The following is a 69,463-nucleotide window of genomic DNA, read 5'->3' as shown; positions in this document are numbered from 1 at the left end:
ATCAGTAACACAGGACTTAAGTTGAAAACTGGCAGAGAGAACATCTGAAAACCTCCTGGTAAAGTACCCATGTAGGCTAGCCAGATGGCATGCTATTTGTTTTCACTACTTCATTTAACATAGAAACAAACTGTTCTTCATCTGAAAAACAAAACCAATTGGAATATTTCCTTTCCTCAGTGCTCCTAAACCTGAGTCCATTAAAAATCACCAGGGGTTTCCAGGTAAGAACTATGCAGTATCTCTTTAAAGTACAGGTGAAAGATCAGAGGCACCTCCTGAGTTCCCATCTGTTTTACAAAATGATACTGCATGGCAGTATTATATATATATATATATAAAATATCCTGCACAGCATAGGAAATGAGGAATTGTGAGAAGGGTAGTATAAGACATTTGAGTTAATGCATTTGTTATTTTGGTGTCGCCGAATAAAAAACAAGGATGTTTACATATTGGAAAATTTTATATTTATATTAAAATGGTGCAACAAACTGCAATTCCAAGAAATTCAGACTTGAAAAGATAATTTTTTTGGCTAAGGGCAGCCTTTTCTCCCACAAATTTGCCACTTCAAGGACAGACAAGAAGCCAAGCATATGCAGCATAATTTTGGCACTTTTCCCCTGATGGAAAACTATGAAATACAAAATCCAGTATAAGTGTTAGTGGTTTAGATCACATGGGAAAGTAGTCATCTTCTATCTTGGGCTGTGGATTGGAAAAGGTAACGAGGATAACGATAATCTTTTATTCTTTTCATAGTCAAAGCTTACCTTGTAAAAGTTAGCATGGAGACAAATAAAAAGGGTGGTGGTGGAAGGCACTTTACAACTTCAAGACCTTCTCTGAACAACGAGAATCAAACAAAGCATTACAAAAATGCATTGTGGCCTTGATTGCAAGCACTTGAGTTAATGCTATTCATTATGAAATCTCAATGCATCATGCAGAATTATAAAATAAATAATAGCCCTTGTAATTAGTCCCCAAGGGGAATTACCCTAGTGACAGCAAGAATAGGATTTGGCTGCAACTGCAGCTCTGGCTTAAACAAGACCAGGGTGAGTTTGGCAAGCCAGGTGACACAAGCTATCTGTTCCACTGAGCTGGTACAGCATGCCATGAAACCAGCCAGGAAGCAGACACTTCTCTTAGATGCTCTATGCTGGTATTGCAGCATATTTCACTGTAGGAGGGCAGCACAAGGGCATTTATTGGAAAGGATAAATGTGTACACGTCAGCTCTACACTAAAACTTGTACTAGCAATACCTGTGCTATTGGACAGTGTGGGCCAGTTATGGAAATTTATAAGTGACTACAGTTTTATTGGTTTGATGTTTTTCCCTCTACCAGCAGAGAGAGAGCATTCTCTCTCATATGGAAATATTTCCTTTTCCATACTAAAACTTTTTCCCCCATTTCTGTCAAAAGATAACTCAGAAAAATACAGGACAAAATGCAAATCAACTGAAATAGTTACAAAACTTGAATGGAGACCAGTTGTAAGAATATTTAAAGGACAAGTTGCAGCTGGGCTTAATTTCAGCAGAAATGTGAGAAATTGCATCAATAGGGTGGATGCCTCTTGACACACTGGATGAGTCACAGGAATCAGTCTGCAGGCACAGTAATTGGACACCTTCTAGAGCAGGCTTGTGCTGCTGGAACAGCACAGGAGGAGAAACAAACAGCACACAAGATCTAGATCATTCTGATTTCTTACTTTCAGTGGAGCTTTATGCCTGCATACGCATATGCATTTGAGCTGCAGGAAGATACTTCTGCTTAACTAGTAGGAGGGATGGATATGTCATGTGGATAAACCATTTTTTAAATGCACAGGGATTTCATGCATAGTGTTGAAATTGAGTAAAATTGGTAAAAGAGTAATATTGTGATTACTAAATTGTACTTGGCAGGTAACAGTAAAGTAACTGGGAAACTCAAGTTCACCAACTTGACTGTTATTTTAAACTCATTTTAAAGATTAATTTTAATATGCAACACTGTAATTTATATATTTTAAATACCCAGCACAATGTATAATTAAACAGCTGCTTATTAAATATACAACTCCTCAGCCTTAAAATATTACAGCCCTAGAATAACCGTATTTGCCACTGAAACACACAACAATTTTAAAATATTTATTCTTTGCTTAGATTGTTTGGATGGTTAGTCTACATAAGGATTTTAGGAGAGGACTAATATAAATTATATCAAAACTTAATTTCTACATCGGATTTTCTTAGGGTTTATAACTCAACTGAAAAAAGTTGGGTTTTTTCCCTAGGACATTTTCATTCATTAGTTTACTCTCCATTCTCTCAAAAAAAGACAGCAATAGATAGAGCTTAATTATATACTAAACAGATCAAAAGCTGCCTCCATATGATTACACAGTCCCAGAAAAAGAACAGTCACTAAAATAGTATCCTGCAAGCAAAATTACATCTGGTGTAACCACAGAGAAACAAATCAAACCTCATGTGCAATGTAAAAAGTGCACTGCCATGAGATCTGCCTTCTCCCTCTGAGGAGGTTTAGCTCATACTGGAAAAGAGAAGCTTCAGCGCTGGCAAAAGAAAGAGCAGAACAGGAAGATCTCAGATCTCAGAAGAGAATTGCTTAGGCTACAGCTGCAAAAACCCATCTGCACCTAGCCTTATCCCGGTGGGTTGTTACCACACCAAGCTCCTCAGAGAGCAGAGGGAAGGTGGCTCTGTGAAACCTTTCCAAAGGCTGTGGGAGATGGGACTGAGCCACCCTTGAGGGCAGAATCTCTGCAGGGCAGGCAGGTCTGAGGCACTGCTTTATAACAGTGCCAGGCTCTGTGCTCCTCAGAACTAGTGAAAAACACACCAGGAGGTCTCCATGAGGCCTCTGCAGGCTGCAGAATGAGTTTGTCTCCTGGGCGTTGTACCAATGGCAGGTTGAAAGGAAATACAGCAGCGCTCCCATGGATAACAATAAGGCAGAGGGATCTCTGGGGCCTGTTTAAGGTCCAGTATAGGTTTGGGAGGATTTGCAGATTTTGGTAGCAGATTTGCTGCCTGTGCCAAAAGGGGAAGGAAATTCCCCTTGAGCTCCTACCATGCCCATTTGATGGAAGCTCCAAGGGGAACACTAATGAATACTCTGCACTCCACACAGATAAGAGAATGCTTCAGTGTGCAGATGCACATTTATCTGCACAACAACAAATGCACTTTATATATTAGGGAGGTTTTATCAAATTTGGTCTGCTCTGTAATTATGTTGAGAAATGAATTGGGTGGAATTTAAATGAGTTAAGGTAATGAGCTATTAACCTAGAGGATCTTTACCAAACAATTCATGTGCATTCAATCTTTCCCTCTTCCCTCCAACTCCATTGTAAAGGTGAAATGAAAGACTAAGTTGATCGGGACATCAGCAGTCACAGCTATAGCAGCATTCAGCTGAAATGAAAAACAACATCCCTTATACTAAACTATGCAGGTATATTAAAGCAGTAGGATTTTAAATTTTTTTTTTCTTTTTTTTTTGCATTTGCACAGTGTACATGTACATGCATGGGCAAATAGGAAAGAATCAAGACAATGGGTAGTTTCACTTTTTTATAACAAGAAATTCCTGCTGGAAAGAACCACAGGAACAAATTAATTAATTCTGTGTTCAGAATGAGAGGAAGACTAAGTGGTGCACTGCCCAGATCTCCACTTACACGAAGTCCCTACTATCTCTTACAATTTTTAGCTCATTAGGGGCAAATTTTCTTTCTTTTTTTTTCTTTTTTCTTTTCGTTTTTTTTTTTTTTTTCCCATGAAAACACACAGGAAATCACCTGTTTTGAAAATATGTGGGAATCTGGCAAGTGCATGGCAAAGACAGGTTGCTGTGTCTCTGCAAAGGAAACGATGCATGACAGGATTGTCTCCTCCGCCAGCCATCATCCTACAAAACCATACACGCTCCACCAATTCCCTCTGGAGCTTAAAACCCTCAAGACAGCAACCATAGTAGGGAGATGGGCTCTCCCTAAGAACCTGCATTCATTCTTTCTTTGCAGTAGAATGAGGGACTCTAAACGGGCAAGAAAAATATTTTCACGAGAACTCTGCAGCTTTGTCACTCACTGCTTTCAATTCTGAGCAGGGAAGGGAAGGAAGGCTCTGCAGAGCAGATCGGGGAGACAAAGCCAAGCCTGGCTGTCCAGCTCTAATCTCCTCTGGCATTGACTGTGCTCGAAAAGCGCGTGTGAAACCCAAAGAGAGCGCGTTCCATGCAGCCCAGTCTCAGCAAGGAAGCCAACCAGGAGATTGCTCCTGCGCCTGTACGGAGCCTGTGCCAGCCTCCCCGGGTCCCTGCGTGCTCCCCGCAGGGCTGCCCCAGGCAGGAGCTGGGCAGGAGCTCGGCTCCAGCCCCGGCTGTTTCTGGCCCTTCTTCCCAGCCCCGGCCGCAGCTCGGTGCCCCGGCCCTGCCACGGCTCGCCTCGGCCGGAGGGCGCACGGAGGGGCGGCTCCAGCGCTCACGGCAGGAGGCAGGGGCAGGCCAAGGAGCCTTGCCGTGCCCTCCAGCCTTCGTGCGTGTGACATCCTCCCTGTGTCTCGGCGCCCGGGGTAACACATGGACTGATAAATCCACCGGGAGTGATGCTGTCTTCACACTTCCTCCTGCTTTTGTCACCTGCCGCAGCAAGCCGGGGACACAGCAGCTCTGTAACGTCTATCCGTGATTGAACTAAGCGGTTCAAGAGATTAAGATCGTTTTTAATAAGTAAAATATTTTCTTTCACTGGGTTTTTTTGGTCCTTGGCATGAAACAAATTAAACTCAAGCTGTTCCTCAAGTAATTTCAAATGAAGCTGCTCAACCACCTGGACTCACAATATTTTTCACACTCATTCTCTTTATCTTACTCATTTCCTCTCCATTTAAATACATTTTAAAATGTATTTGAACTAAAGTCCTTGAATTATCCTCTTGGAAAGATTTTCATCTTTTCTTTGGCAATTTAATACTTTAATTCAAGTAGTCAGTTGTATATCAAAAGTCTTTAGGGAAATGATTGACCTAATTTTTAGATATGTGATATATATTCAGTCAAAAGTAAAAGTATTAACCCAAATGCAATTAAAATTATAGGAATCTACTTGGAATAATCTGATTTGTCTGGACTTTCAAAAAGCCCATAATAAGTCCTGCATAAGAAGCTATTAAAAAAGCAGCCAGTTGCAAGGTAAGAGATTGGTGATTTGGCACGTGGTGCTAGACAGCTTATACAGACGTGGTCAATATTCTGTGTGGCAAAAGGTTAGCACTGAAACCCTCCCAAACCCATGGTCTAGCACTGGATAGTGCAGCGAGCTGCCACTCAGCTTACTTGAAACAAAAGTGAACAGAAAAAGAAAGAACTTGAATTAATTGAAAGTACAAAACATTGACAGCTGAAAGTCTCTGTTGAAAAGCACACAGTAATGGACAGTAGAAGAAATCTTGTGAATTATTCATACAAGTTTGGTGTACAAGTTGTAGAAGAAAGATCAGAGCATCGCTGTGGACAGCTCAGTGGCTGTCATGAAGCAAGCATTATTTGGAACAGACTGTTCCAAAGCATAAGGAAAAGCAAAAAACAATCCAACAAACACAAAACAGAAAATACAATGACATTTTGAAAATTAGTGGTATGGTCCCATGAACAGGAATGCTGTGTTTGATGGCCCCAGAGAACAGTTTAGAATCACAGGGAAAAGTGTGAGAGAGAAAGGAGAGGCAACAAATATTATTATAGGCTGCAAAGGCTTTTCTTCTGAAGTGAAATGCTAAAAAGTGTTTACAGAAGAGATGAATAGAAAAGCACTTAGCCCTGAACACAGGCAATAATGAATATTATATGGAAGAGAAAATGAGCACTTCTATCTTTTAACAGGAAAAACATTCAATGAAAATGAAAACAATACATTTAAAACATATTACAGCCTTTTTTTCTTTCTGACAATTTCACAGGAATAGTTTACAAGGTTTGTGGAATCTTCTTCTGAAACGCTGATTGATAAGAAACTAAGTATTTCACATGTAATTCAGAACAATCAGGGGGAGCAGAAAGCTTATTAAGAAAATAAGAGGGGCCCTCCAGAGATGAGTTTCTCTATTCCCCCTTTAAATTATGATTATGAAAGTAGAATATAATGGTCTTCCATGAAAAAGAAGAGACTGGACTTATTAGGAACAGAGAATAAAATAAGACTAAGTGCAAGCCAACAGCAGGGTTAAAGTGCAAATTAAAGCTCTCACTCAAAATGAAGTTTCACAGACTGATGACAACTGCCATGCAACTAACCTTGAAGCTCACTCTCCATTGACTAATGCATGATATATAGATCATAAAAACAATGACTCTTCATGCTGTATTTTCTTGATAAACCACAGTGAAACTGCAATTAAGGAAATGAAGCCTTCCTATAAATACTATGAAACAAAGAAAGCCTTTGATTCTATGTGCAACCAAAATGAGGCGGACCTCGAGTTTTGGGTAGAAATCCTGTGCACTAAATTCAGCTTTGCTCTTTAGCACAGTGGTAATCAGAGGCACACAGACCACAGGATGCTCCACCCATCTTCCTGGCACCCCGAGGCAGAGCCTCATCTCCACATGCACAATTCTCTAGGGAAGCTTCAGCTTCACTGACTCCTGGAAAGTAGAACTGCAGGTGTATAAAATCTCAGAATGTGACAACAAAATACAACACTAGCAATGCTGTTTTTTTCAATCCCACCTTTTGAAGTGCCTGTCACGAGGTACTATCAAAATCTAGATATTTTTCCTCTTTGGTGGCACTATATTACACCATGTATCTGCAGAGAACCTCAGTTAATTTACCACACACCATTTTTTCTCCCAGTCAGATTTCACATCATCAAGACTATGAATATTTTACACTGTTAACAGAGTATAGAGGAAAAATAGTGTTTGTGAGCTATTCAGATAGCATGGTGATAAAGCTCATTACAGAGTAAAAATAGCTGAAATGTATTCCAATGAACTATATTAATTCACAAATACAACTAATTTTAAACCCTTGCGTAACAAGAGAATGAAAATAGAAGACTGCTTGCAAGTGTGTGTGCTTATACATATGAGGAGAACTGAAATATACTTCTCCAGCACATCTGCACCCCTGTAAATAGAGAGCTAAAAATGAAGTGGGAGGGAAGAATTTCTTTGCAAAATAAAACAAACAAACCAACCCCGCATGCATAGGGATGATGAACTTAGCCTGAGGTTCCTTCCTCAAAGGACATGTCCTTTCCTGGAATGGCTGTAGCAAGGGGCCCATCCTCACAGTTTCTCCTCACAGCCATAATCACCTAATGCACACAATCTGCAGAAAATGATGGGCTGCAGAGCACTCATGGATGACATCTCAAAGAATTCCTGGTTCAAACAAGTACAGAGATCAAAACAGCCTGATGCACTGTCTCTCTTTTACAAAGAAGGCTAACTAGGTTTTTTTCTGTGCAGACAAGAGAGGACAGGAAGGAATAGAGTTGCAAAGGGGTTTTATTTTTTCCAAATGTGTATTTTCAGTTTCTCATTTCAATCACTGATTGAGTAAGTCACTTGGCTTCAATTTTTTCTTAAGCACTTTCATGTCCCATTTCTGGTGACTCATAATGAAGTGTATGGCAGAGCTGACCTTGTGAATCTAATCAAAGAACCAGAGCCTATGGAACAGAAATCCAACTTCAGGGCCTGAACAAAGGAAACATATTCATTAAAAGAGTGCATTCCATTCCAGGTAGTCATCACTTAAGTCTTCTTTCCTCATGGGAAGCCACAAAGGCTGTCTGCATCCCCAGCAGTCTGAGGGTATTAGATTAATATGATCTAATACGCCAACTTTTCAATTGCCTATTTCAACCCAAAAATTAACAGAGCTTTCTATCCACCATAAATCTTTCCTGAGACGTGTGAACTCAGATTAGCAAAGAGACAGGACCACGAGAAGGCCACCTGAACCCTATCAGTTACCTAAGTCTCCTCAAGGTGTATACAGACACCAGAATTGGGACACAAAATGCCATTTCTAAAAGGGAACAGAAAGACGTGACCATCTTTGCTTTTAGGAGGGACACCTGGGGGATGGGGAGGGGAGGACAGTTTAAAAGAGATGTGTTGGCATGCATTTCTGTGAAGAAGTGTGTTTAAAGCTCCTAGCAGTCAGGAGTGGTGGTGTGAGAGGGAGGAGGGCATTCTCACCAGGACTGAAACAGCAGAGCACAAGATTGCTGTCAGCTACCTAACTGTCAGTGGAATCTTTCTTCCTTCAGCACTGCTGGACTACACTATTTTTTTCCAGTTTCTTCTAATTTATCAAATGAAAAACTGGGACACATCATGATTTCCCATAAAGACATTCACTTATAACCAAAAAAACAGGAAGAGGATGAAGGAGGAAAGGAGGAAAGCATTTGCAAAAGCGAGCTTTGGTGTAATGAAGTTATTCCCTCTGGGCTCACTCTATAGCCACCCAAGAGAGGCTCTTTCAGTTCATTGTACGCTGAGGGGTTCTCTGGTTATGACCCCTAAAGCAGCCGTGGCAGGTGAGACACAGGGTTCAAGCAGCCATTGTGGATCCTCAGTGCGCAGAACAGCTGCCCAGACCTCCTGCTTATCTTGCTTGAGATGTCAGTAGAGCAACAATCAGCAAAATGCACAGCAGCAGGGTAACACAGCAGCTCTGCACTTTGCAGTGCTGGGAAAGGCAGGGCACAGTAGGATGCACCTCTCTTGTAAGAGCCCTGCCCAGGTGAAAGTGATGGGTAAACTGGCTGAGCGGTGCACAGCTCTCTCCATAAACTGCTGCAGGAGTGTTTATGGTCAAAAGACTAAAATACCAACTCTTGGCATTCCCTACAGGCACACAGAGGACTATGGGATTCCATTCTCTGCTGGATGTTGATCCCTCTTTACTTTTTCTGCTCTTACTTAATACCACTGTGGCTCCTCTGAGGGCACATTGGCAGACACAAAACCTCTTTATCCAAATTCAGAAACCTGTGAAACTCTATAGATGCTTCTTCCTAACAAAGGCAGCGCAAAAAGAAGGCAATCAGAAAGGAATGTTAACAAAGAGAAGACTGATTAACCTTATAAAATTTGCTATTGTCCTGTAATTCATTATTCTGAGGTAAGGAGAAGGCAAGCAGCAGCTTGGTCTCTACTGTAGGTGTGACACTGTTCCTTCAGCCAAACTGTCCTTTAAAGACTATTTTCTGATGCATTATGCAAGTGACATATAGTAATTTTTTAATGTATTTGTGACAATATACTTTTCTAAATGGCTAACACTGCATGTGATAATAAAGTTCAAAAGGGACAGGGAAAAATGAAAAAAGGTCTAAGTAAAGCAGGAAAAAATGAAGAAAATCCTAATGAGAGTACTGAGCAAAACAAATACAGGCAATACAGTAGCAGCATGTCTAAGTGACTACATCAAATATGTTACTCCTCTCCCTTTAAAATCAATTACTATTTATCCAACTACCTTAAGTATTATTCCAGGGCAAAAAAAAAAAAAAAAGGTGCTGAAAAGTTTCAGTCTTTATAGGATGGCATATTCATAGGCTCTTGAAAATACAAGGAATCTTCAAGTTATACCAAATTCTAGGTAAGGTAGTAACAAAGGAATTCTTACATAGCTTTTCATGATAGAAAAAACCCAGAATGTGAAATTTCACAAGAGATTTGTGAAAAGAGCATAAAGTAAAAAGCAATAGGTAAGCCATCGAAAAAAACCAAAGGGATTGTCAATTTTCAAGAGAGAGTGATTTGGTTAAGAACAATTTGGTCAAGATTTTGGTTAAGTAATTCAGGAGCAATACCAGTCACCAAGTGAAAACCAATCAGCACTGCAACCAACCCAGACACCTGTGCCAGCAGCCCTGGCAAGAACAGCTCTGACTTCACTTCTTACCTATCATGGGCACCCTGACACGGAACAAATTTTCTTATGGAGCTTTACATCCTCTTACACATCCTTGTTCTTTCCTTCACCATCTTAAGGAGTTTTGCACCTTATTTTCTCCCACCTTTATTTCACAAAATAATGGGAAAAAATACTAAAAACAGACATAGCTTGAACAGTCAAAAGGTGGCAGATAATTTTCTTAATGGACTTGTCTGTTTGATGGCCTAATAAACCATTTATGGGCCAACAATACCAAGGCTTTAAGCTGCATCCTCTTCCCCCCCTTTTTTCTTTTGAAGTTTAAGGAAAATGCTGGATGACATTTATGAGTAGACAAGAAAAGAAAATCCCTAACTAGTCTCAGCCAAATTATAGACTTGAGGAAAACCTAAAAAAGAGCAGAACATCTCTGAACTGACCTAAAGATTTGCCAGTTTATAAAGTTCTACTTTGCTCCTGCCTCTTTTAACCTATAATTAATTTCTTGCATAGTTTTAATAAAAATACCCCCTTATAGTCTGCATTTTGATTTCAGTTTCTTAAAAAATATTTTGACAAATTTAAAACACCTTTAAAAAATATACTTAATCTTACTAAAAATAAATTGAAGAACAGGTCTCCCTATTCTCTGCATGTTATTAGGGTAACTGGAGTAAATTCTCTGCTCACATAATAGACTCCTGCACTTTTAGATTGTCTGAGACAATTAGCCTTATGCTTTCCTCAGCAGTGAAAGACAATTCAAAGTAGTTTAAGAATGATGAATGAGGATAAGCCTCTGTTTTTTTTATATTCTTAAAACTGTACCAATGTAATAGCAGGCAGGCATTTAAATTGCTACTGGAGATTAAAGCACCCATCCTAGCTCATGTATTTTTTGAGAGTCTGCCATATACTAAGCTATTTTAGAGTACACCCTGCATTTAAGTTAAGAAGAGTTATGCTACTAGAGCCTCAAGTAAATTAGAGAACACCATGCTCCTAGGTTAAAATACAGTACTAGCAACATCTAGTTAGTACTACCAGTATAATTCAAAAACTGAACTTGTATTTCCATATGTAAGTGATCTGACTATAAAATTCATTTAACGTAACACAAGCAGAAAAACCTTATTGTAGCCATGCCTCAATTCCTAGGCAGACCTGGAGATGAACTATCTATCTGCTATCTGAACAGTGCAATGTTGCTTAAAGGGCAACTAAAAGTACTTTAGAAAGGATCATCTGTTGAAGGTAATTTAGATGTATTTTAAATAAAGTTTTTTTTCCCAAAATTTATCTCCTTTCATACTGTGACGTTGTATTTTGATGATTTATGTAACACTGTGGCCTGAACAGTGGTAGTCTTTCTTCCCCCCCCAAAAAACATGCTTTAGATTTGAGCACATGAACAGCCACACTTGGAGACCTTGCTCCAAATTTAGTTAGAGAGCAGAATTACAGTTCTTACCAATACCACAAATGCTTCAGTCAAGATTTATTCCTCCACCAACAGGAATTGCTGGGTGCGTCAGCAGCTCATCTCTTTAACACCTCACACCACCACTGTGAGGAAATTCAGGAACTCGGCCAGGCACTCCTAGAAAAGGGATGCAGCCTCTCCCGCTGTATCTATGGACATGGATGTTACAACCACGTTTGAAAGCTAAAATTTAAGCATGCAGTATCAGAGCAGGTCATTAAAAATTCCTTCCCAGAAATCTCTGATGCACAGTCAAGTCTGCAAGATTCCTCTTCCACTCACCCCCAAATCAAGGCCAAAGTGTTTCAACCTTGGTTTTAAATACCAAGAATTAAGAACTGAGCAAAACAGTGAAGAAAATCACAGGACCTCCACTTCTTGAAGTTTTTCAGTCAAAACTGCTGTTCCAATCACGGCCTAGAGCTCCAGTATTAATTACAGACAAGAGGCACAAGTCACTCCTTTACAGTGCAGGGTCCGCAATCAGCTGTTAGTGCTGAGGAAAGCAAGCCAGACCACCCAGGGTCACTCAGCTCTTCAGCAACTGAGAACTGACCACCCCAAAAACTCCTGTGGCACTGTGCATCTCCTGGAATACCCTCATTTTGAATACTACAGAGTATTTTGACTTCTTTCCCTTGTAAAATATACAGCAAAATAAAGGGCAGGAGGACAAGCCTATAGAGCAGACTGGCATAAACGTGAGCCTGCAGGTGAATTCTAACTTCTAGAAAAGAAAAATGGCAAATATTCAGGATTAGGTGTATAAAATTACACACAAGTTGGCAAGGAAAACACATCACAAAGTAGCATATTCAAGTGATCAGGCAGAGGCTACAAAAGAATCATACTTTTACAGATACTCTATAGTAAAATGCTGGATTGCTGGCATAGGATGCTGCAGAATAAATGTTACATGTTTTCATATGTATTGTTTTAATTTATTTCTGTTTATTAAAGATGTCATTAACAAACTTTTTAACTAGATCAGGATATCTCAAATGCTATGGGTTAATAAAATATAGGCTATTAAACCCATAACACATTAAGGGAAGTATTACTGTAGATATATTAAGTAAGCTTGTGCAATTAAACCATTACGGAGTATAGATTCTTTTCAATAATGTGCATACAGAGCTATTAAAGAAGCATAAGAATTAGCAGAATTCTCTTTAGAAAACATTCTTGTAAATTAAGTTTTTGTGGATTTAACACACTGCCAAAATGCACACATCATATTGAAAATGAGATGTGCATTGGGCAAAAAGCCAACAGTTTAAACATGTAACACATGATGCCACCAAAGTATTTTTAGCTGTGTGCCTTAACAAGATAGAAATCTTTTTTCTGAAATATAGATTTATTTTCTATGAAAATGTTTTTGACTGAAAGCATTTTTTTACATGTAAGGTTGCAGAAATAAATTCTGTAAAATACAGAAAAAAATTACACATTTTTCTTAGAAAAATGTTGTGACAAGATTTAGGCAAAACTGATCTATTTCCTTAGGAATGGTTCTATTTTCTGTTATAAAACAGCTCAAATGTATTTCTTATGCTTTATACAGGAAATATGATTTACATATGGAATGTGAAAGTTCTCTTTTGTCCAGCAATTGTGTTCATTTTACAAATAAAAAAGTCATACAGCAACAATAACTGCATAATTTGCAACTACCACCTCTTTCCTCTTGACTATGCCCCCACACTATTTCCTATTTCAATCCTGAAGATTGAAAAAATCTGCAAATTTTTCTGTAACTTACTATTGAGAATTAGTCTTACTCAGATGATTTTGATTCATTTCTCATGAAATCAAGACAGAGTTGTACCCCATGGCCCCAGACAGAACATTTTTATATCATAAAGTGGTGCAGTAAACTGAGGGTTGTTTTTTCTGAACTCTGCTTCCAAAAAACTTGAGCACTTCAAAACACCTAAAAAGATGAGAAACATCTCCTGTTTTGCTTTCTTGTTTTTTATACACTGGAAAAGAGGTTCCTTAAATGTTCCAGCTGTAGGGACAGATTTGAAGACTAAGACTTGGAAATCAAAGTCAAACTGAAAAAATAAAAACCATACCAACCCTTTTTCCAAAAAGATCACAAGTGAAACTAGCTCAGGATGTCACAATATTAAAAAACATTGTGAAAAGTCACAGAACAAGCTGACACACTTTCACATGTGACATTTAAAACAGCAACATTGTGTTTTCAAATTTTAAGTCTTGAAGAAAAAAATCAACTGAGTATTTCCTGAAGATTTTGGTCAAAAGGCTCTCATGCTTGCAAGGTTGAAAGAACATGCAGATATAGAGTGCCTGTTTGAAAATTTTATCGCTTTCTCATGTAACATTCACATTGTTGTCTGAAATTCTTACATTATCACCCCAGCCTCAGCATCTGGATTTCAATTTACAAGTGGAGTTAAAAACCAACAGGTTTTTAGATTGTGAAGTTACAATTAGAAATATTTGAAACTAAGTGACAAAATACCCAATTTGCTGGTATCTTACTGTTTTATTCACAAAATAAAAGAGCTTTGTCTTTCCAAACAAAGAACATAACAGAAAGATTCAATGATACAGTTATAAAAAAAGTGTTACTGAAAATTTGAAAAAAGTCTGGTAAAATTTACAAATGCAAACTATCACTTTGTACAAAATCTTCTTTTCAAAGAAACTTCAGGAATAGATTTTAAAATACAGTTCTACCAGCTTAGAAATGCACCTTGATCGCCAAGGGAGCTGGGTTCATTTCCGCCGGTGTGGGGAGCCCTCCCTGCGGCGAGGGGAGCGGTGAGGGGAGCCCTCCTTCTCCCTGCGGCGAGGGGAGCGGTGCGGGGAGCGGTGAGGGGAGCCCTCCTTCTCCCTGCGGCGAGGGGAGCGGTGCGGGGAGCGGTGAGGGGAGCCGTCCCTTTCCCTGCGGCGAGGGGAGCGGTGCGGGGAGCGGTGAGGGGAGCCGTCCCTTTCCCTGCGGCGAGGGGAGCGGTGCGGGGAGCGGTGAGAGGAGCCGTCCCTTTCCCTGCGGCGAGGGGAGCGGTGCGGGGAGCAGTGAGGGGAGCTGTCCCTCTCCCTGCGGCGAGGGGAGCGGTGAGGGGAGCCCTCCCTGCGGCGAGGGGAGCTGTCCTTCTCCCTGCGGCGAGGGGAGCGGTGCGGGGAGCGGTGAGGGGAGCTGTCCCTCTCCCTGTGGTGCGGGGAGCCCTCCCTGCGGCGAGGGGAGTGGTGAGGGGAGCTGTCCCTACGGCGAGGGGAGCTGTCCCTGTCCCTCCGGTGTGGGGAGCGGCGCGGGGAGCGGTGAGGGGAGCCCTCCCTGTGGCGAGGGGAGCTGTCCTTCTCCCTGCGGTGAGGGGAGCGGTGAGGGGGGCTCTCCCTGCGGCGAGGGGAGCTGTCCCTCTCCCTGTGGTGCGGGGAGAGGTGAGGGGGGCTCTCTCTGTGGTATGGGGAGTGGTGTGGGGAGCCCTCCCTGCAGTGTGGGGAGCGCTGTGGAGGGCTCTCCCTGCGGTGTGGGGAGCCCTCCCTCTCCCTGCGGTGAGGGGAGCGGTGAGGAGGGCTCTCCCTGCGGTGAGGGGAGTGGTGAGGAGGGCTCTCCCTGCGGTGTAGGGGGCTCTCCCTCTCCCTGCGGTGTGGGGGGCTCTCCCTCTCCCTGCGGTGTGGGGGGCTCTCCCTGCGGTGAGGAGGGCTCTCCCTGCGGTGTGGGGAGCGCTGTGGAGGGCTATCCCTGCGGTGTGGGGAGCCCTCCCTCTCCCTGCGGTGAGGGGAGCGCTGTGGAGGGCTCTCCCTGCGGTGTGGGGAGCCCTCCCTCTCCCTGCGGTGTGGGGAGCGCTGTGGAGGGCTCTCCCTGCGGTGTGGGGAGCCCTCCCTCTCCCTGCGGTGCGGGGAGCGGTGAGGAGGGCTCTCCCTGCGCCTGTCGTGGCTCCTGCGGGACTCCCTGTGTTGCTCGGGGTACCGGCTGTGCCTGTCCCGCTGCCTCTCCGAGCCGTTCCTGGAGCGCACCTCCTGCTCCTGCTCCCGCTCCCGGGGGCTGCAGCGGCCGTGCTCCCTCTCGCGGGACTTGGATCTCTCTCTTTTCCTACTACTACGATGTCCATCGTTTTTATTCCTACGTCTGTAATTTTCATCATCAGACAGAGAAGTTCTTCTTTCTGCTTTCTTCAGTTTGGAATTACTGTGTTTATTTTCTGGATCCTTACTTCTTTCATGGTTCCTATCCTTTCCGCTGTGGTAACCATCTCTGCCGTTGGATTCATTTCTGTGGTGGTACTTTGAAACATCATCTCTCCTATGTGATTCTCTTAAATGCTGGTGATTTCTTTCTGATTTGCTCTCAGTATCACTTCTTTCCTCTTGCTGCTTCCTTCCAATTTTCTTTTCAAGCGATTTCCTTCTCCTTTCTTGTTTTTTCCTGGAAACTTTATCAGATTCTCTATTTTTCTTTTGCGTTCTCTTCCTTTTGGCTTTAGAAACATCTGAAATTATAACAAATTATGGAACTAAGTTGCATTTTAATTTAGTATATTAAATTTATTAAACTACAGAAAGAGTTCTAAAGAGTGTTTTTTGCCAGAAAACATTTCTGCACATGTATCTGGACAAAGGGTCCAAAATAATGAACTCCTGATTTTAATCCCCTTGCTATCTGCACATGATGCCTGCCCTTTTAAAACCTTTACCCGTCATCACCCTCTTGCTAACTTGTACCCAAGGACCAGGCATAGGCCGGTAAAGTCATACACCAAAGCACTCTCACAAATAATCTTTTTTTTCTAGGAAGATGAAAAACAGCAGATGAAGTAAAATCTCCAACACTATCCCATGAGGAAAAAGAGGTAGGATGAAATGGCGTGAGATAATGGTATTGCAGCACTGTAACAATGGCCTTCAGGCTCATTTTTTAAAGGAAATAGTGACAGCTTTGTCAACAAGACTAAAACTAACTTCTGTATTTCTAAATACACAGTAGTCTCATCTCAGTGAACAGGTCTTACCTTCCTGTTTGCTCTTTATCAGGGACCTTTAGATCCCACTTGACAGTATTTGCCACTAACAGCCATTTACAATAACCATCCATTCGCCTTAGTGCATGAACTATAGAATCACACCAGCTGCTTCTTATCACCTTTTGAAACTATCACAGCCCTGAGCTGATTTATTAGTACATGCATTATCTGAATTGTCTAGGCTCGTGTCTGAACTAGGGCTTGATGACATTCTGTTAAAATGCACGGATGGATCAATTCAGATACATCTTAATCCATAATGTTCTTTAAGCAGTGTTTTCCATACTATTTTACATCCACCAGCATGCAGGAAAAGACCTGAGAAAGCAGACAGAAAAGAACCAGCTGCTTTGATGGCAGATGTATTTTATCTTCTGCTGGACCTGTTTTAGAACTATCTCCCCAGGGCAGTGCTGAGCTGAGCAAGTTGATGAAGTTCCAAGCATTAACAGGCAGTATGACAGTAATCTCTAACTTAGCTCAATTTTTGATCAGCAGGTTTTCTATTTTTCTTTCATACACCGATAAACACTGAAATACTGCCACATATTCCTCTGAAAAATACCTCAACTCCTCCAAGTAATTTTATAGATTTAAAAAGCTACAAACACAGGAAGACTTCAGAGGTATAACCAGTAATGGAACCTCAACTCAGTTAACCATTAAAGCTTACTGTTATCTCCAATTAGTGTTTTGTACCACTTGTTTTTCCAATTAGTGTTTGTGTACCACTATATTAAGGTACACAAGAAACTGAAAAGTGAAAGCAGGTTGCAAAGGTATCAAGATGTGAATTTTAATGAATATGTTCCTCAATGGAGAAAAGGCAAGTAGCAAGAGAAGGTCCTAAACTTTGAAAAAACCCTGTTTCTACTCGCAGACTGCAGACTTGGTTTGTCACTAAGGATTGACCTCTCTGGTTCCTATCAAGCAGCTCAGCAGAGCTGCAGCTGTCCCTGCAGGACCATCTGGCTCTGTGCTGAACCAGTGCCTCCTGTGACCCTGTTTGGCCGTGCCCTCCTCTCGTGCTGTCGTCACTGATGCTGTTAGCCATGACACACAACTCCACCTTGGACAGGAGACTGTGGTGGAGAACAGAACTGCATTTCCAAAGCAGGAGCAGTTCACACTGCTTTGATTTTATTCATCATTTTTATTTCAAAGGCATGTAATAAATCAAATTAACTTTGAATCAGCAAACTTCTGTGCAACAGGAAGTCATGCTGTGCTATCATCTGCTCCTGCTATATATACTGGGGGAGACTGCACACACTAACTCATAATAGCAACTACTTTAAAGATTAAGCAATGTTTATGACAGTTCATGTCTAATGGAAGTTTCTACATCAGTACAACAGTATAAGACACTAAATGCTAATTATAATTCATAAAAATACAAAATAAATTATAAGAGAAAGCTAATTCTTCCTTGGAAATTCCTGTACAGACAAGAAATTTCACTATATAGCCACACAATCTTTTTCTGAAGCAGAGGAATTCGAAATAGGGACTCAGATGGAGCACAATATTTAAACACATTTGTAGAACTGAAGAAATGATTTCTAGAAGGAAGCACATATTTCCAGGGAAAGACACAAGGAGTATCAAGCTCACTCAATTAAGCCAAGAAAAAAAGACATCAGTAGACATGAGTCTCTACGGTTCACCAGTAAACAGACAAAATAATTGAGAATGACTAATCCCTCAATATTCCAATAAACTGAAGTCATAGTAGAGTGCAACAGATATCAATTGTGTAAAAAAAGTAATCTGCAAACCAACGTTTCTCAGATACTTAAGTCTCTAAAAATGGAACTCAGTTTTTCTGAGTACAAATTTAAAAATAAATTTCCTTGAGAAATATTTAATATTTTAAAACTTAAAGTTAAAAAAATTGATTAGTTTTTAAAACAGAGAAATGACCACTGTCTATAGCAAGATTTTCCTCAAAAGAAGTACACACAGAAAGACTAATAAACATATCTGAGAAAGAAAGAAATAAAAGAAAAGCAAACAGTTGTACTGCTGGTGTTTAAATACCTGAGTCACTGCTGCTGTCACTGCTGGATGAGGAGTCACTGCTGCTCGAAGACTCTGAGCTACTACTGCTGCTGTCAGAATCAGAATCTGAGGAAGAGTCTGTGTCAGAAGATGAGGAGGAATCTGACGACTCAACATTTTGCTTCTGTGTCATGATCAACTTTGGTGCATTTTTAAGATGTTCCCGTAATTCATCCCTAATTAGAAAAAAAAAAAAAAATTGTTCTTCAATTTCCAATGGGGAGAGGGAAGATGAAGAAAGTAAATATCAAATGAGAAAAGTATTTCTCACGTTAGTCCTCCAAGGCCAATGGAAGTGAAGAAATTGATGGCAAAGCGAGTGTTCCTTGGGTTATCCCGAGGCAACAATCCCTCAAAGAAAGGCTGCAGTGTCCTGATGAAAACAAACATCTATATTAAACACCATGCCATCTCAGCACTCCCACTGACATGAAGAAACTGAAAAAGAAACTGTATGAATCTTCACAAGAAAGCAAAAGTTTTCTCTTCACGTATTTTTCAACACTTTCATTGTTTGTACCTATCTATTATGCATCTAATGAAATGCTATTTCAAAACTTGCTCTTTTATGACAACATACAGGAGAGTTGAGTTGCATACATACTGACAGATAATGACAACAGAAACCTCAACTTTGTGAAGCCCTGAAGTGACTTGTGGAACAGCAGCAGCCTGGGAGAGCAAAGGATAACAGGTGCTGACCAAGAAGGTCAAAGATTAGGGATCCATGCTGAAATCCCCTCATATAAGGCCTTAGGGATAGTTTCAAATTTAAGTTTACATGAACTAAAGCATCACCCACATTCTTCATCATACACAGAAGAAATCCCAGCTTAGAGGAAATAGCTCAAGCAACTGCAAGTAACATTGTGAGAATATAACACATTAAATCTCACACAGATTTAAAAGCCTGTCATGTATACTACGTTTAGGGATTAGTAAGTAATCCTAGGGAAATTGTTACTAATAGTTGTGTGTTTTTCCTAAGTTTTGTCAGAAAGAGAAGGCCCAGTAACGTTTATTATGCAGCTATACAGCTGACAATATATAAAAATAAACTCACACTTGGAAATTGTTACGGTAGCTGAGTGTCACTGGGGGTGGAGGGGGAACAGATACATCCTGCTAAGAGTCATGCACGTTCTTGAACCCAAAATGACAGCAAAGAACTCAGCTTCAAAAGTGACTCCTTGCAGTGACTAAATCTACACATGAACTTATTCCTGAAGTACTGCAGCTACAGAAGGGCAGTCTCACTTGAACCTGAACACAGAGTTCTTAGCTGAACGTTTTCAGATAAAGAACCTAATTAAATTTACAGTTTCGAAAATGAAATTTCAACTTACACATCTTTTAATCTCGCATTTAAATTTGGAAGTCCCATATATTCACTGAGTTCCTGAAAGAATATTTTGACAAAAATTCTACTGGAGGATGTGGTAGTTTCTTCACTCAGTATTATACATTCAAGGACCTGAAAATATTCAGAAAAACATTAACCCTTATGTTTAAACATACATTTTTTTCTTATCTTAGAAACTTTTGTCCTCCTGAAATAACTAATAAAAACACATTTTTTTCCCCAAGGTTCATAAATTCTAGTCAAGACTGTCTTTCTCAAAAATTCTTTTCTACCACATGGGAGCAGCTGCTGGTCATATTTATGCTAGTAATTCTTTTCAGATTTTTTTTTATTTAGGAAAAATCTAAAAGACAAAATCAGATGCGTGAACTTCTGGCAAGTTAAGAGATTTGGGACTTGAATACAGAAGAGGTAAAATATTTGGACTGACTTATGTGTGCTTGAAGAATGACAGGTAGACTAGGCTATGAAACAAAAACAAAACAATATGACAAATTACCTTTCTATACAAGAAGATATCTCAGAATGTGAGACTGCATTTATTTATTAGGTATTTAAACCATAAAATGACAGTATTTTAATGGTCTTATAATTCAATACAACTTCTAAATTATCAAAATTTAGAAGCTCAAAACTCTTTTCCAAAAGAAGTACTTTTTAATCAACCAATTCCACCTGAACTCCCTAAAATACTAGCTTAAATCAACAACTAAAACATGGGGAGAGAGGATGATAGGGGAGAGGGAGAAAAAGGAAATTGCACAAACCAGAACTATTCAACAGTGCCTAATAACTTAGGTTCATCCAGTTTGCCACAAGTCATTACAAACTGCAGAATAAAACTAGAATTCATGTACTGTATGTTACTGTGGAGTACTGGAGCTCAAGGACAATGGCTTTTTGTTTTAACTTACACTCCAGGGAATTGAATCAGTGTACAGGAGATGAGCAAACATCTTGGCCACATTCCTCAGTTTGTTGGTTTCCAGCCGATGAATGGTATCGTACTGCTCCTTGAAAATGGCTTCAAAGGACTCCATGTATTCTTTCTTGAGCATGCAGAAACGCTGAGACAACATGGTACCACTTAAACAACCACTTAAAAAAACACTAAACGTGCAAATAACCTACAACTAAGTGACCTAATGTGTCAATATTTACCGCAAGACTTCTTTTTTAAATAACCCTTGGAGGAAGAGCAAATACTCAAATGGATCTATTTTATAGCTTTGAGCAGTTTGTCAGGACAAGAAACTCATTTGCATTGCAAAGCAGTAATTATCAATTCTGAACTACAGCAAATTATCCAGCATTTTGCTTGACTTCTGTACATCAAGTATTTTCACCTGATACAACCCCATGTTTTTTCAGGACATCACTAAACTATTTCAATTTAGAGAGGCAGCGGGAAGCAGAAGTAAGACATTTTGGACATAAACATTTCAGAGAATATAGAAATCAACATATACATTCATCTGAACATGCCGATTCATATGGTTACTGCTTTGTAACTGACTGTCAGCAAAAGGATTTCCTGGAATAACGGATGAAAAAAATGAGAAGAAACATTCCCTTTCAGCACAGCTTGCTCCCTTGAGAAGACAAGTATTCCATCTTAACTCTTCAGACATGTCAATATTATCAATAGAGAAGCCTTAAGTAAGAAATAACTGCAGCTAAATTAGCAGTTAGTTACACAAAACCAGAGAGTTAGCTGTTTATTGAAGAGCAAACAAAACACCCCCAAGCCCAGGACAGTAAGTACTCAATCTTGTGCTCTAAATTAAACCTACTAAGCAGCTTTGAACAAGGTGGCAAATGACAAAAGTCTCCAAGATAACTCTTCAGCACTGCAGAAAGGGTATTTTCTGGTAATTCATAATACTATTATGTCTTTTTACCATTTCTTTGCCACTGATTTATTGTTCTACCATAATGAGAAAAAAGGGAGGCAAAATAAGGAACAATATAAAGGGAAAGTGAATTCTCTCATTCTGCATTTACTATGCTTTTTACAATCAAAGTGCTAATTCAATCCACTAAAACAATCAACTAACATAAGCATTTTCAGAATGATAAAATGACTATTAGTTTTATTTATCCATTAAAACTTAAGTTTGACACACTAAAAACAGAGTAAAACAATGAAATTTCTATCATAAAGTATAAAATCTGAAACAGAACTCACCCCTGCCAGTAACCCAAAGAATTTCTCATATGTTCTTTGCTGAGCACAGCAGTCAAGTATCATATTGCAGAGTTCTTTCTGGGTTATGAAAAAAAGAATATTTCTCCAGGTAAATTCACTGTAGCAGCAAAAATCTCCATCAGTACATACCAAGCAACTGAAGGGAGCTTTACATGGATGTGAGCTTTGAAATGAGTATTTACATCACACTTCATGGGCAACACCAGTAGTTTTCTGAATTTCTGCTGGACATGAGTATGAACTTTTGCCCTTCAAATTTCCTCTTCTGCCTAAACTAAGATTTATGTGTTAACACAATATACGTCTAACAAAAAAAAATCAGAATTCATTTACAAAGAGACTTTAGCACAATGAGAAAAGGAGTTACAAGAAAAAAAGTTAAGGTTTTGAGGGTGTTTTTCATGGTTTTGTTTTTGTTTGTTAGTTGCTTCTTTTTGTGATAATCTTTTTAGGGTTCCTTTTTGTTTGTGTGAAATAGTACCAATCCCTCCATTTACAGAAAATAAAAATTCTTTACAACTTCTAAGTGTTAAAATGGCTTACAGACAAATCATTTGGAAACACAATGTGCATTTCTTAGCAGTCATTTCCAAAATCAGAAATATTCCAAACTTATTCCCCTGACCTTCTGCCTGAGATAGAGCTTGCAATGCAGCTGTGAATTGGTTTAGGGTACATTGGGCAACATTAATTAAGGCAAGCAAGCAAATGTTTTTATACAAATTAAAAGCCATGAAGTTACACAATCCTTAAAATAGCACTGCAGTTTTTGCCCATTCCCTTTTTTATTACTGTTTTCTCCTAAGACCAATTCCATAGTGCAATCCAATTTATGACACTTCCAAATAGGTTTCTGGCTGTCAGTCATGTATCTTTCATTATTAGCTTAATTTCTCTTTAAACTAATAGTAACATTCCTATAAAACCTACTAGATGATTTCATACTGGATTTCATGTCCTCCCACTTGTGTCATTCTTCCAAGCAAGTATTCAGAAGAAACATTTCTGCCCATCATAAAAGCTCAAAACAAATAAAAAGCCAACCAAGCTGAACAAGAAAAGAAACCACTCCTCCAAATAACCAGGCAGTAATGTATCAAATAAACTTACAGATGTGTTTAAAGGCATTCCTGTTAACACTGTCAAACAGTGTTAATGTGATGTATTAAAATGCATATTAACTTTTTATATTATCCCATTATACAGTAATGCTGCAGTTAATCAGTTTTTAACAATAAAAAGGGTAAAGTGCTGATGCCACTGTTAATAATGTCAGGAAGACTTGAAAAACAAATTACTTTTCTTCCTCATCTTAAATGCAATTATAGCCTTGGTATCCCCCTGTGGTTTACAGTAATTAAATATTTTAACATTTTAATTAAATATTACAATGATTTCTAGGAGGGTATCTTGAATAACCGTACGCACGAAAATAGGTTTGCCCATAAAGTCATTCTTGCTGGTGTTATCCAAACAATTTGAGGTTAGGTCTAGAGTAACTGTTTTCCAGATTTAAAATTAACAAACTTTACAATTATTTAATTACTTTTTGAGAGATGCAACAAGCTCAAATGGCAAATCTAACTTAAAGCTTCTAAAGTTAGTGAACTAATATCTGGACTCCCAATGATGTTTATGGCATGAAGAACCTGTTTACCCCATCACTTGTTTTGAAGACCACAAAAAATTTGTTGCCCAATTTTACAGGCAATTTTTATACTGTGTTGTTTAACTGTTTTCATACAATGCTCAATGAGTAACTACTCAGCTTAGTTAAGAAAGCCTATATAGCTACCCAATCATGAAGTAAAACACTTCCAAATATCTGACATCTCCTACAGATGGTGAATCATCTTTTGTGAAGATCTTGAATTTATTATTGTATAGAAAACAATAGCACTTCCCAAAACTGCTAAGACAGAAGATAAGGAGAAAGGTCCTACTAAATGCAGTGCATTTCTCACAGTTCTGCCTAAGCAGTCTCTATCTGCTCCTACCCAAACAGAATAGCAGTTCTGATGAACCGTGACTCAACCTAACATGCAAACTATCATACATTAAAAGATGCTAAAGGAAAAGACAGAAAAATCAGACTTGTTTTGGTTTTTTCTCCCAGTTTTACAATTTTAAAACACAACCACACCCTGCCCAATCTATCTTCTCTCAGCTTCACACAAAGGCTGTGTGCATGGCAGGCAGAAGAGCTAAAGTAACTTAGCCCTTTCTGATCATAGGTTCCTTTTCACAGCTAGTACTTCCCCCTCGCCCCTTCTCACCATGTTTTGCAATTTCTCTAAGATTTGCATTCAGCCAGGACTGCAGTTTCAGAGCTGCCCCCATGTGGAGGTCACTTCTGCCCTACTTGGCTGGAAGTGATGCCATTTCCACCTCCCTTCCCCTTCCAGCCCACAGCTCTGTTCCATCCATTGCATACACAAGGTGAAGCCATCATGAGACATCCCCACCACCCTGTAAGCTATTCTTAAAATATAACATTCTCAAAGTCAAAACTTAATTTCTAGAAGTTTCTTCATGGAACTAAAGGAATTGGTTTGCCAGGAGCAAACCTAGTAGAGGCCTCAGGTTCATTAAATCAATGTGAAATTGGAATTATGTGAAACGAGTGCCTTGCATTTCATGTATCTTCACTGCTGCTACAGATGCCACACTTTTTTCTCTTTTAATTCACTGATGCCTATTTTACTCCCACTAACTACCTTAAAGCTTTCCTTACTGCTGCATATTTTAATGGGTGCAATCATCACACAGCCTACTTTTCCCAGCATCTCTGCTTTCTCTTCTGAATTTGTCAAGTTACCACTTAGAGCCAAAGCTGACAAAGCCATGGAAGGTGTTTCAGCAGCAGGCAGCCTCTTGTGCAGTGCTTTTAGCAGCTACTACAAAGTCTCCAGGTCTATCCTGTGCTCAGCTAATGGCCTTCCTCAACTTTTGTCCCTTTTTTGCTCAATTCCTTTTCTGTTTAGAACAACATATGCTTAAAGCTGAATATGGTTATCGCAAATCTTGTGTAAATCAGACAATATTTTACACTGGAATCATTAGCTGGATATAAGGATAGATATATTTTAAATTATACTGCTACTAGTCTGCAACACACACACACAAAAAAGAAATAATACATTGAAGTCCCACAGTATCTCTTTCCTTCTACCTGAAGGTTGCACATGCAAAACTTCACTTTAAGTGATTTCACTGAGCAATTCCATCTCCTTAGGCTACATGCATACACACATCCATGGAACACCAAAATCCAGGCAGAATTCTAGCTAATGCCTGCCTATCACTTACACAACAGCCTAATTCTGTATGGATTCCGTACCTTCATTTTGTAGACATCAACAAATACCACAACATGGTATATGCATGTGATGCACTTTTTTTTAACTTGACAAATCATGGAAATTTAGAATGATTCTGCACCTCAGGCCCACAAAAACCTCCTACTTCAAAAGACAGGAAAGCTGCTTGAGGATGATTATCTTTTACAGCCAGCAGCAAGGCTGTGAACTAATCATGGTGCAGTTGCTAAACCTACCAGCTGCAATGCCCTCCAATTAAAGAAATTAATGTATCTAAGAAATCATCAATTTGACCAAAGCATAATTATCAGCCTTAGACCATCATGCTCTACATCAGCTTCCTGAACTATATTTTCACTGAAAGTGAAAATAGTCGGGCCAACATAAGTACTTGTGTTATCTTCAAGACTCAAGGCATAAATAACACGAGACACTGACACTCCCACACCACCAACTAGGACTGCTTTGAGCAAGTGACAGCACCCCGTAAAAATGGAGATGTGTCAGATGCATGCATAATTCCTTCAAGAAGGTTGTGCCTGCAAGAATTTTTCTCATTTCAAGTAAAAAAAAATAAAATCTGGTGACGCATTACCTTTATCTGGAATATGCACAGTGTTAGAAGAGGCTCTAATTTAATTTAGCAACATTTCTGTATACAAGCTTAATTCTTATCACAAACCAAGAAAGAAGAAAAGCCTAAAAGCCGACCCATTTTAGGCACATTTTCAAAGAGCAGGAACAATGTATGGTCAGTTTAATGTTTTTTAGTTGTCTGCATTTAGGCCAGGCTTGTTTGATTGCTTTTCCCCATAGTTCAGAAGCCAGAAGAACTGGTAGTACCACACTCCTCTAACTACAGTTTTAATTTATTTAAATTTTCTTCTTTGGTAATACATGGGATTAACACAGCTTTAACAGAGATAATAACAGTATTTTTTAAAAAAGTAAAACAGTGAGCTCTGCCAAGACTGAACATATGCCTAAAGAAGCAACTGCAAGGCTTGTTTAGAACAGCTTTGCACAGACTGTAGTACGGACAGCAAAGCTATTTCATTTTTGATCTGCAGGCTTCAGCTGGGTCTAAATAACATGAATAAAAGCAAACCCACTCCCAGGAAATTTACTTAGAAGTGAAGTAACACTTTAAATGTTTTCCCTCAAAAAAAAAAAAAATGCACAGGACTGCTGACATCCCTCCTCAGCAGCTGGTCCTAAACTGCAATGCCAAAAAGCAGTATTATGTTGTTCCAGTCCACAGATTATCCATCTGAACCTTAATCCTCTTTCTGTGAGTCAGAGCTGTGTGATAGATCCATTACTGGTATTAAACAGACAAACAACAAGTGTTGCACAGCAGTTAATGTGACACGATGATCTGATACTTCAACCCCTGGTAAAAACTGCTAATGTATTTCTGAACTCAACCCTGATAAATCCTAAACCAAGAGTTTCTACACATGAAGATTTCTGGAAGAGTTACCCAGAAAGATGGTCATTAAGACTGTATTAGTCTCAAACCTGTTGTTTGCATCTGTCTTTAGGTTTCAGATATTCTGATTAGTTTTTTGATTGTATTTAATTGAAAATTTACTACTCAAAGCTTGTGGAAACAGTCTTTATGACAAAATTCAATACATATTGCTTTATTAAGTAAAGTCTTTCAGAAGAAAAGCAAAACATTACTGTAAAATCAGACTCAAATAAAAATTTTGCAATGAAAATCTTAAGTTGTACGTGATTTTTAAGGATTTTAAGCATTTTAGCTAAATGCTCTTGCTCCTGCTTCTCATCAAGACTGCCATTTGTAGTAGGAGTTGGAACAGAGAATGAGCATAAATAAAGTTTGCAGGTTCACCCAAGAGCCCTGCAAACATTCCAGGAATTTCTCAAGACAGTTTCAAGACAGTTTAAAGGTTTGAATCAGAAAGTGTGAAGAAGTAAGACGCAACATCCTGCAGTACAGATTGCTGGAGCTTTCAGTAAAGTAGACCAAAAAAGAAAGAAGTGCTTTATGGCTAAAATAATAAGATCAAGTCCAACCATAAACCCAATGCCACGGTGCTCATCACTAAACCATACTCACATATCTTTTGAACACTTCCAGGGATGCTCATTCCACCACTTCCCTGGGCAACCTGTTTCAACAACTGATCACCCTTTCAGTCAATAAACTGTTTCTAGTATTTAATTTAAACCTCACCTGGTGCAACATGAGGTCATTTCCTCTGGTGCTGTCACTTGTTATCTCTGAGAAAGGACCAACCCTCACTGGCTACATCCTCCTTTTGGGTACTTGCAGAGTGATAAGGTCCCCTTTGAGCCACCTCTTCTCCAGACTGAACAAGCCCAGCTCCCTCAGCCCCACACAGCACTCCAGGTGTGGCCTCAGTCCTGAGTACAGAGGGAGACACTGCCCCTGTCCTGCTGGCCACACTATTCCTGATCCAGGCCAGGATGCCACTGGCCTTCTTGGTCACCTGGGCACTGCTGGATCGTGCTCATCTGCTGCCAACCAGCCCCTCAGGTCCCTTCCTGCTGCTGGGCAGTTTTCCAGCCACTCTTCCTGGGGCTGCTGTGACTCAAGGGCAGGACTCAGCATTTTGCCTCATGGAACATCACACCAATGGCCTCAGCCCTGTGACCCGGCCTGTCCAGATCCCTCTGCCTTCCTGCTCTCCTGCAGATCAACACTTCTGCCCAACTTGGTGTCATCTGCAAACTCAATAATAGCCTGTTTTTTAATGAAGACAGAGGGAATTAATTCAATAAAGGCTTCAGTCTGAAGACAGTAGCTTGAATGAATAAAAGGTGATTTTTCTATCTTAAAATTTGGCAGCTAATTTAAACAAATTTCCTGCTGAATGTATTCAGTTTTTTTAATCCACATGTACAGACTCAAGTCCTAGAAACCCCTGAATAACTTTACTGCCTACATCTGCTTATTCTTTCTGCTCTCACAATGATCAGGAAGTGACTTCCTTTTTTTTAAGATTTTTGTTCCCATAAAGGAGCTTAATTCTATACAACGAGCAAGTCAAAGCTCTCATATCTTTGATTAAATGAGGTGAAGAGTATTTAGGACTCTTAAGGAAAAGAAGTAATCAGTACAAAGTAGAAGCCTCATGTGATAAGAGGACGCAGTTTTACAACAGTTTTCAATCTTGAATTGTAGTAATTCCTACAACTAGTACTGAATTGTAAGTTCATACTAATGGTTGAGTTTTTCTTTTTCCTTCTCTTATTTCTTCTGATCAGCTTTTGCTCACAGAAGTTAGGAGCTGACAGAGACTGCCATGGTATTAAATCCTAAGGATTAAGTAGTTCTCACTATAAGCAAGTAGTGTTATGCATTATAACTCTGTTGTATGATCTAGTACATATATTCTAATTGCTTGCTTTATTCTTTATAGCTGAATTGATTTGCTGGGCAACAGGATTTTTTCTCTCTTTAGAGTTTTTCAGGTTATGTATACTTCACTGAGAATTATCATCTTATGCATGCTTAATATTGCATTTCATGCACAGAATTAGAGAACCAGATTTTAAAAAATCACAATCTCAGTTCTTAGTTTACTTCCATGTAAATTGCTTAGAAACAATCAACAGTGTAGGAATTGAAAAAAATTATAGGTAAACAAATTCTCAAAGAACACCTAAGCGTAGCCCAGATCTCCCCTTACTAGTTAGTATTATACTAAAGTTACTTATTACACACACTAAGTCAAATAAAACTGATAATTAAAGCCACAAGAAGTTAAAAAGCCCACCCAAGTGTAACTCCTATGATGACAGCTTATAGCTGTCTGAAAAGCTGCTTGGAAAATCAGATGTGTATTTACATTCTACCAACACTGAACAAAAGTACTGATGAAGAACAGTTTCCATTACTTGAAAACACAGCAATTACATGGATCTTACAGAGTCTGAGGACAAACCAGCTTCAGTCTCATGATCTTCAAAATTACAGCCAAGCAATCACTCAAAACTGCTTTAATTCAATATGCTTACTGTGAAAGCACCAAAACAACACACTCATAGCACTGTGCTAAATTTCAAGCCCCACTGATAAAGTCTACAGCTGCCTGCAAATATTATCTCCAACCCAGAGTCCTTTCAGAGACAGAACCCTGTCATGGTGCTGTATTCATGTCATAGGACAGAACTTTCATCAGTTCAAACAACAGATCTTTTTAAAAGGCTGTGAGCAAACATTTGTGTTGCTTGACAGAAAGGAGCACATGCATAAGACAAATTGCTTATGAAATGTGTGTCAGTCTATTTGCTCTAAAGGTTGTGGAAAAAATTTTGAGGAACAACAGCTGTAAGGAATGACCTTCATTCATCTGCCTGCTACACAAACTAGGTCGTGGAACGTGAGCAAGGTTTTTAGATACTACCGTAGTACTGTATCTCTATAATGTTAGTAACAACAAGAGGAAGAGTAAAGGCTTACAGTCTGACTTTCAGGGAAGTCCATCTTCAGCAGTTTGTGAGCACATTCTTCAAAGTCTAAGCTGAATAGAAAAAAGCACTTATTATCTGTGCAATATACGCTATACTAAAAACATTCCAAAACTATATTAAGAATCATAATTGTTGTTAAATCCTCAACTGTTTTGAAGTAAAGTATGTCAGCTGTTTGATTTGCTAAGACTTTTTTGCTGTTGTGTTTTTTTTAATAAATATTTTGTATTTCATGAATTTCTATTTGAAAATTAATCCAAAGTGATTACATTTGCAGGCAATCTGAAAACCAGATGATCCAAGTCATTATTACTATCACATCATCTTACAAAACTTAACAAAACAGAAAAGTGGGAGCTTGTTTTGCACATTTTGAAACACACTGAAATGTAAGCACTTCAGACCAGCTCCAAAAGCAATATATACCACAGTCTTCTCTGTGCACTCCTGTTCTGAAAGCCTTTAGCTACCACTGGGTACATCCTGCCCCCACACATCAGATGAACAAGTTTGAGTATGACAAGAAAGTATTCAACAGTAACTTTGAGAAATGTGAGAGCCTTTGATACCCTCAGGATAGTATTAATTAATTCATATATCTAATGATCAACACCACAACTACATTATTGCACTTGTCAAGCAGCATCAGACCTGCAGAGTATTATGGGCTGCAAGGTATCAATCTTTCAGCGTGGTGACACAGAAGCTACAATCAGCAGGTTGGGAATATTTGTGCCACAAATTGCAAGCAGAGTTCATTCTCAAGATTACCACAAGCAGACTATACTTCAGGATTGGTAACTGTATACTTATTTTCCAAACAATGCAGATGGCAAAAGAACTCCATCTCAGAAGTGGGGACAAACTACAGAATTTTTAAGCATGTCTCAATTTTTTTTCATAAATTTCCAAGATGTTGTTAAATTTGAAGATCACTGACTTCTGTTCACTCAGAAAGTTCTCATTACAGCAATAGTCCCAGTCCACTACCCAAACATTTTGAAATAAACAAGATTCATCTTAGAATGAGAATTTGGAAAACAGTTTGCTTTACACAGTCAGATCAGGCTCCCTAAAGACCACTTCCCTACTTTTTTTTTCTTTTAAATTGCACATGAAGACAGGATTTTTAAAGAAAGAATTAAAGTTTACTGACTTCAAAAGAACTGCACTCCTAGGTATATAATTTATATTTACCTTGACTGAATAGCCAGATAAATTGTACGACGGAAGGAGACCAGGTTAATTTCTGTTTTGTCGTGGACAGTAACTTTCTGACCTGCAAGAGAAAAACGTGGGTTTGTAAAGAGCAAACCATTAAGGAAGACACATGTAGTAATTATTTAGGACAGCTCTATTTACCATTTACTGAGTCTGTAGCACACTATTTTTCTAGAAGTACTTAGGACTGTTTGCAGTCCTAAGTCCTAAGTATTATGTATTTTTTTATGTTTATTTTTATAGACGAGAAAAACCCCAGTATTTTCTTCATCTGTAACAGATGTAAATATTTAGAGACAGTTTTAAAAGGGTAATTCTTTTAAAGACATTTAATGTTTCTTAGTCACTGTAACCTCTAGGTTTAACATGTCTTGTCAATATTATTAGTAATCCATTTCCAGCATAACTTAGGCATACAATGCTTAATGAAGCATTTCTCATTTTAACAGGTAACTCTTAGTTCCTGTTAATTGCAGGATCCACATTACAGCATTCTGCAAAGTCCTGGAGCAAGTGTAGAAAAATCCATTCTGAACCAAACTACTCTGGGAACACTTCAATTTGTAAAATACTCCCTATTCCTTCAGTCTTTTAAAGTTCGGTAAAAACATAAAAAATGAGAAATTATAGGAATGTTCATACTTTTCATGAGCCTGGGAGCTCTGCTATTCTGTGAAATATTCCACCCACCAAACGAGTAAGGAAATCCATTCCTGGTCTTGTACAGGAACAATACTTGACTGGCTTTTCTATTACTCATGTAGTCTGCACAAAAATTTCAGTTATGCTTATCCATCAATGTATTTTCCTGGGAATTGAATACATTCTTTGAAAATGAGTAAGTTTTGTCTCCACTAAAGTGAGATATGGAGGATGTAGATACAGTTGTAAGAAAATCCATCCTAATTTTGAAAGTTACTTAAAAATATGATTGAGCATGGAAAAGTTTAAGCAAGAGTTTTCATTTTGCTCTTTTTCATGTCTTACATTTGCAAGGCTTTTTTCCAAGGATACTGTCACGAAAATCATTGGTATCTCAAACTGATACTGTCAACAATAAAGTGGCAAAGCTGCTTTTCCTTGTCTGTGTGTGCTGAATGCTTCCTTTCAGACTTTTATACTGTTTGCTAGTATACACTTAGATCTGAGAATAACTGAAGAGGAAAACACTGCTTAACATTCGAGCATCTCGGTTTTGCAAAACATGTAAAAATTTGAGCTCTTCTTTCTTGTTTGTCTACATTCAATCAATTTCTTGTAAGGTGCCAGTCATACACTTACCATCCTCATCCTCCTCTTCATCGTCTTCTTCATCTTCTTCACTACTTCCAGCTTCTTGATTTCCTTCAGATTCAGTGTCACCTTCATCAAGAATTTCTGAAAGAGCAGCATCCGAGATTAACGGAACACAGATCACAGTATTTTCATTACAAAAACCCCCCTGATCCCACCCCTGAAGAGTGAAAGGATGTCTCAGGTACAGAACGTGGAAGAGGCCAAAAAGCAGATCTAACATAACTCAATGGAAACACAGACAGAGAAACAACACTGAAGAGCACAAACACAAAGGAAAGGTCTGTGAACTGAATGAGTTGTATAGAACAGAAATATCACCCACAGTTAAATAAATGTTGGCAGCAACAGCTGAATAAGCAAATGCCATAGGTAATGGTTGTGCACACACACAAATATCCACACCTTTCTTCAGCATTTTGTATTTCTCTTCATTTTCCATAAAGTTCGGATCCATCTTGAAAACATCTTTAAAATAAAAAGAGAATCTTTATTTAAAACACAAATTGAAGAAAACTATTAATATTTAATCTTGAATATATTTTCTTGGGGAATGCAGTTAAGGAATTATCTTTCATTTCTAACTTACTAAGAACATCCTCTGGGTTGTAGTCATCTTCCAATGGCAACATGTGAGTAAACTGATCCTCCTCTTCCACGAGATCTAATCCCTCTGGAATGATTGGATGATCCTTGAAGCCATCCTTGCGTACAGCAAACATGACTTCTATCATGTACTGAACGCGCATATCGATTTTGGATTCGTGCAGAATGTGTCGAAGGCGATCAAAGATTGCTTTGGAGAAGAGAGCAATGTAAACATGAAAGGTATGTACTAATACCAGTGCCAAGACAGGTTTTGGCTAACTTACCATTAATACCTCTAGGAGAAACTTCTGTTAATTTGAGCCCGCTCTCTTTAATAAATCCAATTGCTACTTCAATACTGTCATCAGTAGGCCTTTCAAGCAGTAAAGTGAGCATTTCCAAACATAAAACCTCGTGAGCCTGTGGAAAAAGTATCAGCAAAGAATTAGAATGCAAAATATTACACCATCACCACAGTCATTTACTGGACAGACCTGTCCAGCCTTTGAGGATGCCACAACACAGCAGTTTAATCACACACGGCAGCAGTAGTGGGGCAAAGCTGATTTAGAGGAAGTCAAAATTTCAAATCCAGTTTTACCATCATTATTTCCACCAATTTTCTAGTGAATGCGACTGTTCTATTGAAGTGAACAAGCTAGCAATGTACAAGCTATTTTGCCATTAAAAAATTAACAGAATGCATTTCCAAGAAGGAAACAAACCAGCACTTGCATTACAGAACCCAGCTCTAAGAGCATTGTATCTATAATTAAATAAGATCTTCCAGGACCAGGCATATAAGCAAATCACCCATCTCAGATTCATTTCCTCTTTAGCAAAATGCTGAACATTCCCAACACATTCCTGAGACACTGCTTTTCCTGACATGATTTAAATCAGAGCATCCTGATTTCTGACACATAAACAAGTGGAACAGAGCTAGATATAAATTTGCTTTAGATGCAACTGAGTCTACTTCTGCTAACACACATGTTGCAAGAAAATTCTGTTTAAGATCTGTGGGACAGAGCCCCAAATAATCCTTGCTTTGCATAGAGACATGCCTGAATACTAGCCCAAACACACACATGAAATCTTGGGAAGCTCTGGAGCAGAAGTGCAATGATAAGTAGTGACAACTGCATAAGCAATTAACAGTATCTTTTATAAACAGATTTTAACAACTTAAAGCAGGGACCACACTCAAGCATTCAGCAACTTTCAAAACAGACAGAGAACCTTCACTTAGGGTACTGCTGTCTTAAACTAAAAATTAGCCATATAGGGTTTGGATTGAGTAGAAACAAAGAAACATACCACATTCTGATTCATCAAATGTGCAACAAATTTCGAAGACGTTAGACAGAGTTGCTGCAAAAGAAATGAACCAGGAAATTTTAACATACAGAAGAAGAAATTCCTAACCCAGACATACTATAGATAAATGCATCTCACAAACGAATTAGAGTTATGAAACTATTTGAGGATACATAAAAAATTAGAATTAAACACCCTTGCCCAAATCAAAAAAACCCCAAACTATCACAGTATCAATCCAGTTTCATGATACTCTAATACTACTAAATGTCCCATTGACTGGTCTTGACCCACGTCTTGGCTGTGCTCCTTTGAACACACTTGACACAGTTACAGTGCAGAATTCCACGTTTCAGCACGTTGCTCCTTCACATTTTACATACCTTGTCATTTCTGCGATACCCTTTACGAAAATTCAGTATCAGCCTCTTGAGGATCAATTCACCAATATTCGGAAACTTGGAATTGATGATTGCCACAAGAGCTGCATAAACGTGAGTAAAAATCGGAGAGGCACTCTGAGCTTGCAAAATTGATCTAGACAGCAATCCCCTAGAAAAAAAAAGCAAGTTTTAAAGACCTTCCTGGTAATAAAGCATGTAATGTTTTTATTCAGTACTCACCACATGAAATAGTGTTGTGCAGTTGGAGTAGCTGGAAGAAACCAGATGATGTTTTTTAAACCATGGTTTTTCATGCCACAATTGGAATTTTGCAAAATGTGTTGCACAAATCTTTTTGAGAAGTTCTTAAACTCTAATCTCTCACTAAATATTGTTCATATTACAGATAGATTTAAAAATGCTAAGCATGCAGAAAGCCATCTTGTATCCTGCAATTACCCCTTTTTTAATCTGAACTTTGACTGATTATAAAATACTTAGAGCTTAAATGAATGTAAACAAAGGCTTCATGAGGCAATAGTTCTTTTATTATTCAAATGGTCTCTTTTACACTTATTATCAAGAAAGTCTGAGAAGCATCTGTCACTTACTTCCCCTCCTCTCAATTTTGCTTTCTGTAATGCTTAGAAGCACACAGAATTTCACTTTTGCTGTATTAATCAACTACATGTGGGTGTGAGGATAAAAACAAAACAAACCTCCAAATATGGAATCTTCAAAGTACACACTGATATCCAAATCTACCTTCCCTGTGGCCTACTGAAATCCTAAAAAAACCTCCTACAGAGCAAGAAATACAAAGTGCATGGAGACCTTATTCCTACTTACTTTGGCATTGACAAGTGGAATAGAACTCATTTCATACTAGTACACAAAAATTATTTTTGGATCTACCAAGCTACAACAGCATAATGGTCTTTTCTTTACAATGCATCAATAAACAACACCAACAGGTAACTGCAGTAAAACTTTTTTTGTTAAATAGTGGCTAAAATATTATTTGTCACCCCAAAAATAAAAAATGAAGCATTACAAGCAAAATAGACAGCAACAACTATAAATTACAAGTCATTCAAGTAAAATGCATAGGGACAACCTTAAGAAAAGGAAATATACACCATCTGTTGCATCTTCTATTCCACCAAGCATACAATCCTTTTCCCAAGTAAGGGAATATTCTGAATAGGACAATATGGCCTAAGGTTAACACTAAGATCTGACTAACACCCGTACACTACTAATAGCACACACAACAGTGTCCACATGAAGAGTGTACATGCTCCACAAAAGCAAAAGAATTATTTTCAAATACCAAGGCTTACCTTCCCCGAACAATATTCTCCTGAAGGAGCTCGTGAATGATGTTTTCTATATTAGAAACGTTCACTTTGTTGACAAGACCATTGATCGACTTCTTCAAGGCTTCCCAACTCATCCTCTGGTACGCCAAGCTATTAGAGAGTATCACAAATTGATAATGTATAAATTTGAAGTGCCACTGAGCAAATTTATATATACAGCATATATTCACACTTTCCTTTAATCATTAAAATAAATTAAAAATATTCACTGCATAAATGTTAAGAGTTGTTTACAATTCTACATTCAAGCACTAGAAAATCATTGAACCAACATGATAAACCAAAGTGTAATTCTCTGAAGATATGGTATAACCCAGTATGTTGCTTTGTAAGATGTTCCAAAAAAATCCTAGCTACATTTAGTATCCTGCTTTACTTCACAATTTCCACTTTGCAGCAGAAGCAGGTACAGTTTATTCTGATTCTCTTATCTCTCTTCTGATAAAAATATACCTTCAAAACAATGATCACAACCCTTAATGCATCCTATCTTTCCCAACATTCTCTAAATGCCTTAACTGCTTTGCTTGCAGCAAAAAACCTACTATGTGACTTTGAACTCACCTATTTTTATCAGTGATTTGCTCTTGCATCATCCTGAGCTTGGCAGGTGGAATATATGCACCACCTGTGCGAGTGAGGATTGGATCCACCTCTTCTTTCTTCTTCTTTGAGGTGGTCTCATCATGAGCAAGTGAGCTCTGGCCTGTCGACCTCTCCGGACTCCTGCGGTCAGGTGACGAGTACCGTCTCTGCTTCCTTCGATCATAGTCTCTGTCCTCCCATCTCTCATAGTGCCTGTCTCTCCCCCTCTCCATCCCTCTAAAGGAAAAAGAATAAATACCCAATAAACACCCAAGTGTACGTGAAAAGCTTTCACATTTTATTCTTTAAAAGCAAGTATTTCATTACTGATTAAGAAAGGGCTCCAGACCTTCCATCTGAAGTTCTGTCATCATAGTATTCCCGTCTTGAATATTCCTCATCATATCTGCTGTCATCAGAGTATCTCCTCTTCCTGGGAGATCGAGACCGAGACCTATCACGCTCCATATCCCTACACAACCCACATCACAAAAACTTTTAGTAAGAGGCTGAGAAGAGCAATGGTATTAATATATACTTGCAATACAATGTACCAGTGCAAAAGTGTTCCAATTCTGCAATGTGAGTTTCAAAGTATGTGTCACACCAATAAAAGGGTCTAGTTTAACAATAATTTGTCATCAGGAAAAAAATATCAAAAATCAAAGAAGCACTGTAAAGGAAAGCTCCTAGAATCTGAAATTAAATGTTTAACAATAATAACATCAAATATCAGTGGTAAATTCAGCATCTTGTATTCCTCGAACACATGTATTCAGTTGTTTCTACTTATTTTGCCTGTACAGCATGAAGCAATCTTGCCCAAAAATGGTAACTGTGGTATAAGCAATATGTGACTTCAAGCAAAAAGCCAGCATGTAATTTTCACTTTCAAGTCTCATGATAATTTAACTAAATACTAAGCTTTAGTAACAAATCCATTTAATTACTGTTATATTATCACTCAAGTATTTTACTAAATCTGTACTTGCTTTTTACCACTTAGTTATGGTAATATATAAAAAGAAACATAATCTGATGATTTTTTTTAACTTCTCTAACTCACTATGTGAGGTATATAGACAGAATTGAAGGAAACAAAAATCAGTCATTTTACCTGTCCTCTGGAGACAAACTCTCATGTCGGGAACTGTGGTTTTCCCTCCTGTCATGACTGGAACCATGCTTTAGGGAAAGAAAAAGAAAAAAAAAAGTCAAGCCCCAGCATGACTGTGAGCACCTATCTTCAGATCAAAGCACACCATGCCTCAGTTCCACTCCTTTACAAGAAGGGCCATCAACAAAGCTGATTGCAGTCAGGTATGACAAGGAAAGGTTCCTGGCTCTCTAGGAACAAGCAGCTAAACAGCTGGACACCCAGCTACAGGATGCTGCAGATGCCAAATGCTTCCACAGGTTCATGACACTGAACAAACACAGAAGAAAAGTCCACAAGGGTTACCAAAAAACTTTATCTGGCTCAGGAAGCTGCAAACAGGTAGAGAGTGGGAGTGTACATGGGCAAGTACTTTTATAGTTGCCCTATCCTCAACTCTTTAAGGCATCTGCTGTTAATTACTGCTGGAGGCTACAGTAGATGGACCACTGCTCTGCCTTTCCTACTTCCTTCTTTCAGATGCCATTTTAATTTGGTGTGCCACACGCAATACCACAAACACAATTCCACCATTTCTAGTTTAAAGAGTGTCTTTCCTCTCTCCTAAAAATTCCCTTTATTGAGCAATTTTTCCTTACATTCCCCCTTTTTACTAATTACCATTATTTCCTCAAGGGCCATTCCTAGTTTCATACATTACAAACACCTGAGTTGCACTGATTTACTTGGCAGATTTGCAGGATTGTGTAAGTGATACACACTTAAACAGCTCACACCAAATTCCATAGGCTGAACCATGACGTGTGTAAGTATGGAGTCATACAAAAATCAGAATGAGACAGCATCTACAACAAACACAAAGACATTCATTAAGATGTTTCCAAACAACTTTGGTAGAATCAAGAAGCAGCATTTGTAACCTGAGTACTTTCATTGCAAGGGTCATCTCTTCCTTTAAAATATTATTTATGATTTTTCAGAACTACAATCTCATGATGCCACAGAGTGATTATGTGTGAAACTCAACAAAAGTATTTCCTTATGCACCTTGATGGAACTCCCTGCAGCAACACTCAGTTTGTTCACTGAAGCAGCACCCTCTCCACCAACTGGCACACCAGTTCTTGCCCCACCAAAGAACCAGTTAAAACTCTGGGTGACCAGAATATAATGACACCTTTTTCAGAAAAAGCCGGGCAGCTGTTATCTCTAAAAACTTAACTGGGGGTGTGTGTATATATACAAACCAATAATTGTATTTTTCAGGCCACTATAACATATGCCAGAATGTTGCCTTTCCTAGGGCGCACTTCAAATTGCTAAAATTACAACATTGCGTTGCCTGCATCAAGATGATGACAGAAAACAAGGGCATTGCATTGTCACTGGCAGCATGCACCCCTATAAAATTTATGCCCACCTGGTTAATTTTAGAGCCACATTATCTTTGACAGCAGAGACAGTACAAGAAACTCTCACACTCACCAAGGTTTGCTACCCCCTTCAATGATCATTACACCACAGAGCACATCACTGAATTCATTCAATGGTAAGAAAAGTCCTTGGTTTTTTTCCCCAGCACAGTAATATAATGCCAGCCTGTATCCTAAGCTTCCAAGAAAGTGGTAATAAAAATCTTTGAATAACATAAAATAGTTCCTGTATTTAAATCCTATCTACCAGATAGGAAGAAGGCACTGAGTCTTTTTAGGATGATCCATTCTCATGGGTTCTTTATCATGTCTCTGCCGAAGCAGAACCCAAAATACAAGTATTCACAGAAACAAGACAAGGTTATGGCTGTTTCTGTGTTTGGCATTTATCTCAGCTCCTTGCAAAAGCAGCTCTGCTTGTTGAAGAAATTTTCACCCTCAGCTCTCTGTGACGAGGTTTAGTGACAGCTAAACATTCAGCTCTTTGTGACAAGTTAGTCCCGTTCCTTGTCCACTTTCATCAAAATTATTAACTGAAAGTGTCCAAACAGTGTGCTCTTGCTAAATGGCTTATTTTCACAGATGAGGGAGCACCACCAGATTGGGAAAACAGAAGGTATTAAACTACCCCTCAAGCATCCCTACTAAAAGCCACTCAAGTCAGAAAAGTTGGAGCAAAAAGAGTGAAGGAGCCCATGAAGGTTCCAACTCTGGACAAACAGGCAGAGTCATACCACAGATTTCAGGTACTGCATTATAACAACATTGCTCTGCTAACATGTCCCAAACCTGGCCTTACAAATGCTGCGTACCTCTACAAGCACAGCATTTCAGAATGTTTTCTTCTTGCATTCCCAAAAAATTACTCCCATCCATTCAGAAATAGCACGTATAGCTATTAAAAAGAAAAGTTTTAACATGCATAGTATGACATACAGTTATCAAATTAACTGCCACTTATTGTCTCTACATCTTTTAAGACTCTTGTCAAATTTTTCAAAATCTTTCTCTATTACTCCACATGCTTACATTTACTGTTGAGCCATCACATTCAGTCAGTTTTGACCAAATTACTGTAACATTTTACAGTATTACTATTCAGGACTTTGATTGCAAGGACAGCAGCAGCTAGAAATAGCTGTAATTTACTGACTCCTAATAGTATTTATCTTGCAAACAGCTGCTGTCTGTTACAGATATTATTACTCTCTTTCCATTCAGGAAGTTTTATTTAATATAATATTAACTATAAACCTAATTGCCAGCGACATGGGAGTGATCAAATTCTACAATTTAGGTCTAAGAACACTTACATTTACTTGTGTCACCCGGCTCTTCATCTTGACTTCCTGCTTTTTACAAAGTTCTCAACGTGCAGCCACGAGGCAATCCAAGCTGGAGCTCAGCATAGGAAAACCATCTCACCTGGAACACACAGAACACAATCAAGAACTCTCGACTGCACACGGTGCCGGAACACGCACCTTTATTGTGTCCTCTGAGGCTGTGCTTACACAATCCTTTAACCAAAAGGTTCCCCCGGGTCTGTTCCGATTCCCTGCGGTCTCACAGCGGCCGCAGAGCCGGAGCCGGGAGCTCAGTGCCACAGCCGGCCCGAGCGAGCGGCCAGGCCGCGGCCGGGGCCCTGCCCACCGACCCCGCCGCACGGCTCCCGGCCTGAGCCCGCCCGGCCCGCGGCCTCCCGCTCGCGGCGGAGAAGGCCGTGAACACCCGACCCGGGGGCTTCCCCCGGACCCCACGGGGATGGCGGGAAGGGGCGCCCCACCGAGCCCGAGCCCGAGCCCGAGCCCCGGCCCCCGATCCACGGCCCACGGCCCCGGGCCCCGGCCGCACCTCCCGCCGCCGCCGCCGCCGCTCACGGCCCCGAATGCGTCACTTCCGGCGGCGCGGGGTGAGCGCGCGGCCGGCCCCGCCCTTCGGCCGCCATATTGGGGGCGGGGCCGCGCTGTCCCCGCCTCAGTTTAAAATGAGCGCGCTCGGCGGGGGCGTTATACATGTGATAAAAACTGCTCGGTGTGGGCTCCTCTGCGAAGCATCCCTAGGGCAAAACACCCTGTCAGAAACACGTGTAGCAACCGAAAGCAGTCAGCCGGTCTCCCTGAGGAGTGGAGATCTGCCCTTCGGCACGGCTGGAAAATGGGATTAAATACTACTGTCCCTTGGACAGCAGCCGAGCGCGCACTTCTGTCCCTTCCACCGAGGGTTACACAGAGCTGGAGATGTGTGCAGGACAGACAGCAGGCACTGCGCTGTGCTGAGGAGCACCTGCGTGCTACAGGGGTCTCTGAGCTCTGAAGTAATTCGGCACCATGGATCCAGGCTAACAGAGCCTCTGGCTTATAAGCACAAGTGTGTTTGGATTTTTGAAAGTAATTAAATGCAAAGGAAGGCATTAAAAAAAAGGGAAAATGCTACATAAGGTCTTAAAATGCTTCTGGTTCATTTTCAGTTCTTGTGGGATAAATGAGACGACAGCAGATCGGGTCGGGAAGCACTAACTCAGCAGAGGCGGCTCCAGCAGTGCCCTGTGTGATGGAGCTCTGTGCGGGGCTGTGCCCGCCGCGTCCCTGTGCACCTCCTGTGCCCCCACACCGACTGGGACGTGCTCTTTCTTGAGGAGATGAAGATGCCAAAAAAAAATTTGCTCAGAGCTGGAAAATGCTACATTTCTTTCTTTTTTGAAGGTTTTAAAAATCAACTTATTTATTGTGTACTGAGCATTAGAGTACTTATGTTTTGTCACATCATGTAACACACCTGTAGCACTATTTTAATTACAACAACTAGTACAGGCTCAAATGCCCACTGTCAAAAAAAAAAAAAAAAAAATCACGGCATAGTGAGGAGAGGACATTGACCAGATCTGTCCAATCATCAATGTAGTGCAGCAGTTGAAGACTTAATCCCCAAGATTTAAACTGACTGCCTTGCTGTTCTGTCACTATGATCTCAGAAGAGTAAGAGAAAAGGAGCATCAGGCCATGACTGAGATTATGCTATGCAGCACTTTAACTCACTTTGGTTTAAACTAATGTACCAGTTCATGCTGCCCAGCCCTTGAAGCATTCACAAAATGGGAACAAACCTGTTCTAAAACTTTTCCAAAGGCCAGCAATGCCATTGTAACAATGTATTTTGTCACAGATACAAATATTCTGTGCTCAGGAGAGAATAGTTATTTTTATTTACAAATTCATAAAAGTCAACTTTCTCATTTATGTTGCAATGCTAAGCAGAATAGTCAAGGAAGCAAAATACATCTTGCTCAAAACCAACACAGAGATGTTAAGAAACAATAATCAGAAAGAGTGACTTTTTTTTTCTGCTTATAACTTTTAGCTACAGGATTTGATTTCTTTGGCTTAAGGATTTGCAAATGTAGCTCTTGCACAGGAGACTGGAAACAGCATGTATTTGGACATTCATACACGTTCTGACAATATGAATTGTTAAATGCTTTCACAAGATATTCCCTGAACCCACTGTGTGCCAGTGAACGCTCCATGATTTCCCATTCTGCTGTGAAAGTAATCTTTTTCCTGCCTCACACTGTGTAAACAGGTGTCACGAAATAAAAAGGCATATGGCATCAGTGTGGCAGCAGCATCTCCTGAGAGGGACATCCTGTGGCTGATGGCACATGCCCCCTCCCTCAGCCTGTCCCTCCATGGGAGAGAGAGCATGGACAGCTGAGCTTTGCCTCAGAGGGAGCCTGAGGACAGGGATGGGAAATATAGAGGTCTTTTTTGAGGTGCCTCCACCAGGGGACTGCTGATAACCTCTGAGAAACATGTTTGTGATTTGAGTGGCTGAATAACGTGGGGTGACTTAAATTCTTCAGTTTTCTTCTTGGATGTGGAAAGCGGAGGAGGGGCTGGGGCAATGGGATTCACTGAACGAGGGAAAGGGCATTTAATGCTGAATAGAAGCAGTGAAATGAGGTTTCCCTTTTCTCCTTTCCTCAGTTAATGCTTTTACTGTTGGATTATGCAGTGAAGCTCCCTTCTGCTCATTTCTTCCCTGCTCTGCTCAAATTACAGTCCCTTTTCTGCAGTGAGTCACACTTAGATTTTACTCCTCACTAGCCTGAAGGGAGAATGCTTCAATTTTACAGTGGGTCTAGTCTTGTGTTTTGGCAAAATGCTTTAAGAGATGCAAGTTTTATTTCTGTGAGAGTGAAAAGACAAAACCCACACTTCCCAAGGGCTTTAAGGGGGTAGAATGTAGTGCAGGCTGAGTACCCAGATCAGCCCTTTGGAATCTGCTGCACTCAAGATCCCAAATTCACAGAGTCTGAAGCATGTGGGACTCCTTAATTGCCTGGAAGGCACTCAGGTGAAGCATCCAACTGAAGCAATCCTGATCAGCCTGCAGGAGCCATGCAGCTGCTCTGTGGGTGTAAGAGATGGTGAGGATCTCTCGTCTCTACCTCAGTCTGAAATAAATTCCAGTTCAAATGGAACGTGATTATGGAGTCTGGAAAAAAAATCCAAAGACAAAACTGCCCAAGAATTAACTCATGTTGAGTTGCTTTATGTGTATTTAGAACAGCAATAATCAACAAAGAATTCTTCTCCTTAAGTAAGCGTGATGATCAGGCCTTGAAATACAATAACACCCAATTCATACAAAACTGAACCAACATGTAAAATTTGCCTTCAGATAAGGCAAATTTTAAATATAAATTTTTACATACTGAAAATGCTGAAAGATCTGACAATTCAATTGAGACTAATAGTAATTAAACCAAACATAATTGCAATCTTTGAAACCTGCTCAAAGGGAGGAAGGGTAATGCATCCAACAAAATTCACATTCATCAGCTTAATGTTTTGCATGAATAGTCCATTAGTAAGCCACAGGAAACATAGTTTTAGTCGTGTTGTTTTCCCATGGCATTTTTTGTCATTGTGCTTGAAATGGTGTGAGTTAAAATCATCCACACGGCACTCCCTGGGCTGGTGCCTCTCCTGGCAGAAGCAGCTGTAGCTCCATCAACTCCCTGGCTTCCACAATAAAGGCTTGCATATAGAAGCTCACTGAAAGTACCTCATACTTCTGGAAAAATCAGTGATAGCTGCTCCAATAGCTTATTCTGGTAACTGTCTTTGCAGTTAGTATTGCTTTATTAATTCATCTCAGAATGAAGGATTGGAGACTGGTTTCCTGCCTGCTTTATTAGGAGTGAGGAATTTATTCACAGCTAATTCCCATCCAAGTTAATCTGTGTGACCTTTAGCATGCTGTAGAATTATAATCTTGTGCAAGGCTCAAAATTTGTTTCCAGATAGCTGTTGCAATGTGCTGGCTGTGGGATATTATTCTGCACATCAGCTGAGAAGTCTCAGGCTCGGTGGTTTCAGTTTGAGGTCACCTAAGTGAGGTGAGCCAGCAAAGGAGGCTGGAGACAACACAGCTGAACTTTTTCAGGAGCAGAGTGGGTCAGGGATGTGCAATCCCTGCTCTACGGCCACCTTTTGTGTGCAAGGATTTATCTCTGAGGCAGAGTGTAAAAACAACAAATGGGAGAGAGAGAAAAAGAAGAAAGCTCTTACATCACATAAACACCATTATTTCAGAGGGATCTAATATCTGTGCTCTGCAGTCTCCTCACCATTACATTTTAATAACTGCTGGAAGATCATGGGTTTACAATACTAAGAAATATCTCTTTTTGATACCTGGAATGCATGACACTCATCACATTCCATCACAAAATTTGTTTTTTCCAAGGAAACACCAGCAGACTCCTGCAGGGTATTTTGAAACCTCATCAAAGTGAAGCTATCCCTCTGAGCTCAGTGGCAGGGTTGATCATATGTGCAACTTCCACACAATTCTCTCTGTTTGAGAACACATCACATATGTTTGCTATTATTTTTAATGACAATCTTTCAGCTGCTTCTCATAGTAGTAAAAAAATCCACCCAGCTACTGTTTAAAGCACTTCCTAGTCTGTATGCTAAAATCTCCCCTCTTTCAGTTTTGTAGTAATGCTCTTCTCCAACCAGCTTCTGGGACTGAAAACAATTCTTGTCCATTCAGGCATCCTCTAAAGTTAAATTAATATACAGAGTAAGCAATTATTCAGAAAAGGAAAGTATAGTGAATGCAGATTGGTAAAGAAAAAGTAATTTTCTTTTTACAATGAGTTTTTGCTTCTTAATGTTTGTTTGTTTGTTTGTTTGTTTGTTTGAAGCCTTTCCTACAAAGGAAAGTAGGAAAGTAGGTATAGAGTGGAGGCAGACATAGTGCAGCAGGTACCGGTCACTCTGGGCTACGAACTGGTGTTTTCATGTCCTTAGTTTCACTTTGTCCTTACATACTGCAGAATAATGTTGGTTCTTTTCCACAGTTCCAAGACTTCATCAAACCAAGGTGTCACTCTACAGCCTGCACCCTGAAGTTAGAATATCTGCTTCAAATTTCAGGGCTATACCATGAATTGAGCTGTGTCATCATTTGGCAACTTTAGCTTATTTAGCAACTAAAATCCTTTTTTAGCAACTAAGCCCCTTTCAATTTTGTTTTTACTCCTTTGTGCTGATTTTTTTTTTTTAATCCTCTCTGAAGTATTTTTCTATCTCCTGACCTTTAAAGAAAAAAATCTCTCTGCTGTTCTGCAGAGCTAGGACAGTAGAACCCCATGGTGGGTTCATGATGCTGAGTGCTGGAAGGTGTGTTTGTGCCCAGAAACCAGAGGACAGGGTAATGAATGCACTTTTCCTTTGCCTTCCTGCACTGACCTGGTGATTGTATCACAATAATGGATGATACAGTAGGTAAAAGAAAAAAAAAATTCCTGTACCTTCTGTCATCTTCCCCCTGCATATGATATGTCATAATGCATGAAAAGGACAAAACCAGCATGAACATTAATCGTTCTGGATTTGTTTGGTTTCTGGATAATTTTTATGGTGGTCCTGATGTCATAACAAAATATCTAGATGTTGGCAGGACATTAAGCACCCTTTGGTGTTCTTGGATGTTGCAGCATATCCAGCTATGTGAATTAATTAAAACAGTTTTAAAAATACAGACAGTTGGTGGAAAACATTTTTTTCAGCATTGAAACACAATAACAACACTGACAAGACCTCCTGAAGTATTTCACAGGGAGCTTTACTATATACAGAACAGTAACATATTTGAAACAATAAAAGCAAGAGAGTATAGTAAGAAAAGTAACCAGTTATAAATTGAAGCATATTTGTAGTTAAAAACCCATTCCTCTGTAACAGCCAACTAGTGTTGCATTAACTGTTAGGTATTGTACAAAACCTGATGCCACTATTATTTTCTTGGAAGTGATACATTTTATTCTATTAAAGAGAAGCTCTTCACAATACGAGATCAACTTGTGTTCAAGGTGAAAGTGATCCTAGGATCTTACATGATTTGTGAATGTAGCTGGTCTAAATCCTGGCAGAGCCTGCACTCAGTCTCCTGTCTCTCATTTCAATTGTTTAATTCCTATTTTATATCATAGAAATTATTCTTTAGCCTATTCAGAATGTCTTTTTTTTTTTTCCTGGATCGATGAGTTTTCTAGTGGTGTGGAAAGGAAGAGTTAGCAGGTGAATCAAGAAAAGAAAATACTTCAGTCAGTAAGGTGAATTAAATAGATAAAAGAAATTCCTTTGGAGTGATAGTGACACCATGTATGTAATTCAATATGATTTTAAACAAAATACAGACTTCTTGTGTATGTATATATTACAAATAATAATTTTAAAAAAATCACAGCAATTGCCAAAATTACTTGTTTAAACTAAGAAAAATAGGTGCCAAAGTATTGATGCTCCTTTGATGGTTTTAACAGCTGTGTGGTTCTGCACACTGTATAATCAAAGGTAAGAGCTCCTGACCTTTTCCTCACTTTGTCTAAGAAAAGACCTGTACGTATATTTTTCCCCTTTAAACTGCTGTGGCATATTGTCTAAAATTTTACTGTATTATCCCAAAAAAGTCACGGTAACAAGCCCCTTTAGGAATGTGTTCATCATGTCACACAATGCATCAGTTAATTATCTCATCTTAGCACTGCAGCAGACCTTCAAATTAATAGCTGTTTCAAACTATAGGCAAACAGTAGGTGCCTGACTTAATTAACTCTGCCTGTGATGTGATTTGTATCTTGGTGTTGCTTGTGCTAAAAATGGGCACTGGTTTTTTTTTTTCCTATGGCATATGTCTGTATTTCTCCAAAGGGCTGGGACACTGCAACTTGAGGGGCAAGATTATTGTTATTTGATGATTTAGTTATCATTATGGTCAGCAGATCAGAAGATCTGCAAACACCAAGGCACAGCTAATGGAGTAAAGCCAAACTGATTGCACTATTATTTTGGTGAACTCTTAAAAGTAATATATAAATAAATAAAGAAACAAACTGTTCGTAGAAATACTGGAGCAGATTTGCTGTATGGTTTAAATAGAAATAGACTGTACGATGGATGGTCTGAAGACCCACTGCACTCAACACAGAGATTTCTTTTTTTTTTTTTTTTTTTATTTTAAGGGTAAATTCTAATCGCAAGCACTGTTTCCTCCCTGCACCACCATGGCCATGCAGAGTTCCTCTCAGATACCAGGGTAGGAAATTCAGCCATCCCATTACTGGAATGTTTATCTGTCATTTTTGGCCTAATTGTGGTGAAGTACTCACTTCACAAAACTTCTGGGGACACCATGAGTGCAGCTGAGCACTGTCAAGAAATGGTCTTCTTCTCAGGAGCCCTTCTGGACAGAGAGATTTTATCTTCACTGGGGGATCACATAAAGCAATGACAGTGTTCCCTTGTGAAGGTACAAAGTGATCTTGAAGAGTGCCAATAAAAGCCCTGTCTGGAAACAGGTGGCACCCTCCATCTGTCACCTCTGTGTCCTGCTGCACAGGAGGTATCCCAGCATAGCAACATACACTTGGATTTTTTACAATTATTTTTTAAAAATTGAGATTTTTTTTTTTCAAAATATGTAATTGTGACTGTTCCATCCTTTTCATCATGGTGAAAAGACTTCTACATTTTAAGACATGAAAACTGCACAAAAACATGAAAGCACACAAAACTAGTATTTTTCTTTAACTCTGCTACAGATTGTGTGGTAAACGCCATATCAAAAACAGAATATATTATATTGTAAATAATAAATGTCAAACACTTAGCCAATAGTTAATGATTAGAATCACCCCATGTTTCAATCCATGATGAATATTAACTATTTTTGTTCATTTTTAATGGTCTTTCTCCTCAGATGTTATATTTGAAGAGAAGCAGTACACTCCTCTTACGGTTGCTAACTGTACCTTTCTATTTTGAGTTGAGTCCTTATGGTTTTTGCAAAGTACCAAATGTTCCTATTTCCTGTGAGAAGGGTTTCCAAATGAGCCTTTGGCAATATTTCTAAACAAAGTGGGACCACTGTAGGAATAAACTGGCTTAGCCTCTCAAATCTCCATGGGGCTTATGAGGCAAAATGACTTTAGCAGGGAAAGTAGGTTAAAGCAAGGACAGGCAGCCTCCTCAATCGACTGAGCTGAAAAGAAGCATAAATACCCACCTGATCCACTATATTTAGGACTCAGTAGTCCTAAAAAAAACCACAGGACAAGAAGCACCAAGTAACAGAAATTTACAAAAGGTGTTCCCTAACTGTTACTTGGATGATTTAGGTTTAAACTGGATTTACTCTATAGAAGAAAATTAGGAAATCTCATTTGATATAACCTTAATCTTTGAAAGTAATCTGGGTTTTGGGAAATGAATGCTTTCTTTGTGTGTATGTGTGTTCCTGCTGGTATATTTTAGTAAGGATTAGAGGGTTTGGGATTTTGTTGTGGGTTTTTTTAAGCATTGGACTATAGGTAAGCTGCTTGTATAAAAGTTATTATGAAAGATAGTGTTTTGTTAATTATTTCTAGAATTTTTTACTTTAGACACAGATTCTCCAGGGCTTCAAATGTTTTCTTATTTTTTTTCTCTACCTAATCCAATAGCTTTTGTTGCTTTCCACCATGTGAGTTCTTATCAATAATATGGACTTTCCCCCCACCTCCTACCTATAGCTTTAATGAACTGTTACTTCTGGAAATCCTTTTGTAAGTTCCCTAATATATGGCTACACTGCTTCTCAGCTGCAGTTATGAATTACCTTGATTTATTTTGATACTGTGATTAATTTTGACACTGAGGAGTTTTTCATAGCACCAAAATTTACCAGCAGTAGTTCTGTCACTTATGTGCTATTCTCAACAGTATCACTGTGTATCATTGTGGGAAATTCACTTCTGAGAACGGAAGCATCTTAATCTTCTCAGCTTTTCCCCCTTCTTTTTGTAACAAAACAGTGCCCCCAAGAGCTTTTTTTTTTCAGGAAGGGACAATTTAAGAAAATCAAGTCAACCATTCATCAGTATATGCATTCTCTGAACATAAAAATTCTGCCCAGCATTGCAACCAGAGTTGTTAGTTTGAAGAAAGGTCAAAAGAGTGTTTTGGTTTTCTTGTTTTATGTCCAATAATAGAAAGTTAACCAAATGACTGAATGCCTCTAATGTTACAGTTTGGAGAGCTGTGGTATCTTTGCTGGCACTGAAGAAAGGGAGGAGGCTGCAGAGATCACTTCTCAGCAAAGGCCTTTATGGCAGAGCCGCTTTTGTCCTTTGCCAGTTGCCATCAGGACAGCTGGCAGTGGTCTGGGAGGCAGCAGGAAGCACTGTTTGTTTGTTTGTGTGGGGATAAAAAGAGAAGAAAGCATGAAGTGAACAAGAACAAAGAGAGAATAAACAAGGAACAGCTTTAGTTACACCAGTCATAAAAATACAAGCAGCAAGCCTATTAGGTATTTTGCTAAAATACATTAAATATATGCAAAAATAATCACAAATAGCCTCTAAAACTCAGAGAGGCAGTTTTTTATGATAACCTGAAGTGTTACTTTTTTTAAAACATTTTTAAAGTGTCAAGAGTCATCACTACATTTTCTGATCCTGAAAAACACCTACTACAAATAGAATTTTGGGTAGTTTGTTGTCTTCCTCTCCATCTCATTGCATGGGTTTGCCAGAAGTTGAAATTCACAAATGAAATAAAAACCCCACATATGAGCATATATTTGCTTTAAATAACTTTCAGTAACCTGTCACAGGATCACCTCAGGACTTCACCTACAGCAAAAGTTAAATAGTAGGCATGGTCTCCCCAACAAAGCCTGCTAATATCTCTCTTTAGCAGAGTGATCTCATTTTTTCTGGTGTATCTCTACAGACCCTTTTCAGCCAGGTCTTAGGCCCCTGAGAGATTTAGTGGTAGAAGTCAGCACTTAGAACTCCCCAATATGCAGAGCTTTTCAGATTGGTAAATAAGTGTGAGAGCCTGGTGTTGTGGTGAGATCTGTGCCAGAGCAGGAATGCAGTAACAAGATAATGCTCAGATCAAGCAGGTCAGGTCAGATGTAGTTATTTCTGAGTTGCACAGATTTGCCTGAATGAAGATGAGTATGGGGAAAAGGAAGTACTATAAAACACACAGAGAAGAAATAAATCATAGCATTCCTAGGTACTCCCAAGTTCCAAAGAATAAAAGTGTTCTCTTGGTTTTGGGGGAGCAGCAGAATGAAGCTTAACGTGTGACATGAGGCTTTGTTCTCTCCACAGGAGATGTCCAGACCCTGCAGCTTCCCACAGCTTCATTACATATTCACTAAATATTTTTACTTGGAAATTATAAACTCCTTTTAGGTCACAGAGTGTGTCCATGATTTAGCTCACTGAGTTTAGAAACATAATTATTCCTCCTTATATTAGAATTACAACTAATTAGGAACTAATTATTAATAATAAAAGAAATGTGCTGTAATTTATCTGTCAAATGCAATGTACTAATATTTTAAAGGCTATACTGGCCTCTCAAATAAATGTAGATAAAGATCTACTCTCTTAATAATAATTTTATGCATCTTCATAGCTTTGACACAATGTGTCTAGTTTTTCCAGTCTGTTAGCATCACAGCATGTACTTTAGGGGTGGGAGAATAAACTGTCCTTTGGGAAAATTAAATAAATAGTTTGTAGGTGCCTTGTGATGTTAGCAGACACTTTGGGGTGAGTCTCTTGTGTTTTGTGATTAATATCAACACAGGGAAGTTGTGGTACAGCTAATCAGCATGGTCTTTCACCAGGCATTCAGGGCATTATTTGCAATGCAGTGTATTTATTTTGTTCTGGTTAATAATCTGACAAATTCCTGAGCTTTAGGAAATATTTCACTATGTAACATTCATAAATATAAAAATAACTTGAGGCATTTATTTTCTAGCATTCAAAATTAAACTTTTGCCTTAAATCTGGAAGTTTGCTCTTTTTAGCTTTTAGCCAAACAAAGATGACCCTTCCATAGGTGTATGAGTGAGTATGACATTTCTCTGTACAGAAAATAATTCTGCTCTTGAACTTTCTTGTTTTCCCCAGTTTTAGTCAACCTTTCCCAACCTGATGTGGAAATACCAAAGCATGATCCCACACAGCAAGTCACTGCTGGCTCAGCAATGATCTGCAAGCATGTATGTGATGTTACTGTAGCTGGAAACTCCAGGATTCCAGCTTTGCATTTGTTAGTTACTTGGGTTTGGGGCAGAGGGCAGAGGTCTCCTTTTTTTAGGAATATTTGTAACTAATTTCCCTATCGATAGAAGTAATTCCTACTTAGAGGAATTAGAGGTAATTTCAATTGCAAAAACAGGCACTATTTTTTCCCTTTCTTGATTTGATTTCTATGCAGCAGCAAACTCACCAAAGACAAAATGCTGTGGAAGAGAAGGTGATAATGGATGGTTTTATAAGTGGGGTGGAGTGAATTTTACAAAAGTGGGAGCAAGGTGACCTCTGCTCAGAAGCCTCCCTGCTCATTAGCAAGTGGATGTGGCTTAAAGATTCACTGTGGTGCAAAGAAAGAATCAAATTAGGTGTTGTGTGAAGCTGTCATTACTGTGTGTTTCTCTGTACAGTTCCAGCTTAAAGCATGTCGTTCCTTTCATAGCAGCCCCTCAGATTACTGTATCTCATCCCTTCCACATCAAAGTGCTGTCAGCACTTTCATAGTATAAAAAGAACGCAGAGATAATTTTACAATACATTCTCTTCAAACAGATTTGACTTGTGCAGTTGCAACATTTCTTTTTATTCTGGGATTTGCAAAGGAAGATGCACTAAAATGAGTAGCATCTAAAAGCTGAACAAAAACAGGGAACTAAATACCTGTTTAAAATTGGACCAAAGCACCTCTGCAGGGATGGTGAGGATTTTAGGAAGTCAATTCTTCTCAAGTGCCATCTGAATTATACTTCAGTCAGCTTGTAAGAACCTCTGGGAGCGTGGAAAATGTTCATTCTTGAAAAGCGTGAATCATGTCTTTTTATTTACTAGCTAAAAAAAACTTGGTACCTTAAAAAGTCTTCAGTAAAATATACAGCAATGTCAGATCCCACTCTCCACCTCAAAGGCTCAGTCTCAGCTAGCAGCCAGCAGCTGGGATACTGTCTTGACCTTACTGCTCTATAAGAAAGTAAAATAATAAAACAATGAATACAAGAAGAAAGTGAGGGAAGGCAGCAGAAGACAGAACTTCACAGAACTGCTTTAGCTTTGGGGTCTTTCTATAATTCCACTCTGCCGAGAACTTTTTTCTTCTTAGTGTTTATACAGCTATGCATATATAAGTGCAAATGTTTCCCATTGTATTTCCTTGCCATTTTTGAAATTTGCCAGCATCTATAGAAGAGGTTGTCACAGAAGTGAGTAATGGTAGGATGGAAACAGAAATGAGAAAAGCTCTGTGTCCTTGGCTCTTCATGAATGCAAAGGGACTATTACTTTATAATAATCTTACAGAGAGGTCACAAACTGATCTTGGTTATTTCGGTGTAAATCGGGACAAATTCGGCTGAGCTCAATAGACTGACTCAGGCCTGAAATCAGTTATTGCTGAGGTGTGAGTGAGTTGGAGCCCCGCTGCTGGGCGCGGTTCTGGCGCTGAGATGCCGGTGGAGGGGCGGGGAGGGCGCAGCGCCCGGCGGGCAGCCGGGGACACGCTCCGCCAGTGGGCAATTGTTGTACAGCCATGCAAGAATGGAAACAAAACGCAGCTTAAATCCTCCTCCCCCAAGCCAGCCCCCGCGATTATGCCTCCAATGACCGCAGCGGTAGCTGTGGTGCCCGCGTTTCCATTTCGGTCGCGGGCATCTGCGGGCACTGGCACTGAAGCACAGCACAGTGGGATGCCTGGAAGGCAGAGCTGTGCCGGGTTAGTGATGGGCTACATCACTTTAGACAAAATGGTGCTTCCTGACACCCTCCCTGTGAGAGCCACCCTGTAGGAACAGGCTGCAAACACACACACCACAACAATCCCTTTCCATCTCCTTCCTCCACCTTACCTCCTACACCAACAACCAAACGACTAAGAACACGTTCAAATATATTGTATCAGTTTAAAAATTACACTTCCCACCTGATGTGTGCCATTATTTTTTTTTTCACAGATAATTTAACCCAAAGTGGCACATATATCAGTGGCTGAGTCTCAGTTGTTCTCACAAAGGAACCCCAGTAGTACAGTGGGATGTTTTGGGGGTAGGGGTCTGCACTCTTGATACCCCTTCCCCAGGCAGCCTGTTCTCCAGCTTCATTAGCATTAATAAAAGGAAGAGGGGATTACAAAAAAACCCCAAAATTAAGAATTTTGTTTCTTTTGCCACATCCCATATATTACCCATATATTGACTAGAGGTCTATAATATCACTGCAACAGACTTATTTAATCCCTTGCAATATTTACCCACTAGTGATTTTTTTCTCTCTGGTAGCACACGTAAATAAATGTGAAGAAAATAAATACTGAATAGGTAGCTAATTCTGAAAGCCAAGGACGACATCAAATTTAACAAGGACATTAATTCTCCATTTCCTTTTGTTCAGTTCTATTATAATTATTTAGTGCTGCTTACCTTTATCCATTTGTTATGCTCAAATTGACAAGTCTGGGAAAAACAGTAAATAAATACATAAAAACCATGATAAACCCCTTGATCTATGACAAGCAGAGAATAAAGCCTTATTTGAAAGGGATAAATAATAAGGAATTACTTGATTTTTCTGAAGTTTGCTTTTTAAAAAATATCCAGGAATACAAAATATTAACTCAATTTTGCAGTAAGTTTGAACTAGCTGAGCTTAGTCTTTGAAAATGGGAGAATTCCATCGTAGACAGCAGATTTGGCACTTTATTTTGAAAGATAACTCTAAAAGGGAAACTTGCTTGCTCCCCACTTTGCTTCCTACTGCAAAGTCCAAATGACTTTACAACAAAGTTGTTGTACTTTTTATATAAAGACTCTGCTACTAAACCTGAGGGTGGTCATTTTCTTTATCCACAGTGCTTTTAGACAACCTAGAACATTTGTCTCTGCTTTGAGCACTACCTGTGTACCTGCGTTGTAAATGAAGAAAACTTCCAACTCTTTAATTTTCTCTTCATTAAGCTCTTGTAGGAAAAAGATTTAATATAGAAAAAAGATACCAAATTAAAGCCAGTGTTTCAGGCAAATGCTATTGTGATGAGAGGTATGTATCTTTACTGAACACAGACCTCAGAGCTGACAAGAATCAGGATAGTAATGATTGCCTGTGATCCATCCAAAGCCTATGAAACATCCATGGGGTCCCTGGGCGGAGGCTGAGGAGGGCAGGGATTTGCCACTCTCCTTGGCTAAAGCCCCAGCCATAAGATGATGGTAGAGCCCCTCAGAGCTGAAAGGTGATTGAGGCCTGTAGGTCAAAACAAAGGGATCTTTTCCACATCAGTATTACAGAAGGAAATCACGTAAATTAGTTAAAGAAGCCCTCTGAGGGCACTGAAGAGAGACAGTGTGTTATATTTCTGGTTTCGGGGTGCACATGGCTGGGTCACGGCCATGCCTCAGTAGATGTTGTCATGCTGGGGGCCATATGCTTTTAAGTTTCTCAAGAATTAATAAAGTCATAAAGATTCTGCTTCCCCCAGCCTCTCCCATGGGTCAACAAAATTATGGAATTATGGGGTGTGCTGCTCTGGTGTGCTCTCACAGGCAATATTTTGAACATCTAAATTCATCTCCTTCACGCAGGGAACCCATAATAATTCTACTGACAAGTACCAAGGCAGACTCTGCACAGCAACTTTCATGTGCAGATATCCTGGCTGAGCCTGGTGAGCTTGCTGGGCTGGGCAGGAGGCAGACAAGTGGAATTCCAGTTTTATATGTGGGCACACATGAAGGAATTTTGAGGTATTGTGTTCTAGCTAACTCCTGTCTGCAGAGCTTTAATCCATCAATCACCTTCCAGATCTATAGTATTTATTTTCTTTTGCTAGCCACAGATCTGAGATGCCCTGATACATGTCAGCCAGAACAAGATTTCCATTTATTGATATCATTCAATACATGGAATGTATTGACCATACACAGAATTAAGTGATAGGCTGATTTTTATTTGTCTGAGGGGGATTGTAGTGGTCAGAAGTAAGGACAGAATTTAGGACCTTATCCTTCCTGGGCTGCTGAGTCTCCTCAGATTCTGCAGACTTCAGTGAGGAACAAGGGACAAAAGTTCCTTGTGGAATGGTGTCTTTGGGAATTGTTGACTTGTGACAGCCAGCAAAGCTGACCTGGCAGTGGGGACAGCTTCTGTGCTCATTGTACATCTGATATTACTGAAATGACTTTACCCAGAGTATTACATAGTGCTGGTATGTTGCAATGGAAGGTCATTGCTGTCAAATTCTGTACCTCTACTTACTGAAATGAAAACCATAATAGAATGTATATGTAAAAATTCCTTTCCTCTGTTACCATGGTGATTTCTCTTAAAAAATACCATAATAAAAAAAATTAAGTAATGATTACTTCATGTAAAAACAAACAAACCCCATGACCTGGTTCCCTTGAAAGGTTAAGCAATTCTGACTAGAACAGGAACTATCTGCTAAGAACAGTGAATTGTTACGGTGAAGCTGGAGGGTGTCCTATAGAAATGAAACTAATGAATTAAGAAAAACCCAACACTGATAAGTTTGCTTTACTTAAATTAATTGCCACAAGAAATCACTGAAAAAGGAGGCTTTTATAAATTTTTTTTTAATTGGACTATTCTCATGGTGTTAAAAGTATGCATGTATGAAAGAACTGAATTGTAGAATCTTTAATGATGACCTTCTTTTGATAACTTAGCTTTGGCATAGCCCCTGCTTTTAAATGAGAGCACTCATTTTGTAGTGCTGGCTTAAACCCACTGTATGGCTACTGAGCTTCAGCAGGTTTAGCACTTCTCTACTCTAGACACAGCACTTGTATGTTTTTTCCTCCCCAAAGAAGTAAATTATTCATACAGCATCAACCTTTTTTAACCTAGCTTCTGACAGGCTGGGATTTTTCCAATCTCAGTTGAAACTGTCTAAATAATTTATCAAGTATTCTTTCAGTGTACAATGAATTCTGAAACCTAAGAAATGTTAAATGAGATTCTCTGCCCTGACAGTATGAGTGGGTTACTGAGGTTAAGCTAGTATTTTCTTTGAACTTTTCTCAGTCCCTGTTTTTCCCCATTGTACAGTCTCCTTTTTCTCTCCTACTGTCTATTAATTTTCATGACATTTTCTATTTATCGAACTTTTCCTTTGTGTTTCTGTTTCTCTTGCCACCTCTTCCCTTGCTGATGTTTTTCTATACCTCTTCTTCATTACAGTAAGACAGCTCTCCTTTAAGATGGTCCCCCAGAGAGAGGAAGCATCAATTTCTAGTCCCAAGAAATTATGGATCTTTCAGTCCTGGGTCTTTCAGTCCCGCCTCAAATTTAACTGCACCTTCTCCTATCCCCATTAAGAAAATGGTGACAAATCACAGAATCACAGTCACAGAATGGTTTGGTTTGGAAGGGACTTTTACAGTTCCTGCAGTCCAACCTCTGAGGGCAAGGACATCTTCAAGTAGATGAGGTTGCTTAGAGCCCCATTCAACCTGGCCTTGAATGTTTCCAGGGATGGGGTATCTGCCACCTCTCTGGACAGCCTGTTCCAGGGTTCTGTCACCCTCATAAAAAAAAAAATTCTTCCTTAGGTCCTGTCTAAATCTAATTTCTTTCAGTCTAAAATCATTACCCCTTGGCTATTGCTACAGGCCCTGCTACTAAAAAGTCCATTCCCAGTCTTAAAAATCTTGAGGTCTTTGGTAAAGAAGAAAGATGCTTGCACAGAACTTATACCTGCAGACAACATGGAAACTTGAAAAAACATATTTTCACGTCAGGTATCTCACACACACAAACTCCAATCCATTTCTATCTGGTCAAAACTGCCTCTAAGATTGCCTTTCTTATAGCACTTTGATAATTATGTCTCAAAGAATCAGTTAAGTTTGTAAAAGCACAAAAAACCCTTCATCAAGACTTCAGTCCATTCCAAGTTTTCCAGCAGGTATTTTAATCCTTTTAAAGTTTAGTCAGTGGCTTTCAATTTTCAGCATGAAAAAAAAAAATAAAGTAGCACCCCACAGAGATTTTATTTAGACTCAGCAATTCAGTACTGTATCCTTATGAATTAACGATATCATGAACTGTACTTCAAGATGTCTGAAGTAGCCTCACAGCTGAAAACAGCAGAAATCTGGACTGGCTGCTGAATTTCTGTAATTCTGCTGTGTGGTAACTGTTTAAACTGAATGTTATTCCTTTAAGGAAGCTATTTATTTTTAAGGTTCAAAGCAAAGCTGACTTTGGAGAAACTGACCTGCCTGAGTCCCTGTGTCAGAGAAGAAATAGTGTCCAGGCATGATTTTGTAGGAGATGTCACCAAATTATTGTTCTGAAGGTTTCCTCATGCAAAACTATGTTCTTTCTGTAAATATTAAAAATAAATTTGTTACATCCTAACTTGTGAGTTATTATTTGATTTTAATTTGAGGAGCAAGAGTTCTTCTACTTTATAGCTATTTTAAAATTAATAAAATACTATGTACATGTAAAGATTTGTTATAAGATATGCAAGCTTGCCTGTATCTGACATACTGATATTGATATATGATAATTTTTCAGAAGTCTACAAGAATTTCATTTTATTCCAATACTCTAGTTTGCCTTTTATTTTTTATAATGTAAAATTTAATTATTAAGAAAGCTTTGTCACTTAATAGCTCTCTCTGCTGTATTATTTTCCTTTTTTACAAACCAGTCTGCTTGGAGCAGAGGAAACTTGGAAGGGATGTTCCATAATCCAAATTTCCCACTAGATGACGCTCTAAGTATAAAAACACAAACTTCAGCATGTTCATAAACTCATGTGTGAGCTGCTGAAAAACATTACGTGTTCATTAATTTACAGCTCTTATGAGCTTATAAAGATTGATGATCTGGAGGCACAGTGGCCTGTGAGAAATGGGAAAAACAGTGGTTCTTCTGTTCAAAAGTATGGCTATAGATATTTCCCTTGGTATGTCTATGGCCATAGCACATCACTTAACTTCAATGTTAATTGTTTTGGTCACTTGTGCTACAACACACTTGCTAGCAGCATTTTGTTCTAATTTGCTCTAAGCTTACTCTAATGTGGTTAAATGTCAAAATTTACTATACTTCACTCCCATAAGGTGCAGTAATTTGAATAGATATCTAGGTATTAAAATACACCATGTATTACATAGATACATTATGTAGAAGCATGCACACTCACACATATTTACCAACTAGAATAAACAGATAAAAGCTATTAAATAACTGTATTCACCTGACACCTCCCCCACAGACATCTTTACATAAAATAAAGTACCATAAAGGAATTACTGTCATGTCAATGCCTTCCTTGTAAAGTGTCTTCCATCTGCACAGATTCTTTATAAAAGATGTGAGACAAAGTTATGAAACTATATTAGAAAACTTGAGCTGCTGGAATGCCAATTATGTATAATTCAACTTCAATGCTGTAATTGTTTATGTTTTGTATCATCCATTCTAAAAAAAAAATGACATTTCAATCTTTCTGATTTAAAATGATTGAAATGCTTATAATCAAAACACAATATGCAAAAGAAAAAAAGGAAAAACAACCTAGCAAAATTTCAACCAGAAAGGCTGCTATTCTAAGAAAACAATGCTGGCATTAAAAAAGTTTCATCTATTCTAACATTACAGTCACCTCTGAGTGCCTTATCAGAAACAGAGTGTGTTGGACGAGCTGTATGGACAAACTTTGGGATTTGAGAGAAGTGGGCACACAGCACAATTTTGTTTGAAGGTGCCTTGTATTTGCAGCAGTGGCAAGCCTGACTGATAAAAATTCCTCTAAATCCTGGAATAGTAAGTTTGGAATGTGCACAAAATGAGAAGATGAGTGTTTGCAGCAGAACATTGATGTGCAAGATTATTAATTGTTACTTTTATATTCATATGCAATGTTAAAGACCTTCATGTGTACATTTCCCTCAGTCTGTGAGTGTTGGTGTCCTGGGGTGACGTTACGATGCTTGTATCCCCATTCATCTGTTCTGTGCCTTTAAGACCGGCTCTGAAGAGTGGAAGTTTTGTTTGGGTTTCTCTTATCAGGGACATAGAGACGGGCAGTACATAGGGCTGTTTTGGCTTCTTGCTTTCAGCTTGCTGCTTTGCTTGCTCCCTTTTCTGCTCTTGCTTCTGCTTATTAGCTAGTTCTAGCAAAACAGTCCAAATTCCTTCCTGGACTGTTTCTCCTCTCCTGTTTCTGTGACCATCTCGAACCTGCTCCGGACTGGACCTGGGAACACCGAGGGTTTGCACCGTTCCGCTGCAGCAGCTGGCCCAGCGCCGGAGGGACTGAGAGCAGAGCAACCACCCCCGAAAGAGACTTTCTGATTTTGTCATCTTTCTCAGAGCGGTGTCATCTGGTATTGTTCATTTTGTGTGCTGGGGGTGCTGGGCCAGTCAAATAAACAGGTTCTTTCCACCTCTCTCCAAGGAATTCTTCCTGAACCGATTGGGGGGGGGGGGGGGGGGGCGTGTGGGTTTTGCTTTCTGGAGGGGCCCTCCTTTGCAGATTCTTTAACAAATTTGCCCTAAACCAGGACAAAATATTGGTGCCCAAACGTGGGGCTCGAGAGAGAGTGGAAAAACCCTGTTTTGACTGCATTTTGGTTGCTATTACTCTGTGTTCGTTTAAATCAGCTAATAGCCATGCTTTTTGAATTCATAATGTCTATTGGGGTGAAGGTTTGCATGCATTTCTGGTCCCTAAGGTTTTTTGAGATTTTAATACCTCTCTGGTCCCTAGGTTTATTTTCTTACCCAGAAATAGCTTTAGTATTGTCCCTAATACGTAGTTTTTACATCAGAGGGGCAATGACCAGAGTAGCTATCCTGCTGGGCTTGGTGGCAATGATGTGCAAGAAGTTTATAAACATGCTAGGGTCTGCTCCAGGTATGAATGGTTCATGGCTATGGTTATGCATCCAGTTTGTTGCAGGAGGAGCAGGAGGGAATGAGGTTTTTCAGCCTCTGCTTTCCTTCTTCTCCTATTGGTTGGTTGGTATTTTAGGTGCCATGACAATGACAGCTTTAATGGGAGCAGACTTGGCCACCCTGCTGTGAGAGACTAGTGAAGCACATGATTTTAATCTTTCATGTACTGACTTTCTAACTCTTTAAAATACATTCAGCTACAGACATAAAAGATACTGAAGCTCTGTTTAATAAACAATTTAACAAGATTCTGAACTTCATTAATAAATTAAAGAATATATTTACTCATATGGAAGCCTGACCTGAATGTCCAGATTTCTTCTTTGCATCTGTATTTACACATTAAAAATCCCTTAACCTTCTGGCTTGAGATAACTTTCATTAGGATTGTCACTAATAACACATTATGAGGATCTACATGGAGAGGTTTTTTTTTGTGTTTTCCAACCAATCACATGCTATTTTCTATATAAATTTTAATGAAAATTTATGCTTTAATGAAAAAAAAAAATCTTTGTTGCTTGATGAATCAATACTTACGGTACTAAAAAAATGAGGTACCAATTCTCATCTATTTCCTGAGAAGTACCAGGAAGATTAAAAAAAATCTTGAACCTTTGAGCAAATGTTATGTGCTGTTTACACCCTGACTCTGCCCAAGTAATAGAGACTTGTGTCAACACATGACTCCACTGGCTTCAGGCCACAAAGAAAGGGCTCTTACAAATCAAAGAGCAATGTTTCTCATTGCAAGAAAAAATAAAATAAATCATGACCTGTGCTTCCCCATTACTGCAAATAATGAGATTTTTTTAGTTATAATACTCGATTTACATTTTTTTACATTTCTAGGGCATCTGGATCTCATATTTTCAAGATTTCTGGAACAATCATGCTAGATACTTATTTCTTAAATCAAAAAATTAGTCCACAATTCCAGTTGGCTCAGCTGCACTGGCAGACCACTTCTGTGTGCTCAGCTATGTCAGCAGAAAAACGCTGCCTTCACTTATGTCAGTCAGGAATGCAGTGCAGCTCCACCAGCCAAAAAATTCCCTCTGTCAGCGTGTCTTGAGTGTGTTCTGGGTCTCTGGCAGCCCCTCTGGCTGCTCTGGCACTCTGCAGAGGCAGTAAAGGCCAGCCCTGGAGCCACGTGGGGACCTGCCCTGCCAGAGCCCCAGGTAACCTTTGCACCCCTGTGATAAAGGGTGATCAGCAGCTCACCTACAGGTTTAAACCTGGACTCCCACCCCAAGGAAAAAGTCTGCATTTTGTCCTCAGGTTTGTTCCAGCTTCCCTGCAATGTCACCATGCACAAGGGACACTCTGGCACTGCAGAGCCTGCCTGGTGCCAGCCACGCCAAAGCCCAGCTGTTTTCATGGTGTGAATGTGTGGATTTACACCTGCATGTCTTACAGCTTTCAGAGATACTCAGACTCCCCAGGCCTAGCAGAAAGCTTTATCTCTACTTCAGTCTTGCCCAGCATGGGAACAATACCTTTTGTTTCCAACCTGTATCTGTCAGGCACCGTGTGTGCAGGTCTCAGACTGTATCTGTTGAGCGATGAGGAAGTGCAGCCAAATTACAGCAAAGAGGACGAAAATTAGAGCACAAGAAAGAAATTAGGAGGAGTATGGCTCAGTGGATGCCAAAATCAACATCTCCTAGTCTTTTAAAATATACTTTGAGAATTTTGAGCAAAGTCCATTTCAAACTCTGGTTGAGGCAAAAACCTGAGGTGCAGCCTATACCTCATTGTGTCTCCATTGTTTGAATGGAAGGCGTTCTCAGACTGATGGAGGACTTTTCCCCCCCACATACAAGAAAAGGACACTGATAAGTGTCACCTGTGACACTGAGTGAAGCCCACACAGAGCAGGCTCCCAGGCTCTCTGGGTGGGAGAGAGGGCAAAGAAGGTTCAGCAAAGAGCACAATGTCTTCTGGTTTGTCAGTAGCCCTGGGAAGTGACTGTTGCAAAGAACAGGGAGGAGAGAAAGGAGAGTAAATAGGGCACCATCCCTGATGTAAAAAGATTTACTGAGAGCACCTTCTCAACTAAGGTGTGCAGTAATTGTCTACGTGTCTCCACAGGGCTTTATGTTGAGACATGAAGAAAAAAAGTTTATTTTTAATGACTGAAATAAAATATTTGATGTTGAATTGAGCAGACAAATTATTTTAAATTGACATACAGCCAGTATAACGAATATATTCTTTGCAAAAACTGAATGAAAATACGCAAAAATGAGATTCTAACTTTTTTTTAGTCCATTTGAATGAGTTCCCCCATCCTTCTACAGGAGAAGGCAGAGAAAGCGAGAAGTGTTTGAAAGTCAAAATACTACTTTGCACATCTCTAATGTTTTCCATTCTAGGATCTCTAGTGCTTTACAGGCTTAATGTGATTAACTTTATGCTCAGTAAGCAGTTCTGCCCATAAAAATAGGTAGGTCTTTACAGAATTAGGGCCTCAATTTGTCCTTAAAGCAGTGAGCAGTGAATATCACTGCTTTAACAGACAGAGCTGTATAAATAACAGATACTGTGATATGCCTAAAGATCTGTCAAAATGAAAATTGTATGGGATTAACCTGAAACAAAACTAAAGAGATCTCAAATTTGCAGCAAGCTGCAAGGAGAAGCAAAGAAAGAAGAAACAAAAACCCCCCAAATATAATGAAACATTTCCTTTGATTAAAATATGAAACATTTCCTTCTTCAAGCTCTTAAAATGTCATTCTTTGGAATGAAATGAGAATTATTTAAAATTACCAGTCAGAAATTAAATAGAAATTCTCAGTATGTCAAACTGAAATGTACTTTTCTCTGTACACAGCATGACAATTGTCACATCATAAGGAATGTCCTTGGGTGGGGAATGTTTTGTGGTTTCTGCAAGAGGGGGGGGTGGACCCTTTGGCACATGGCTGTTGGGGGGAGCTCCCTCGGTTTGGGGGTGCAGGGGCAGCTGTTCCTGTTTTGCTGAGTGTCCCAGGGATGCCCCGCTCAGGGCACAGCCCATCCCAGGGGTGCCCTGTTTAGGTCACAGCCCATCCCAGGGGTGCCCTGTTTAGGTCACAGCCCATCCCAGGGGTGCCCTGTTTAGGTCACAGCCCATCCCAGGGGTGCCCTGTTTAGGTCACAGCCCATCCCAGGGGTGCCCCACTCAGGGCACAGCCCATCCCAGGGGTGCCCCACTCAGGGCACAGCCCATCCCAGGGGTGCCCTGTTTAGGTCACAGCCCATCCCAGGGGTGCCCTGTTTAGGTCACAGCCCATCCCAGGGGTGCCCTGTTTAGGTCACAGCCCATCCCAGGGGTGCCCTGTTTAGGTCACAGCCCATCCCAGGGATGCCCCACTCAGGGCACAGCCAGTCTGAGGCACACACCAATTTTGCAGCACTGAGGCCCCCAGATGTGCAGCCACAGAGGCCTGAAAGGGTCTGATTCCTTAATGCTACAGGTCCCTCCTCCCTTGTGCCCAGGCTGACCCATGCCATCTCGCTCAGGGATCCCTTTGCCATTTCTCTCTCCTCTCACATCTCTTGGGACACACTTTGTGCATGCAGATTGCGCAGAAAATGACTCAATTGTTTTTCCTGATTGTTTCTTCTCCTTGTGTTAGTTGAGGAAAGATCTAATACTCTGAGAAACTTGTTAATAATTTTCTAATAAAAGCCACTTAGAGGATAAGCAATAGCAGAACCCCCTGCACAGGAAAAGAGATGAGGAGTCACACAGCAAGACTGCAACTCTCAGGGACTTCAAGAGGGTTTTGATAACCATGAACAGAAACCAGGCTTTAGGGCTGAGAAAATCTGAAAAGTTTCCTGAAGTCCTCTGCTAGCTGAAGGGAAGGACAAATGAAAAAAATATTTCTTCACTGAAGTCATACAAAAAAAAATGTAAAATAATTTTAAAACTATTTAAAATTTAATGTGAAATTATGTATCCAAGCAAATGTTAAGACTCAGACTTCTTCTAATTTACTGCTTTAAAAATCCTATTTAATTAATAAGGACCCAACTCATAAATGAGTTGATGTTGCTTTTCAAATTATATGCAGTATCACCAGAAGATTATTTTACTTTTACTTTATCCTAATCACTTTATTAACAACATACATAATGCGCTACTAATACCTTCTATATTTATCTTTGCAGCAGCACAGATGACAGGTTCTGTTTAGTTTTGTAGGTGTAAGTATTTTCAGGACTGCAGAAAAGCTTTTGGCCAAATGTCTCTGTGCTGCAGTTCTGCAGGAGCAGAGAGAACATGTGCTTCGTTTCCAAATCAGTCACACACAGTAATGAGATCAATTTCGAGTTGAAAAGAACAGCCTATTTTGTTATTACAAAATCCATGAATAGACAAATCAAGTGAGGATGAACTCAACTAATTTCAGAAAACTGAAGATCCCCAGCACAGATTTTGGAGAACATTTGCAAACAGATGCCTCTGGGAATTTTCAAACCTACCTACAGGTCACCTTGTATCCACTAATACCTTTGGAAACAGGAACTTGATTGTCACTGCAGTTTTGAAAATCTCATTAGACCTCTACTGCAGATTTGGAATCCTAATCATTTAGAGTGACAAGAAACAAGCTTCCCATTCACTAAGTTAGTCAATGTAAATGTAATGCTAATATATATTTTAATAAATGATGCCATTGATACTTAAGGAAAACAAGGGGTTACTGACAGTACATTTTCCAAATCTCAGTTTGTACATTTTGTGTGCTGTAATTGTACATTCAGCTTGATACAAATTAAAAAGCAGCTTGTCTACTAAAATTGAAGACATACTGAACTAATGTAATTTAAGGTTTCTACAACAGAATTTGAATAAATATATGTTTAATTTTCTGCTTAAGAAAACATGTATGAACAGTATGTAGTAAGAAATCTCCACCTGGAGTAAAGGCTATTTGCAGTTGCAATTTTGAATGATTATGCACTCCATTAAGGGCAAACATTTTTAGAATAACAAGGGAAAGTGTGAATGCAAACCAAGTTTAAAAGCAGTTATTCAAAACAAGATTCCATGATTCAGATCTGTAATTTATATCACGGTGATTTACATGTCAATTCATTGTGCTTACAGTATTTTCCTCTAATGTAATTAAGCTCTTGAATTGGAGACCATATAGTTGTACTGAGCTGCAAAGACATCTTTCTAATCTCTGTGATTCCATTTTACACATCTGTTAAGGGAGAATAAAAACTTTTGTCTTTTATGGGTGAAGGTACCATGCAAATGCAAATGATATTACACAAAATGGTAATTGAAATGGTAAAGGAGCAAGGGGTTTTAATAAAATGACAATTCAAGACACATGTAAGTGTCCCTGTGAGAATGTTGATTGAATTGAGGAAAGTTAAGAGTGAATTTTAAGTGCCCATAGAAAAATGCATTGAATATTAAGAGTAAATTAAGAAGTGCACAGGCCAAGGGACAGAGCTGTCTCAGAAACGGATAAAGAAAGAACTGAAATATTCCTTTGAGGATTTGGGACAAAGGATCACTCAGTCCTTGATAACAGTGCAAAGCAGGTTGGGGAATAGGCTGTGGGGAACACAGGCATAGTGACACTTCAAAAGACAGAGGAACTTGAAAAAGTTGAAAATGCAGTTAGCGACAGATTTGGATCTGAAGAGAGAAAAAAGCAATAGTGAACACAGCTGGATATGATCTTTGATGCTGAATTACACAAGGTTTAAGAAGAATTAGGGCCTTTAGAAGATACTGTCATTGGGAATTCTAAGAGGTAACTCCAGGGCAGAGCAAAGGCCAAGCTCTCCTCTCTGCTCCACGGGCACAGCTGCTGCTGGCAGGCTGCCCTGGCAGAGGCCTGGCCAGGTGAGCCTGGCACACAGCACCGTGCAGATGCTCACGGCTCCCGGGGCACCAGCTCCCCGGGGGAGAACGAAGGGAACCATAAAGGTGAGGGAGCCAGCAGTGGCCACTCAGCTACAGAAACCGGCTCAGAGACACTCCTGTGCACAGCCTGGGCTGGGCAGAGCCTTTTGGAGCCAAGGGTAGGGGTGAGCGGGGAGGGAAAGTGTGCAGGTACTGACACTCAGAGGGGTAGGGGAGCTGCCTGCCCTCTGCACAGGCTACGGAAACAATCCTCTCCTGTTTGCAGGGCACTAGAGTTGTGCCAGTAGGCATTCAAGTGTAACTAAAAAATGCCAAAAAGCATTTTTAGTTACGTTTGAATGTGTACTGCATTCAAATAGTTACAGCATTGATACGATGTTAGCAGCAGCAGAACTGTGACAAAATGACTGCAGAAAAGAGGGATGTCACCTGGCCCTTCTCATATTAACAGGGCCACCCACACTAGCAGTGTAAGACTTACCAGTGCATAAAAGATACTGCTGAAAATGTTAAATGTGATTTTAACCTTTTAAGAAAACCTATTTATTTTCAAAATATACTTGGGAGTGTGTAGGTGGGCCAACAGAACACAGTGGGGAGAATCCGACTTGCTAATGGACTATCTCTCAAAAAAGGCAGAAGAGAAATAACTGCAAAATAATCGCAAGCATTATCTGGCTAATGCGAGAGCTGAGCAGGAAGGCAGGACAATCTCACCTTCTTCTGGGAGGAGTTCTTAGGGCAAAGCTATTTACTCCTGCAGGGTATGGAAAACTTGCTAATAGTAAGGAGAATGGTGTTTCTGTGAAATCACAGATCTTTGTAGTGAGCAGGAATTTAATGCCAAGCAGCCATATATTGCTGCTGGCATGTAAAAACTCCCAGTTTTTTTTGTTCCAGAATTTGCACCCCAAAGCGGAACAGCAACCAGGAGAAGGGAAGGGACCATCCCTACAAGTTTCATCCCTCTGGGTCTCTCTTCAAGGACTGCTTCAGACAGTCAAATCAACAATAATGAAGAATTTCATGTCAAAGGACATTTTCTCTGATAGCCCAATCAATCATTTCCTCCTCTCCTCCACGCCTGCCTCTCCCTGCCTTCAAATTTGCACAATCACTACTAATGGAGTCTCACTAATGGTGAGGACAGCAGCTGAGAAAACTGTAGTTTCTACAGTGCCTAGTTTAAAAAAGGTCATCACATTTGAATTGAAAAACAAATAAAAAGATACAAAGCGGACATTTTAATGGATTCCAACTGAGGAAACTATAGGACACTGAGATATACTCTGCCTAAGATAAGGCTGTGTTCTCACTTTTCATCATTTTACTCTCTGCTCAACTAGTTGGCTGTTATGATGCCAACAGTTTAATCCCAATTTCCCAATCAGTGTCAACAACTATTTCTTTCTCTGGAAATTATACAGAAAGACCATGAATGACACAGAATGTGATCCAAACAAGCCCTTTTCTTTTGGCACACCAGGAGAAGAAATAAACCAAATGAAAGAAAAGATATCCACAGCTATTTCTTTTTCTTGGATAGAACAAACCAAACACAATGCAAGAAATATTTTCCCAGCTAGCATGGGCAATGAAGACCTTCAGAAGATGTGACCAAATTATATTTGATTCCTTTGCTTAAATTACAGATAATTCTGCTTCTATAAATTTAAACAGGCAAACTGAAAAAATCCTACTGGATCAACAATTCTGTGCCTTTTCTAAATAAAAAAAAAAAAATCACTACAGGACAGACAAGGGGCACTGACTTTAATCTAGGGAACAATGGATGAAATGTCGACTCACTTGCTATATGTCCTTTGGGCATGAGGTTTTGGTTTTGTTGGGCTGTACTGTGACCTTGACAAGAGCCCAAGGGAGTGAACAAGGTGGCTCACTCTATGCTGCTGCTTAGAATGGAGCTTGAGAAGTAAAACTTCACTTTGTCACCAGGCACTTCTTGCAGGCACTGTACTTTGTACCGAGATGCCCCAGTGTATGGATCCCTTTCAGCTTGGTTTTTTTACCCTATATTGCTGAAAGATAGAGAAAACTTTCTTAATTTCAGTATTAGCCCTGGGGAGCCAAAAGTAAATGCTTATCAATGAAGGCTTAATTCAAAATATTTCTGAAAAGAAATGCTCTCCAGTATTTACCTAGGAAGACTTAACATGAAACCTGGGTGAGCAACCTATTCCCAAGTAGTCTGTACTACCCTGTCCTGAAGCCTGGTACTGGGAAGTGCTCCATATCCGCAGCTCCTGCTGGAACAGGGCAATCCTGTTGCCTTCAATGCTTGAAATGTCCTCAACATCTCACAGGATGTGGTCTTCAAGCTCCAGTTCACAAGTACATGTGCTTAACTTAAGCATGTGAGTAGTCCTATTAATGCTGAGGTGCTCAAAGTTAACCATGTATGTAATTGCTTGCAGGGCTGTTTCCTTAATTAGCTACACTCATCCTTTAATCCTCCCTGTCTTTTAACCTCTGCACTGTTACATGCCTCAATTTCTTTAATCAGATAATGAACATTAGGGAAGTTGTTATTTACTGCTTCTGCTTCAGGAGGTGAACTAAGAAAAAGATGGACCCTTGGATCTTTTGTAGAGACTTAGGTAAAAATAAAGTATAATGGTATATAAAAGAGGTTTGCAACTTCTAAAAAAAACTTAATTTTCTTTTTGTTAAGTGTTTCTTTACACTTCCTGGACTCATGTATTGATTTCTTGATAAGACTTTTCCTAAGTTTAAAAATTGCACATTCAATGTCTGATAAACTTCCAGGTTTAAGTGAAGTTCTATTACGCTTTCAAAGCGGCAAATCAAAACTGAAATGGTTCAGTGCAAAGGTGACAGAATGGCCACATTAAAATAAAACTT

General features: G+C 39.5%; 1 protein-coding gene across 1 annotated transcript; it reads right to left on the bottom strand.

Moving 5' to 3' along the window:
• Positions 1-13,917: 13,917 nt before the first annotated feature.
• Positions 13,918-40,813, bottom strand: CWC22 (CWC22 spliceosome associated protein homolog). The gene is made up of 20 exons (XM_059476449.1): positions 40,673-40,813; positions 40,472-40,583; positions 37,726-37,793; positions 36,958-37,080; positions 36,588-36,845; positions 35,985-36,113; positions 34,642-34,810; positions 34,259-34,312; positions 33,223-33,358; positions 32,940-33,146; positions 32,756-32,818; positions 32,339-32,434; positions 31,034-31,115; positions 29,826-29,886; positions 22,029-22,106; positions 20,755-20,907; positions 19,824-19,951; positions 18,749-18,850; positions 18,457-18,653; positions 13,918-15,885 (listed from the first exon to the last, which is right to left on the bottom strand). Exons 2-20 carry the CDS (start codon positions 40,496-40,498, stop codon positions 14,171-14,173), a joined length of 3,846 nt encoding a protein of 1,281 aa, XP_059332432.1. The 5' UTR covers positions 40,499-40,583; positions 40,673-40,813; the 3' UTR covers positions 13,918-14,170.
• Positions 40,814-69,463: the final 28,650 nt, after the last annotated feature.

The sequence above is a fragment of the Ammospiza nelsoni genome, chromosome 7, assembly GCF_027579445.1.
Source record: "Ammospiza nelsoni isolate bAmmNel1 chromosome 7, bAmmNel1.pri, whole genome shotgun sequence".
Classification (NCBI taxonomy): Eukaryota; Metazoa; Chordata; class Aves; order Passeriformes; family Passerellidae; genus Ammospiza; species Ammospiza nelsoni.
The sequence above is the reverse complement of the archived record's forward strand: the minus strand, read 5'-3'. Positions and strand labels throughout refer to the sequence as shown.

Coding starts and splice junctions, on each gene's coding strand:
- CWC22 (XM_059476449.1), bottom strand. CDS start 40,498: ATGAAGAGCCGGGTGACACAAGTAAAT. Junction 34,313..34,641: donor GGTATCGCAGAAATGACAAG/GTATGTAAAATG, acceptor TTTCTTTTGCAG/CAACTCTGTCTAACGTCTTC. Junction 32,819..32,939: donor CAACCCAGAGGATGTTCTTA/GTAAGTTAGAAA, acceptor TTTATTTTAAAG/ATGTTTTCAAGATGGATCCG.